We start from the raw sequence: 52523 nt of genomic DNA, 5'->3' as shown, positions 1-52523 counted from the left end.
GTTGCACCGATAAAACAGGTTCTCATCGTCCCAAAACACGTTGAAATCCGCCTGAATGTCGTCGGACCGGCAAGCCATGAAACACCAAAACAGCGTCTTCGCAAAGATGCTGGGCTTGAATTTCCACTTGAACTCATTGCCGACGGTCAGGTTATGGATCCCGAGATCGGTGTCTCCGGATTTGCAGTGGAGGAACAAGATCTTGTTGCTGCTCATCCCGTTGACTGAATGGACGTGCCATGCCGTGTACAACATGTTTTGTTGGTCTTTGGTGGCTGCTAATGAAGAGGTTGAAGATGAATGATTTTTCGCCATTAATGTTCCTAAAACGATGAAGAAATACATGTTTCTGCAGAAAAAGCTCATTGTTTTATGTTTTTACTCAAAACTGGTTTTCTTTTTCAATGACAAGCAGCTCTTCCTTTCTTGGTTATTAGGACACTTTTTATATTAAGTATCAAGTATTCAATAGAGTTGATTAAAAAAAATTTTAGTCAAATTAATAGATCTTATTTGAAGATTTAAATGTATTAGATCATATTTTAAGATTTAAATTTATTGAAAAAATTGCGAAAGAATAATTTTTTATTAAAGAACTACTAAATTAATAGATTTTTTTTCAAGGTTTAAATTTATTAAATCATATTTTAAGATTCAAATTTATTGAAAAAATTGTGAAAGAATAATTTTTTTATAAGAGAACTATTGTATTTGTTATATCTAAATTTCTTATCTATTTATAATCTTTCTTAATTATTAACAATGTACATATACCCAACAGACATAACTACTTGAACCTAAAACCTCAAGAAAAAACAATAATCTTTAACTACTAAATGATTCTTATATTATCATAATTGAATTTGAAAAATTACAAGAATGAAAATATTTCATAATTATATATAAACATGGCTTAAAGATTTGCAGTGTAGTATTAACTACATTAATGTATCTGAGTTGTTTCCATTCATTTGGTTATAGAGATTCTTATGGAAAATGTAATTTCAAGTTGAGCATCAATTTAATATATCTTACAAACGTAAACCAAATAGGTCCGTATCTTACAAATGAAAAGCAATTATATATAATCTTGAAACAGACGATAATTAGTAACCTTTTTTAACCTCGCTAAAACCCAATGTTATTAAAACCAGACCGGACCGGACTGGCCCGGCCGGTTCAACCGGTTGAACCGTGAACCAGTGACCTATCCGTCCGGTTAACCCCTAAAATCGGATGAGCAAACCTGAACCGGCTGAAAACCGGTTTGAACCGCCGGTTCACTTTTTTTCTTTTTTTTTAAAAAAAAATAAATCAAACGACGTCGTTTGTTCAACGAGCCAAGTCAAATTCGAGTATTGCTGAGCTCGACTCAAACTCAAAAACTTTAAAAGTAAGCTCAACTCGACTAAAAAACTCACAAGCTAAAAATTATCAAGTTCAACTCGAACTCGAAATATAATATTAAAACTTAACTCGAAAAGGCTCGAACTCAAAAAAAATTTAGAAGTTCGATTGAAGCCTAAAATTTGAGCTCAATTGAAGCGAAATAATAGTTTGCTATGTGCTCACCAAAAGCTCCATGATTTTGAATGTCAAATTACCTCTATTATTTATAGAAGTAAGTTGGGATGCTCTTCTATGTTTCTTAGCTATGTGGGATTGTTTTTTCTCATATTTTCACTCTTTAAACTTTTGGGATGCTCTTCTATGTTTCTTAGCCATGTGGGATTTTTTTTTTAAAAATTAAACCAAATGACATCATTTGTTTGATTTTTAAGCCCTAATTTTATTTTTTTGATTATAGTTTATAATTATATTTATTATTTTATGTTTTACCTTAAATTATGTTGTAGTTGATTGAATCATTTTTTTCACTTGATTTTATGATTTTAATTTATATATGTTATGATATTTTTATACCTTTTAATATTGTAAACTTAAAAAAGTGTTACATATATTAATATTGCTTTGAATATTATGTAAAATTAAAAAATATTATTTTATATAAAATCCGGTTCAATCGCTGTTAAACCCGATTGAACCAGTGAACCAATACCTTCACCGGTTCAATGTCCGGTCCGATTTTAAAAACATTGCTAAAACCTGAAAATTTTAATCTCGACACTTTTGAACTTTAGTTATAATTATTTTAAATAATTAAATTTTATAAAATACACATTTAAAAATTATTTGATTGAAATTTTATAGAGAACATTGGCTACCTATCAATTAGCTCTGCTCCTGAGCCAAGTAAAACTCATAATATATTTTAAATTAGCTCTGCTCCTGAGCCAAGTAAAACTCATAATATATTTTAAATTAGCTCTGCTCTTTTACATTCATCATCCATCTAAGTGGACTACTTGCTCGTTTAAAATTCCAAAATAACAACTTTTGTAAGTATGTATACATTATTTATAGCTTTGAAAAGAAAACAAGGTTTAAATTTATAAAATAATTATTAACAAGAACGTCTAAATTATTTTTTGGTCAAGTTATAACTATGATTACTTGATTATTATTCTTATTCATTGCCATTAACATTTAATGAAGATGTTAATGTAACAATTAATGATATAACATAATTATACTTGACCCTTATTATTTACATATTGTATCAATAAAGTCCTAATTTAATTTAATTCAAAAAATTAACCCTCTAATAATCATTAACCAAAACGATTAAAATTTGGAATAGTTTAGAGAGTATGGGTGTACTTTACCAAAAAGAAATTAGTTCCACTCTTAGAAAGCATAGATTAAAAATCTCAACTGAATTCATCCACACAGTTCCACTTAATCAAATACGTCAAGAAACTGTAAAACTGAATGACAACAGTAATTTTACGTTTTTTTTTATGAATGATGGTAACTCAAAAGATGAAAGAAAAAGGACATTTTTTTACCTATGAGAATGTTAATTAATGTTTTACACTAAAATGTGGTTTCAAATGTACATAATTATATTTCTAGAAGCAGGGATGTGAATTCATGGATGTTAGCTAGATTTGAGGTGAGAAGAGGACGACAATGGAGGACACTGCAGAACACATTAAGTGAAAAGATTTACAAGAAACAGACATACCAGAATCATGAACAACCGAAACATCGTTTGATGTAGAACAGTGGATGGCGGCTCTGGCAATGGCTCGTGTTCTGGCTTGTTGCGAGGAAGATGCTTAAAAAAATGCTTTTACTGCGCCACTTACCCCATCCTCGTTCTCCATTGCCTTGGCAAGTTCAACGGCCTTCTCTTTCACCTGACATGTCTCATGAGTAAGTTCATGGAAAAGAATTTCTTTTAAACTATTTCTTTACACACACAAATGAGCATCAAATGGGCCTTGCTCGAACACGGTGGTGAACACAAACCCATATTCAGCACTCGCACCGAAGCCCAAATAACATACCCCTCGACTCAAAATAGAAAAATGAAAAGAATTACCATTGGGTTTAGCATGAATTTTATTGCATCAATCAACTTGGGAAGTGAGAATTCATCGATCGGAATGGGAGGAGGTCCCACTCCTCTAGCATGCACTCGGTCTCCCCAGAAAGGTTGATCACCAAAGAACGGTACAATGGCTGTTGGGAACTAATATTGAGGACAGAAATGCGGATCAAAGGCAGGTGGACGCCAAATGAAACCAAAGCACAAGGTTATTGTACTAGGCAAGGCAATGAATGCAGCTAGTCATGGAGCAAGAAGTAGAAAAAATAACAACAAAGATCAAAATTTTTTGCTCTTACAGCTGCTTTAAGACCAGCAGCTGTTGTTCCAGCCCCACCATGATGAACCTGAAATCGGGAAAACAGAAGAGATCTTGACGGTCAAACCAAACAGGAGAGGTAAGTTTTCGAGAGAAACTACTTGAAGTGGCAAACATGAGAAATATCAGACTGTTACTTGAACTCAAGTCCAAGTGTTAGATCATGGTAATATCCAATACAGTCCTTTTTCTTTTCAAAGTTTTCCATGTATTTCGAGGGTCCTTAAAGGACCACATCCTCGTATTCATGTCCAGATATATGATACTTTCAAAAAGAAGTCCAGGTACTTTGACAGACGGATTTAGAACACTAGTACTTCAATTAAAATTAAGAGACAAAGCAACATAAGATATCAGAGAAATTTAAGAGGATCCAAGTGATAACAATTCGAAGGTTAATAACAGGAATAATCAAATACTTGTGAATCCTCATATCTCATAAGCATGTTATATAGCTTTATGCCTGCCTACCACTTTCAGCAACTTTTAAGTTATTTACGCTCGAGTAAACTCGTTTTAAATTATGTGTTAGTAGCATCACTTGGCTTCTGCTCGAATCTTTCATCATGCGACCTCCCCTAGCCATAAATGCCAAACTTCTTTGACATACCATCTGGTATTGAGCACCCACCATACCTTAGTTATCCATCAATATATTTGATTTCCATACCATCAAAATATCTAAAAATGAGCAAGTATCAGCAGATATTGTTCATAGCACGTAAAAAGTTATCAAACAACGCGGATTTGACCTCAGTGAGACCTTAGCCTTTTTACTAGGTTCTTCTAAGATGAGAATAGGTTGCATCAGCTGTTGTCCGTGCTTCAGTTGAGATAAAGCATAGGGATCACCATGCCAATAGAGTAAGCATCTCATTAAAGAATACCATTACCCAAAAAAACTGTTTTTTCCTAAAGTAATGACAGTCACGTTATAACAAGAAGAGCCCATATGTGAAGTTTGAGGAGGAACCAAAGTGATATTAGTTTCAAAATATTTAGAGCTTTTGCCCTTTTCTAAGACAAGGGGAAGGGCTGCATATTTGTGAATTTTTCGTGTCAAACTTGTAATCATTCATGACAATAAGGCAGGACAAGAATACAAGACCAAGCAAACATTTCCAACAACAGCTCTCAAAGAAACTTCTACTATAAAACGTGACCAAATTGTTGACCACTAATACAATGCAATCAGAGAATAAAGAAGCTAAACAGATATAACAAAAAAGAATCCCAAGAAAAACCATGCTCTTGTAATGAACTCACCACAGCCTTGCATTGCAAGAATAGCCAGTCGTGAGGGACGTTGTCCAATAAGTAAACAAAGTCCTTGGGTTCTGCCACTGAGAATAAATGACAAAGCAGCTAAGTGAATATGCACACAAGCTAGGTTAGTAAAAACTAAGAAGAAAAGAACTCACATTCACCAAGGCCACCCCAGCCTTTATTAATGATACCCCTCTGTCCAGTTTGTTCCAATGCTTCGACAATTATTTGGGTCATTTTTTCTGGTTCTTGAACTGGCTGGCATGAGTTGAAAGAATTGTACAAAAAGATCACATACTTCGAAGAAAATAAAATCCGTATATGTAAGATCAAATAAGTTAGAACAATATCTAATAGCAACCAACCAACGTCACACTGATATAAATTCACTATATTCAGGATAGAAACAATCTATTTTTATGGTCAATGTGACGAGTCTGTATCCAATGAAAAAGAGGAAAAACAATCAAAAGATGCAGTCATTTATCGCATTCATTAGGCTTGGTTTTATATCGGCAACGCAAAAGACTCATACAAAACATACTAGAAAACAAATCTTTATCAATCCTATGCTTAACAAAATGGACAAAACACAAACGCCCTAGGAACAACAACGAAGGGTTTCTAAATTCTATTGTATTTTTCTATTTCAATCCTAGTATTCTCGCTCTTAAGGATTTTACCATGCTCCATTAAATAGTATAAATCGGTTAGAAAAAGAAGCAATAAAAGTTGAAATATAAACAAAAGCTTCATTTCATCCTACGAGTAACAAACAACATGTAGCGGGAAGAGCTACTTAAAAAGGTAAGACAAGATAGTCATTGACTGTTTAGGGCTCACAACCTTAATGCTTAGCCTGTAAATGTAGGAACTATAGAGATATGATTTGTTACCATTCCTATAGAGATATGATTTTGTAAATAGATTTTTACAATCCCTTATTTTAAGGGATCATATCCTAGGATTATTATTTTTCCTTTCTTAGAGTTTCTTACTTTAGAGAGATATTTTGTATATAAATATGTAATTTGTCATATTGAAAAGAATAAGAAATTACAGAGAATTACTCTGATTTCTACATGGAATCAGCTTAGGTTACGGTTTCTTTCCAACCTAGATGATGTCCACAACTTCTCCTACTCCGGAGATCACTTCAAATCCAGAAAATTTTTCTGGTTCTGCTGCTCAATCAGAAGGTAATCTGGTCATGAAAGAACCAAAAGGTAAACCTCATGCTACAGTTTTTTTCTCCTCCCAGTCGTCCCTAATTGGATCCTCGATTCTGGTGCTACGGATCATATGACTGGTAATAAGGATTTGTTTTGCAATTTTTTTCCAAACTTTGGTAAAGCTGTCAAAACGGCTGATGGTTCTTTGTGCAAAATAGAAGGACATGACACTGTTATTCTCAATGACCAGATTGTACTTAAAAATGTCCTCTTCGTACCAAATCTGGCTTGTAATCTCGTTTCCGTTAGTAAACTTTCCACCGACTTGCATTGCTCTGCAATTTTTAATGATATTGATTGTACTTTGCAGGCACTGAATTCGAAGAAGATGATTGGTAAGGCCAACTTGCAGAATGGTCTCTACATTCTTCATGCCTCTACTAAAACCGAAATCTCGAAATCTTTTACCGCTTTAGAAAAAGTTGATAATGTTATGTTATGACACTATCGTTTAGGTCATCCTAGTTTTCACTATCTTGCAAAAGTTTTTCCTGCTCTATTCATTCATAAAAGGCCAAATTCTTTTTCTTGCAAAGTTTGCTCTCTTGCCAAACATACTAAATCAACTTATTCTCCTGCTACATATAAGCCTTCTCATCCTTTTGCTTTGATCCACAGTGATATTTGGGGTCCTTCTCGGGTGAAGAATGCTGATAATTGTAAGTGGTTTATCACTTTCATTGATGATCACAGTAGGATAACTTGGACTTATTTGCTAAAAGATAAATCTGAAACTGCATGTGTTTTTACCCAATTTTATAACATGGTTCTCACTCAATTTGGGTCTAAAATTCAGCTCTTTAAATCTGATAATGGCAGTGAATATTTTGCTAAGTCTTTGGGTGCGTTTTTCAGGGAAAAAGGCATAGTTCAGATTAGTTCTTGTGTTGACACCCCACAACAAAACGGTATTGCCGAAAGAAAAATAGACACCTCCTTGAAGTTACTCGTTCTCTTCTATTTACCACTAATGTTCCAAAATATTTGTGGGGGAAGCTTTATTAACTGCCACATATTTAATCAATCGAATGCCTAGTAAGGTTTTACAATTTCAAACACCTCAATCTATATTTTTGCAATACTTTCCCCATTTTAAACCTATCTCCTCCATTCTTCCACTTAAAATATTTGGTTGTACTGTTTTTATCCAAAACATTGCTCCTAATAAGTCCAAGTTAGATCCTAAATCATTAAAGTGTGTACTGGTTGGGTATTCTTCACTTAAGAAGGGTTATAAATGCTCATCCTCCTTCAAAACGATTTTTTACCACTATGGATATAACATTTTATGAGCAAGATCTCTATTTCACTCAGGCTGAAATTCAGGGGGAGACATGGAAGGATTTTTAGCCACATCAGGTATCTCCTCCTACTCTTCATTCTCAACCTTCAGAATTGCCACCAATTTTGTCCTTACCTACAGATTTGTCACCTGTAACTACTTCCATTGATCCACCGGTAGTACCTATCACTACTTCACCCATACCCACTTTAAATACCCTTCCTGAAAATACACCTACTCTCATTCAAAATATTCCACAAACAACACCAATCAAACAACTCTGTTTCTATACAAGGAAAAGAAAACATATTCCTGAGGCTGTTTTGCAATCTGATGCTTGCCGAGAATTGGATTTGGGTCCAGCTGCCGAAATAGAAGAAGAAATCAGTAAGTCCACTTCCCCTACTCTAGATGACTTCCCTATTGCTATTAGAAAAGGGGTTAGACAGTGCACCAAACATCCTATTGAAAAATTTGCTGTTATAATTCATTGATGCCGTCTTTTCAAGCATTTACAGCAAACTTGGATAAAGAACAGGTTCCCACAAGCATAGCTGAAGCTTTAAAGGATTCAAAATGGAGAAGGGCTGTTGAAGAGGAAATTTGTGCATTGGAGAAAATGCTACTTGGACTGTTACGGACCTTCCTCAAGGAAAAAAGGCTGTTGGCTGTAAATGGATCTTTACTGTAAAGTATAACTCAAATGGTAGCATCCAACGATACAAAGCGAGACTAGTGGCAAGAGGCTTTACACAAACATATGGGATAGATTTCACAGAAACTTTTGCACCTGTGACGAAGCTGAATACTGTTCGAGTACTCCTAAGTTTGGCTGTAAATTGCGATTGGAAATTACACCAACTTGAAGTTGTCACCTGGCTTAAAGTCTGTTGAAGGAAGTAACAAGATGTGTAAGCTCAACAAGTCTCTATACGGGTTAAAACAATCACCCAGAGCTTGGTTCGAGAGGTTCACTAAAGTCATCCTAAAAAACGGCTACAAGCAATCCTCAGCGATTACACTCTTTTCATCAAGGTGACTTCTACTAATAAGAAAGCTATCCTTATTGTGTACGTGGACGACATAATTCTTACCGGAGATGATGAAGAAGAGATTTGCAATTTGAAGAAGTTGTTAAATAAGGAATTCGAAACCAAGGACTTGGGAAAGCTAAGGTATTTCCTAGGAATGGAGGTGGCAAGGTCAAAAGAAGGACTTGTGATCAACCAAAGAAAATATGTACTTGATTTACTCAAAGAAACTGGTTTTCTTGGTTGTAAGCCGATTGATACACCAATGGAGGCAAGCTTGAAATTTAACAAAGAAGATGGGTCCTTGGTAGACAAAGAGAAATTTCAAAGATTAGTTGGGAAACTAATTTATTTATCCTTGACAAGGCCAGATATAGCATTTCCTGTAAATGTGATAAGTCAACACATGACTAATCCTACTGAAGAGCATATGGCAGCAGCAAATAGAATTCTCAAGTACTTGAAGAAAACTCCAGGACACGGTTTAATGTTTAAGAAGACACAAGACAGAACTGTTAAGATCTTTACAGATTCCAGTTGGGCAGGAGACCTTACTGAAAGGAGATCCACTAGTGGCTACTGCACCTTTGTTTGGGGAAACCTTACAACTTGGAGAAGTAAGAAACAATCTGTTGTTTCAAGAAGTAGTGTTGAAGCTGAATTTAGAGCACTAGCATTGGGAATATGCGAAGGAATTTGGCTACTTAAACTACTGAAAGAACTTGTCACTAATCAAGAGGATCACTTTGAAGTTTTGTGTGATAATCAATCTGCTATACAAATTGCAAAGAACCCAGTTAAACATGATCGGACAAAACATGTTGAGATTGATAGGCATTTTATTGCTGATCAAGTTAACAAAAAGATAGCCACACTTTCATACATTCCTTCAGAAGAACAAGTTGCAGACATTCTTACTAAGGCTTTGCCAAAGCCTGTTTTCAATAAATTCCTATTCAAGCTGGGATTATACAATGTATATTCTCCAGCTTGAGGGGGAGTGTAGGAACTATAGAGATATGATTTGTTACCATTCCTATAGAATATGATTTTGTAAATAGATTTCTACAATCCCTTATTTTAAGGGATCATATCCTAGGATTATTATTTTTCCTTTCTTAGAGTTTCCTACTTTAGAGAGATATTTTGTATATAAATATGTAAATATTGAAAAGAATAAGAAATTACAGAGAATTACTCTGATTTCTACAGTAAATAATGAAGCAATGAAATTTCTGGTTGCAACACTATAGACACTGTCACTGATGTGTTTCAGTACATAAGTTGTTATCCAAAATTCTACAACTATTTATGAATTTCAGCAGCATCCCTAGCTAGCATACTAGAGACGTCTGGAGGAAAACATTTAAAAACCTCAACATAAGAAATTAAAGAGAACAACCTTTCCGTATCACGAGGAAACAAAAAGAAAACAAGCAGGAAATGACCAAGCACAGCTAGACTTATGGTTGAGATTTCAAGAGAAAGGCTTTAGTAAACCAAAAATTCCTTAACAGATTCATCAACATTGAAAACCAAATTCGTATCTTCAATTGAGAAGTCTGGAAAAAGAATTTACAACCAAGGCCCGTTAAAATTCTTAACCTATCTCGCCATGTTATTCTGTATCTTGATAGATCTCTTGACCTGTAAAAGGGAAGGAACCCATCTCTACAGACCAAACTTCAGATGTAATCCTTACCCAGGGCAAGAAACATTGTACTACAGCTCTATTATAAATCCCCCAAGATAAATCATAAATTTCAGGTAACTAGGTGTCCCCAATACTTTTTGTTGTATACAGGAAGTAATCGTTTTGCTCTTTGTATATGAGATTTACTGAGCACATCATAAGTAAACAAAATTTGATCCTCTGTGATTTTCTCTGACAATATGTTTCATAGAAAGGTTACATCCACGGCACCACCAAACTTCTATTGATTCTGGAAATAGATTCAGGCATTTTCTATGACACTAAGGATCTCAACATACAGTAAAAATATGAGAGAGAGAAAGAGACAAAATTACGCTCAACAGAGAAGCCCATTTGGCTGGTCACCATTTCTCTATATAGTATAAAATATTTTGGGATTTATAATAGCATAACTTATTAATGGATTTCGCAGTGCAAAGAAAAACTTAAATTCTCAAGTAGGCACTGCTAGAAATTTCTTATAAAAAAAAAGGCACTGCTAGAAATATCTGCTACTTAATAGGGAAAACAAATTCATAAACTACAGAAGACTATATAGAAAATGATAAATGAGAAAAGAAATCAAACTCACAAGGCTACCGAATCCAATATATATAGGCTCTGGACCAGCTGCAAGCCACTGTACGAGTGATGTTGGAGGTTCATAATTTTTTGCAAGATCAAGAAAGCAAAAGCCTACCACGTCAATCTTAGGTCCCCAATCTGAAGGAGAAAAATAAAAGTGTCATCCGTCTGTTTGAGAAACTCTTGCTGGCATGTAAAGCTGTTACAGAATATATTGTTTCTTCTAAGAAGATGTCGCGCTTTATTGCATAAGATGGAGAGAACATGAACTGACATAAAGAATTAAAATAAAAAAGACAAGCTTATTAAAAACCAGAGTAATATCTTTTAAGTTCTACACTCTACAATTAGACCTATACCAACCACCACCTTTAGGCTTGGGAACAAGGTGAGGGCTCCATATATATCCATGTGGCACGTCAGAATCAGAGCCTTGGGAACCACTCAAATATGTGACTGGTCGCAACTTCGCTTTTTCTTTCTAAGATCATTTATCATGTCCCTTATCCCGAGCCAAATCATTGAGTCAACAATTTGATAAGAAAGCTACGGCAAACACAAACAAACATAATGACAAGGAGAACAAAAATACATAGTAAAAAATGATAAATGTGAATATACTTCACAGAACTCACTCGATATCCAGCTGGTTGCTTCACACGGGACCAAGGATGTGGGAACTCACTTGTTGGCCTGGAGGAAACAATAATGAATTGTGCAAATCAGTCTAAGAGGGCCCATTAAATCATGTAATAGAACAAAAGACTGATGCAAAACAAGAAATGAAAATTGTACACTGCTAGCTTTGGAGATGTTAAAGCAAAATTTAATTCATCTATAGATAACATTACCCAGACAAGACTTACGTCCATGGCATTGTGAAAAATATGTGAATTGGTACTTTTAATGCCTCTGCCACATGGGTATGTCCTAAACAGTATTGAAAAAGTTTCTATCAGAATATTGAACCAACAAATCAAACAAGAATAAAGTACTTCTATTCCAGAAACAAACAGATAACAGTGATACTAAGAGAAATCATCACATTTTCCCACCAGAATCTTTTCTCAAACAGGGACAACTTCATTAGGAATCTACTTGTCCATATCAAAGTTAAGATTTGGGCATAAACTTTCACACTACACCAAGATGCTAAAATCGGAGGGCTAAAAGGAATAATATCATACTCAATAGTCAGTACTGCCGAAAGGCCTTTATGTATGCATGATAAATAAATGCAAAGATATAATAAGAGGAACTGGAACATCAAATCTTAGAAACCACCCTATTTCCATTATTCAGACCCATAAGCACATACTTAAACATGATTATGTGTGTCTGTGTAGGAGCGAAGCTAGGAATATCATCTTGGGGTGGCCAACATAAAATTAAAAAAAAAATTGAGGGGGGGAGGGGCGAAGCCAAAAACTTGTGTTAAAAGGTCTTAAATTGAATTATTAATTCTTAGGAGGGGCAAAAATGAAAATTTTCCGTTTAATTAAGGGGCAAATAGGGATTAAACTGAAGCATTAAATTTTTTAGTCCCTACCTGCCCCCCTTAATAGTCAAATTCCTCTTTTAGTCCCTTAAAAAATTAATGCTTCAGTTTAAAAAATTGTGGTCTTGCATATATATATATGCAAGACCACAATAACTAGTAAAAAAGTAATGAAATCTAACCATATGCTGGAGGATTTGCAATGATTGCATCTGCCTTAAAAGGGATACCAGAATCAGGATCAGGATCTTTGCAAGCTGGAAGCAAAGAGTAGATATATCCTTTATTTGATTTCGCTGAATGGGAATCTCAGAAGGGCCTGATGGCAAGAAGCCTTTATTTTTCACCATATCTGCTCATAGGAAAAAATTCAAGGTAAAAGAAATCATTAAGAAGCCCTGCAGGAGATCCAAACTTTTAACAACTATTCACATTCAGTTTCATTGATATATTGCTTTGAGCTTACCGGTCAATCTTAAGCTTAACACGTACATTTTTCATATGAAGCTGAGTTATTGACAACTTAAAAGTAACAAGAAGGTTCAGCGCTACAGCTGCAAATATGAATGAAAAATGTCTTGCAGTTATGTTTATGTTAATAATCCCGCATGGCACTAATTTTAATTACAAATAGGAACCACCTCAAAATAATCTTATCAGAATCCCTAGAACGTTACACCAGAAAATCATCAAATAATGGGTTAGGTACATACAACCGGCAAGAACTTTTGGGTCTCCACCTAATGGATAGAACTCCAGCCCAGCAGTCAGCACAAACTCTTTGAAATTAGAATGAGTCGCCAACCTTACACGATGACCATAATCCTGCATGGAAAACATCCTTTCAAATGTTAACATTTTAAAATTTAAACAAACAATAAAAAGGATTGAACTTAATTGTTAAATTCTTTTCTTAACAATGCAGTAAGAACAAGCTTGTGAGGCAAAAGCAGCATGCTAATTGTTGCCAACCAGGTTTCGAAAGAATATATACCTATTAGACAAAATGAAAACTGGTACTGCATAAAAACCATCTTTTGCATTTAAACACCCAGAAAAAAAGGTATCAAAAACTTTAAATTTCTAGTTTTAAGTATTGAAGATAAACCTAATTCAGAGCAATAAATCAAGACACAGGCAAACAAAGAAATTCCTCCAACACTCTACGTTTCATGAGCAACAATATTGACATAATAACAGCAAGCAACACTTTGATCCTGATCAAGGCAGCAAATACCTAAATGATCATCACCAAGTATAACGTTTCTAGTCTATAAGCAACCTGCTCAGAGAGAGCTGCTTTTTTATGGACTACAACAGAATTTCTTTTCCTATCATCTAGTTTACCCTAAGTTAACTTGAGGAGCAAGAAGCATTCCCTGGCTCTTCTTAAATATACAGAATTTGTTATATATAATATGTACACACACACACACACACACACAAATAAAGAAAACAAACATGAGCAATAATTCAGTCTTCAACTTAATTTTGGTTGAAAATTGCTCCAATTTCCACTTGCACGCATATTACCAGAACCCCAAATGAGGTTACAAAGTAGTTAGAGGCTTCCAGAGTTATTCACGTTAGCAAAATAGCAAAATCAACCACATAAAAAATTATTTCCTAACCTGGAGACGTTTTCCAATCGCAACAAATGGCTGCACATCTCCTCGTGTGCCAACTATAAGCATCACTATATGCAACGGTGGAATATCCTGAATATCAAGCGCCTCTTCTTCAGCAACTTCAGTGTATTCATCTCTCCGCCCACTACCAAGAGCATGGGGCTCAACATCTTCAGGAACTTCAAACACCACAGTCCCATCATTTTTCACAGTAACTATTCTGTTCAACAATTTAAGCTGCACAGATTTATAAGATTGAATAGCATTGTCAGTTACACATCTCAAATGATCAATCAACCTGTAACACCAGCCAAGAAACCAGTTATCAAGGCAATTTTTAAGAATAGTCACTGAAATAAAAAGATGATGGAACAACAGAAACAATACTAAGAAGCCTGGGCAGATCCCTGGTAAGTACTTTCCTTTCATGGCAAGTTAAGCAACTATTAGTTACAGATTCTACATAGATCCTACTGTATATTTCTATCTGACCTAATGCTAATCTGTAGTACGAAAAAAATCTTCTAGACTTGAGAAGAGTCTAGTAAAAAGAAAGGATGAACTTACAAAAAAAAAACCTTAAACAAAGATATTAAAATTGCTTGTGACACCCTAAGACTGCTTAAACATATCTATCCATTTAATATACAAAGGGACAAAAAATATGTATCTCCTCTGAATTTTGTCTTGTAACTATCGCCTATTCTCCATTTTCCATGCTTGTTGTCCTTACGTCCTCCGACATGGTCATACTACTATCTCAAATTGTTGAGATGGTATATATACTATTATTGAATTTATTACAAATTCTATACATTTATCAACATGTCCATAACATCAAACAACTGATTGCAACAACATTTTCTTTCTTGTTAAGAAAGAATTTAGATATCATATGCAAAATTCTTAGATACTCGTCAAATACAAAGCATGGATGTGGACTAGGCAGTTTCACACAATGATATGGACACTGCAACACAATCATCCATATAGAAGAAAACAATTTGAACATTCCTCTTTAACCATTAGGTATTCAATTTTTCCACCAAGAACTTATAAGCACTTTCACAATCAAAAGTTCTTAACTTAGAATAATCAGTGTCATGGAATCATTCTCCGGAAACATCTAGTACTCATGCAGAAGACAGTTAATTGTAGTTTTACAAATATAAATTGAGAAAACAGGGAATGGTACAGGTGATTCATCCTGAGAATTTAATACCTTCTGTTGGTCAGGTATATTATTGTCAAAAATCTGTGCAGCCTCTTCAGCAAGTATGTTTCGTTGTCTTTGTGCTTCATTTTTTGGTATTTCAAGTTCACGCTGGCTTGAATCCAATTTTTCAATGTTTGGAGTTTCCACAGGTGATGTTCCAACCTCAGAGAAACTTCTACGAACAGTGCCTGAATGCAGTAAGAAATATAGAACAAATTTAAGGCTGTCTAATAACAAAGAGAATATAAAATTCAGTTGCCTCGCGGAAGCAATATCCAATAGAAAGGCTATAATGCCTACATCTATTGCCCAGTCCCAATAGAGACACCTAAGATGTGTGAGAAATCATCATTGGTGGAGAATTTCTACATTGGACATGAATGAGTAACCAAGAAATGAGAGAACAGAACAAAGAAAAGATGATCATGGTATTATTATTTCAGCTTACTCGAATGTATTTAAAACTACAGCTGGAGAAGTAACTGCTCTCAACAGCTTATAACTCTTAACTTCTATCAAGATGAACTTCCAAATTTATATCTGTTAAAATCGTAAGCCAGTGATAGATTGTTATTCTTATTGCAAATAATAAAACTCAACAAATAGCAAATTACACTATCAAATTTAATAACAGCAAATGAATGAGCCGCGACAGGTATTATGCAATAATGAAATTGAGGAAGTCAAAATTTCAGTCAAACTCGACCAAGGCAATAATAGACAAGACAAAGTCCAGAAACAAACTGCGCAACAAAACGTTCAGATTTTGAATTCTTTCGCTAAAACGCAGCGAATTTCACGAAGATAAATTCGACGCACCTGAAGACTCGGCGCCACCGTTAATCAATGCACTGCGATCAACTACAGCGCGAAAACCATCGCCACTGGCGGCTTCATGGGAGCCTCTGCTACTATCCATCTCTTTAGCATCGATACATATCACTTGCTCACTTTTCACCGGAATTTCTACTGAAAAGGAAGATGAGGAGGCGGAGGACAAGTTGCGGCGATGCTCCGGCGACGAAGCCATAGCCGATTGCGTAGAGCTGTCTCGTTCAGCGCGGAGAATTCCCTGCTGGTTCTCCAGATCTACTCCAATTCGTCGAACAAAAAGTGTTTTCTGCTGCTCTGTTAACCGCTTCGATGCCGAGAATCTTCTGCTTTAAATTTTATTTTCGAAACCAATATATATATATTCAAGAGAAAAGTGAACACTTTCGAAAGCGCATGAGGGATGGGTCTGCAAAACAAGAAACCTTTGCTTGCGGGGGCTTCCTGAACAGACGACACGTAAGCAATACATCTGTCTGAACTCCGAAGGATATTTTGGTCAGTTCTGATATCTACTCGATAATATGAGGGGTAAATTTCTTATTTAGTCACCACCTATTATTTTATTTATGTTCGACCATTCAATTATTTTCTTCTCAAAACAGAAACGAAATAATATATGAATGACTAAAAATGTAATTTACCCTTAAATTTCTCATTACTTCATGTACTATGTTACTTTTTTATACTTTTTATAGGTTACAAATTTGATTATATTTCGTTAGAGTATTTATTATTTCAATTTATTTATTCATGTCATTTTGAATTTAAATTTAGATCAAATCTAATTATAACGATTTCGAGTTCAATTGGGATAGCTTGGATCATTACCTTTTCATGGTCGAAACCAAGATGGGATGGATTCAGATTAATTGGGATGGGTTTTCGAGTTCGAGTCAAAATTGACAAGTTTAAATTTAGTCTATCCGATCTCAAGGGTTCTTTGTTTGCATTGTCCCCGGTATTCAACATGTTCTATCAGTTTGCAAGGTTACTTAATGCGATTTTTAGCTAATAACGGCACTAATTTTAGGATCTTAACTTATTTCCAATTGTCTAACATTTGGGATTTATTGATCTTTCACAGTAATTAGCTTGTGTTAATATTGAGATTATTTATATGTTAAATTAGTTCAAAATATTTAACTTGTTGCTATGTATAATATAAACTTGGAAGAGACTAAATCTGAATATCAAATTTGCATTGTCATTACCTTTTTTCCCCTTGAGCTGGTTTCCCTTTCAAGTATTCTATTTCATGTTGATTAAGCATGGATTGTGGTAATCTTTCCCATATGTTGTTGAATTTTGATTTAACAAATACCTCATCTTCTTCATTTCCCAAATACCACATATATATGGTTTTACAATACCTGCTAGAATATTCTTAGTTGGCAGCAGTTACACCAGACTTGCCTTGCTGGCACATCCTTCCTAACAACCAAATAACAACCTATTTGTTATTCATTGCTATTCACATAATAGTTAACATATGTAAATGTTACAATGGTGTAGCCTTTTTGTATTCTATTCAAGTGTTTTTGTGCTCCCATTGATCATCCCTGCATTGTATTTTCCCCACTTCTCCTCATTTGATTTTTGTGATGTATTAAACATAAAAGAGTCTCGCACGAACCAAGCGATATTTATATGGGTGTTTGAGCATTCATTGTTAAATAATTGAGAACCTTTTAAATAGATAATACCTTATAATCAGCGTAGAATAATAATAAAAAAAGTTCCCGAACTACATCAAGATAGTTCCTTAAGTGGCTCCCGACTTCTCTAGTCCCATTTATTATGATGGTGTGGTTTTATACTTTTATCGTTCTCAGGGAATGAAGCTATCGGAGTATTTTCTTTTTTTGGCATAACCACATGTACTCAGCTCATTAATCGACTTATTCAAACCAAGTATTGATAAGATACATACTTATATCCAAGCTCATTCTAAAGTCCGCATAACATTGGTTAACAATATCAAGTTGAATTCACATGAAACATGCGTGAATGTCATACAACAAATGAATTTCAAAGTCATTAAACTCTTAACAATAATTATTTGGCTCTTGGTGGTTATGGAAGAGAGAGAGACGGAAGAGGCAAAGGCTATAGCCGTGGCTGTGGAAGGATGGGCGGTGGACACTCAAGGGGTGGCAATGGTGGCTACTAAAGCTTAATCAATGGCCCGGAGCTCTTGGTTAGTTTTCTTCTTTTTACAGCGGTAGCTAAAATACTTGCTTCGGCCTGCTAATTTTTTGCACTCTAATGGCATTCTCACTTCTAGCCAACTTGTCCATCCATTCAATTGTTTGTTGCGTTTTCAAGCTCGAACTCGAGACTTATCCATGTGGCAATCTATTCTCTAACTCGAATACTATTTGATCTAGTTGAGATAAATACGACGATATTCTAAACAATCAGGATTCCAAGAACTATCAGCTTTATCTTCATGTTCTGTAACCACATCTTTCTCTTCATCTGGGTTCCCTGCTGCCAGAAATCTTGTGCCTACAATGCCCAGAAAAAGAACAAATACCCTCATTATCCCTAACCTATAATTTTGAACACCAATAGGAGAATCATGTGAGAAATTTCGGCTTTTCGAATTGAACTATTCAGCTAGCCCTTGAATATTGGGAACTAGTATTAATAAATGCTTTTAGAATGAAAGAAATGCACAATTGAATCGCATATGTTCAAGGATCCTGCATTTAACTTAACATTCTTGTCTTGGAGTTGCCTCATGGTGCTAACGTTAACAATTTTGTTTCCATGTTTTTCCAGTTAGTCAGATAACAAAACCAAATTATTGCCCTACATATTATGTTGTTTCGACTTTTCATTTTTCTTAAATTATCAATGCCCAACACAATTCCGGATATAAGTGTGGGATATAATCTTTCAAGGACCCTTATATATACTTTCAAAAAAATGAACCTTCAAGTATCTTAAACTTAGACGCAAGTCCAACCAACAAACCTACATATGATCTAATTCCCAGTAAAAATTCAGAAAACAAAGGAGTTAACTAATGATTTTGATTATTCTAAACCAAATTTTAAAATATATGCCGATTTGTAAGCGGTAAAAGGGACCCAACAAACCCAAATGATGCCCCATTTATGGTCTATCTAAAATGCAGTTTAGGAAACCATCAAGTGATCTTAGTGGTAAAGGGGAGTATTATTCTCCCTATAGGTCCCAGGTTTGAGCAGTTGTATCTGTAGAGTACTAGTTGTCGATTGCTAAAAAAGATTCTAAACAGAAATTACTTTGTAATCACCTCAGACTATAAAAAAAAGTGCAGTTTTAGAGAACATTGAAAATATTGTTTAAAGTAGAACAGTATGATATTCATTTGCTTACCTGGGAGCGGAGATTTTCTGTTTTATCCACCAGCAGAATTAAAGGTACTTCGGTATACTGTAAAGAAATCATAAACTCCAAAGAGTGAAAGTTGTGTAACAATATTACCTTCGAACCATCGATGTTGTTGCTTCCTATATGCTTCTTATGACTCAAGGACTTAATAAAAGGCCTAAACATTTTACACACCAACAAACAGTCGTCAGGACACTTCTTGAATCTTCCATCGAGGGGTTAGACGCACAATTTTGATCATTTCTAGATATTATTCTTGAATTCGATTTTTCTTTTTTTTTTACTGAAAAACAAGACTGATCCAAGTGAACTAAACGTGACATAAAGAAATTACGATTGCATAGAAATAGAATGTGGTTGTACCTTTACATCATTAAGGAAGATAAATTTCCAACCATTGAGACGTGCTCGAACAGCTATGTTCATGTCTTCTACAGTTGTCATTTCAAGCTAGCCTCCGAATTCCTCAAGAGCTTTAATTCTCCAAACTCCAGCAGTTCCATTAAAACCAAAGAAATTTAAAAAGAAACTCCATTAACTTGCTGTTCAACTTCAAAGTGGAAACATAAGTTAATGTTTTGGAGACGAGTAAGCAAATTCTCGTCATTGTTGACAAAACTTCGTCTAGCCTGAACTAACCCTTACTCAGGATTATCCTACAAGACAAGGAAGACATACAAGGTAAAAAGGCTGATCAGCTGATAATCATTTTGGTTTGTATCTTTTCATCTTGAAATGTGGCACGGTTTGTTTTAGAAAATTTGGGTTTTTTCATCTTCCATCTTCAACTTAGCTGGATTTTTTCTTTAGAATTTTTGAGAAACTTTAAACATAAAAGATGAATGAAAATATGTTAAATATGGTTTTGAGATTGGATTTTTATTTTTAAGGTGAAGAGATGATAGTTAAAGATTTTTAACTCTCCACTGTGGCAATCCAGTTAATGCTCAAGTTGTACTTTTTTATATGGTTGTAAACAGTTGTTAATGTTGAGTAACCAATTTGTTATAAATTGATAAAATTAATATTTGATTTATTACTTTTAAAATTTTAGTGGGAAAGATAAAAATTTATTCAAACATTAATAATTATTTGTGTATTTTACTTTAAAAAATAAGATAAAGTAAGTGGATTTTACTTTGTCTTTTTCCTTATATGAGAAGTATTTTTTTCTTTTTAATAATTTGTGTAGTTTTATATTAGGTAACGTAAATAAACAGTAGCTAAACTATACTAAAGTAATTTCTCTATTGAATGAAATTTTAAAAATTATAAAATAAGTATTAAATTTATCGAATTAGATTTTTTGCATTTAATCTTTGAAAAATATTATTTTCTTTAATAGTATGGATAGTTATAAGGTGTTATATATTTATAATTTTTCTTAGTCGTTGACAATATACCCCTGACAAATATAATTACTATTACTCAAATTTTTTTAGAGAAAATAACAATTCATTCTACAATATTTCCTTTAAAGAACCCTCAATTTAAAAAACGAACTCATAAGATTTCTCAAAATTTTAAAACATTTTAATTAAAGTCAAATTATTCCGTCAAAATCCACAACCGGATATATTGTACTTTATAGGGAATGTAGAGTTGAAGTAACAATAACAATCTAATCAAAGATGGATTAAGGGGTAGGAGTTGAACTAAAAGTCCGTTAATTTTTAAAAACATATTATCATATATTTTAAATTTTTTTAAATATTTTCTATTGAAAATTCATTTTCATTTCCCTCCTAAAATTTTAGAATTTAAAAGCTTTATGAATTTAAGCTCACTGATCTATGTTGAATGTAGGATAGGAAGGAAGTTGTTGCATATGAGAGGAAGAAACAGCTGAATAAACTTTGGGGCTGAATAAGTTTGCAGCACTAATATCTGCAAATAATAAAATGAAAAGAAAAATTACACGTCGTCAGCAAGGTTCGAACCTAAGCAGGAATGTAGCCCAACAAATTTCAAGTCTGTCTCCTTAACCACTCGGACATCTCAACTTGTTGAATGATTCTGAAATTATAATATAAAACCTTAGAAACAGTTCTAGCTGCCAATAACAGAGGGCTATCGTGTACTTTCATCAAGAAAATAAGTATATTATTTTGTCACTTGATCAATAATCGATCATATGATGATTAATGAAAACATCCTCAACAATGAGTGAAATGATGTTACAGTCCATAAATTTTACTTAGATAATTTTATATCATGTAAATAAAAAACATCCTTAAAATTTAACTTTAAATATATATATATATTAAAAAAAGTATGTGTGATTACAAGATAATATATGTTCATAATATTTCTTAACTATTAACAAAAGCACATACCCTGCAAATACAACTGATCGAATCCAAGACCTAAGGAAAAACAACATTCCCTTCAACCACTGAGATCACTTAATAGATTCTTAATTTTAATATTTTTGAGTACATAATCATTAGTACCTAAAATTTGAGAAATTATAAAAATATTTAAACATTATATATATATATATATATATATATATATATATATATATATATATAATCTTACCAATATAGTTAAATTCAAATAATATCTGTACATTTTTTGTCACCGAAATCTGATAATCTAAATATTGGAACACCACCATTGGACATTAGTATTAGTACGCCCTTTACATTTCTAAAACTCATGGCTTCTATCCTCAGTTGGTAGAGCACAAGGTTCTTAACCTTGAGGTCGTGGGATCGAGTCCCACGGAGGGCATTTCATAATTCGGAGGTCTTCTACGGAAGCTGCTCTCAACCTGGTGTTGGGGGTAGCCTACTATCTTACCTCCCCCCTTACCCCATTATATATGGGAACAAGGGACAACCATTTTTTATAGCTTCTATCCTCTATTAACAAAGAATAAAAACCGGATTGAAAGCCGAACCGATAATACCCGAGCTAGGTCGAGAAATGGCGCCGTAGGTAAAGGAACAATGCAGTTGAAGCAGCCATAACATATGGAAACACAGTCCAAATTCCCTGTGTCATTTTCATACATTAGGAATCTCTGTTTACATAAAATCAAATATCGGAACCACAAGAACCTGTTTTACCACTACTGTGGCGACGGTTGCAAGTGCAAAGACGGGGCGTTTCCTCATCCAAAACCGATTCCAAGCTTGAGTCGAGATAAAGAAAGGGAATATAGCGTTAGTTCCGAGTCATGTAACACGTTAAAACTATGTTGCTTCAAATCAAATGGTGTCAAATACGCATCCGTTCAACTTTTTTTCATATATTTAGAGAATCATATCCTGTACTGATACCCGGATATGAGTTAGACAAGAGTATTCAAATAAAATCAAGAGCCGGAGTAACATATTGAAATATATGGTGCGGTCCATTGCACCCATAGTTTTACTGTATACAGAGAAAACACTGGCATAAGCTGTCTCAAATTTGCAATACCTATAAAGTTGCCTTGGATTTTATGTTTCTACTGATGATTCTCGTTCGAGTGTGAATGTTGGATATAAGTATGTGTTCAATATCAATATATTTAATTTTTTAATTTTTTTCTACATGTCTGGATGATGGTCGTGCTTTCATATGTTATGATAGTGTAGAACACAAATATCAAAATAAATGAAGAGTCGAGACAACATAAATATAGTACGAAGACTATATACATAGGAAAAATAACATTATGTATATTGGGAATACAAAATGACTAACCTGAATGGGAAGAGTGACCAAACCACCACAACACACTCCAGCAAAGAAGAATTCAGGAGATATTCCCCGTGCATTGGAGGTAAAAACTATTTTTATTTATATTTAATTCTAAATATATATAAATATTAAATTAATATAAAAATATAATTTTATTTTTTAATAGTCAATGGATAGTAAATTTAAACCTTATGCCTTGAGGCCTTACTCTTGACCCAGCTCAGCCTATGGATATGTCTTACATTAAATAATCCAATTCTCAGCTTAATATTCATTTAGTAATATTGGTTTCTCTTGATTGCATAATGGCGGCTTTTGCAGTTTTGATTTATGTAATTTGAATTCAAGTATGACTGTTAGATATGTGTATGTATTCCATATTCTTAAAAAAATTGAAGTTTTTCTTTTTTTCTATATGCTTTTAGAAGATTTTTGGAGGTTATATCTTCGTATTCACATCTAAAAATACATCTAACACAAATAAGTCACACTACAAGGAAGCGCATTGCAACCAGCGGCGAAGCTAGAAAGGGGGCAGGGAAAAATTTTGGGATTAAATACTTATCAGGTCCCTATTTATAGGGAGGAATAAAATTCGATTAGACTCGAAATTTTTTCAAATTTGAGTCAAGTTACAAAATAAATACTCGAATAACTTAAAACTATTAATAATTAATAGATTGGTTTTCAAGTTCGAATCGAGTCTTTCAACTCTGCATGATATATGTGTATCATATATGAAAATTATATGTATATCGTACATGGTTAAAGAAAATCATTTAAATTGGAATCAAATAGTTCTATAACATTATAAAAATGCTTATATTACAATAAATATCTAAAGTATTTTATTTTATCCAAGCACCTAAAGTATTTTTTGGTTAAGATAAGTACCTAAACTTAACTTTTGGTCAAAATAAGGTACATAAAGTATTTTTTGTCAAAATAGGTACTTTTAATATTCAATTTTTTTCATCTAAGTTCTAAAAAAACCGACACATGAAATTAATTAAAGAATACTTCAGGTACTTAGATGAAAAAGATAGAATACTTTAGCTCAGGGTTTCAAGTCGCGTTTTCGGTTATTTTAGATTTATCGTGATTGCGGCCGTCGAGGGTAACTCGGACGGCGGCGAAACCGCTATATCGCGGACGAAATAGCGGTCGCGGACCGTTTTTTGAAACCCTGCTTTAGCTACCTATTTTGACCATAAAATACTTTAGGTACCTATTTTGACCAAAAAGATAAGTTTAGATACCAACTTTGATCAAAAAATACTTTATATACTTGAATGAAAAAGATATATACTTTAAGTACTTACTTATGATATAAGCCTTATAAATATTTACAATTAAATTTAAACAAAACTCGAACAACTCGATTTGAAAATTTTTTAATAAAGTTTGAGTTATAAAATAGGATTGATCAACTCGATTAACTCAAAATTTTCTTAATCGATTCAATTGAATACTCATCCCTACCTATTTATAATTAGACAACTTAACCTCTCCAATTATCTAATCCCAGTTCCGTCCTTGACTGCAACGGGAATGTTTTGAACAAACAATGTAAACTTCATCACTACGGAACCAACATTCTATGTTGTTCTGACTTTTTATATCATTTAAAGTATTTATGTTTGATATTTATATTTATTCGCATTTAATTATAGGTATGCAAATATGATCTTCTAAATACTTTCTAAATACATGAAATTCTACCTAAAATATAAAGATACTCACTAAAATCTGAGTAACCAAATCAAAATGATCATATAGAAAGATTCAGAAGTATATACTAACCAGGGAGCCTGCTAGGAAAGCTGTGGGATTTCTTACTCCGAGTGAAAATCGCTCAACTGCACATCATAAAAAGCGTAAATTTACTTCAGAAAATAAAAATTACAATATGAAATGCATGGAACCCTTTTCTTTATATATAAAAATGTGTTTATATTGATTAGACTCGAGTATAAGTGTCGGATATGCGTAAGCATTCAACGTGAATACATGCATCAAATAACATTTTTCCAAGTTGATCATGAAAAAGAACTCAGGTCTTTGTAACTCACTGAAGCCTATGAGATTGCCATACTTTTGAACAGCAAAACCTTCTCTTCACCAATTCCTAACTGAACTCATCATCAACATTGAGGAAAGAATTGAATGATTATCATAATGGAATCAACCAAATCATGAACAAGCTATGGATCGATCTATTTTATGCATAAATATTAAGAATGAAACGGATTGGATATATGCATTTTTTGTAAAGAGAAAATAACTTCAGTGACCAAAAATCCCAGATAATATACGATTTTGACCAACTTTTTTTGGATTTGCGAAAATGACCAACAAAATCGCAATGCGATTTCTAATTCGCATTGCGATCTCCACTATCGCAAATTCGCGTTGCATTTCGCGTTGCGATAGTTGAAAATCGCGTTGCGATTTTTCATTTCGCGTTGCGATAGTTGAAAATCGCGTTGCGATTTTTCAGTTCGCGTTGCGATAGTCTACAGTTGTCGTTGCGATTTTCCAAATTCGTTGCGAAAATCGCGTTGCGATTTTCCATTTCGCGTTGCAAAGATGGAACGAATTCTGAATGAATATCTAAAATGAACTCAAATGGGTTTGTATCACTGATTATCAGCAAAGATGGAACGAATTCTGAATGAATATCTAAAAATTAGTATGGGCAGCTGCAGCCAATAGTAATTATAATATTTGAACTAGTAAAAATGAATTGAATATCCACAAATATCTTAATACGAACTATCATGTCTGCATAGAAATAAACAAACCTTGGAACAAACATCATCAGATGCTCCACTTTGTCTAAAAAGCTTTCCAAGGTAAACTGGTATCATATCACTGATGCAAACTCCCCTAAACTTTCAAGTCACAATTTAGCAACGAAGAATAAAAACATTTAGGAACCATAAGCTACAAAGAAAGGAATAAAGAACAAGCCATTACCACGGTTAGGATTGGTCAAATTAGTGGTTAAAGGTGTATTAACTCGTGCTAAGCATACAATGCAAAACTAGTTGGTTATTGGTGGAGTGTAAGTTTAATATAAGATCACGAAAAAAAAATCATTGATGTTGAACAACACTACTAAACAACACGAAAAGCACTATGCTATGGGATACTGTATTAGTCAATATCTTCTAACGTTCTTAGTGTTAGCCTCAAAATCTGTCTTGTGCTTGTTGTAATTTAAGTTTAAGCACATGGTTGTAACATGAGAAAGCCTCGTTGCCTATATATTCGTAATCATCATTCAAAGAATGTATTCTTATCTAAGTAATAATCGTATTTTACGTTACTTGAATTTGGGTGTGAGCATCAGATAGAGTACATGTCTGAAACGATTATATTAGACATAAGATTCTTAAAAGTCATATACTAGTACCCATATGACAGACAAAAATGTTAGAAATAAACACTTCAAGAAAAGAATGAAAAGTCGGAATAACATATAGTTACAAAATTCGACTAAAATAAATAATAAGATAAGATGCCACTAACCAGTATACCCAAAGAACTGTGGATATTATGTATGGGGCATTTATTGAGAGAGACTCAGCAAAGGAATGCCATGTTCCATCCAATGATAGCATCCGTGCCAAAGTTATGCCAACCTACATTTATCAAAAACAAAAATTAAATTTCAAGAGGGAGAGTTTAGTTAAACTAGCAAAACAATAAAAAGGAAACTATGGTACTCGAACCAAGTATGAGTGTCGAATACATGTATTATTAGATTTTTTAAAATCATTTCTATGCATTTAGAAGATCTTTGGAGGTCATATCCACATATCTATATGTCCGACAAAAAAGTCAGATACTGGTACTTCAAATGAAAAGAAGAATCCAAACAATTAGCCACAAAATCCGAGATGTCCTTCTTCATGCCAACCCAATGATACATCTCTCTTAAATTCTGGTACATCTTATCTCCATCGGGGTGCATAGTATATGGACTACTGTAAGCCTCATTAAGAATAATCTGCCTTAACTCAGCATCATATGGCACACAATATCGACCCTTAAAGTATAAAACTTCATCCTGATCAAGGGCGTAATCTGAGATTGTCCCCTGCTCCACTTGCTCAAAGATAGAAAGCAAGGAGCTATTAAGAGGTTGCTTAGCTTTGATCTCATCAACCAAGGTCGGCTTAACTTTCAATTCCGCTAACAAAGTGCCATCATCATATAAATTCATCACGGCCATTAAAGACCTTAACTCCGTTATTGCTTTTCTACTCAAAGCATCCGCTACAATGTTAGCTTTACCAGGGTGATAATCAATCACACAATCATAATCCTTTAGAAGCTCTAGCCAGCACCGTTGTCTCAAATTAAGCTCCTTCTGGGTCAGAAGATACTTTAAGCTCTTATGATCAGTGAAAATGTAACACTTCTCTCCATAAAGATAGTATCTCCAAATCTTCAGGGCAAAAATCACTGCTGCTAACTCCAAATCATGAGTCGGATAATTACACTCATGCGATCGCAGTTGACGGGACGCGTAAGCCATCACCTTACCTTCCTGCATTAGAACAATGCCGAGTCCTGAGTGTGAATCATCACTATACACTGTAAAATCCTTCCCGAACTCTGGTTGAATCAAAACTGGTGCCTGAGTCAAAACCGCCTTTAATTTCTCAAAGCTCTCCTGTTATGCCTTGCCCCAATTAAATGGCACGTTCTTCCTTAACAGCTTTGTCAAAGAAACAACAATGATTGAGAAGCCCTTGACAAAACGTCGATAATATCCAGCCAAACCCATGAAACTGCGGATCTCAGAGGCGTTCTTGGGTCGTTTCCAACTCACAACAGCCTCGATCTTACTTGGATCAACCTGAATACCTCGCGCAGAAATAATATGCCCAAAAAACGACACTTCTTGAAGCCAAAACTCACACTTGCTTAGTTTGGCATATAGATGATGCTCTCTCAAAGTCCGTAGAACGATCTTCAAATGCTCGTCATGCCCTGCTTCCGTCCGAGAATAGACCAGAATATCATCAATAAAGACAAGCACAAATTGATCCAAATATGGTCGGAACACACGATTCATCAAATCCATGAAAGATACGGGAGCGTTCGTCAAACCAAAAGGCATTATTAAGAATTCATAATGACTATATATAGTGCAAATGACCGTTTTTACAACATCGGACCCTTTAAATTTCAATTGATAATACCCTGAATGAAGATCAATCTTAGAGAATACAGTAGCTCCTCGCAATTGATCAAACAAGTCGTCAATCCTCGGTAGTGGGTATTTATTCTTGATCGTCATCTTGTTCAACTTCCGATAGTCAATACATAGCCTTAACGACCCATCCTTCTTTTTCACGAACAGAACTGGAGTTCCCCAAGGTGAAGTACTATGCCAAATAAATCATCGATCAAATAATTCTTTCAATTGGACCTTCAACTCCTTAAGTTCCTTTGGATCCATGCGATAAGGTGCTATAGAAATAGGTGAAGATCCTGGATAAGTCTCAATCTCGAACTCTACCTCTCTATCAGGAGGTAACACATGCAACTCCTCCAGAAAGACATCATGAAACTCGCTAACTGTATGAATCTCCTTAATCGTGGATAAGGAACCTTTAGTGTTCAAAATACAGGCAATGAAAGTCTCGTATCCCTTCCTGATCATACGATCAATTTCTATAGCTGAAACTATATTGGAGAGATAGCCACGTCGTTCACCAATTAACACAATAGTACGACCATCTGAAGTCTTCAGAGTAGCTCTCTTGTATTCACAATCCAGATTTACCTTGTGTTTATTCAACCAATCCATCCCAAGAATTAGATCGAACTCCTCTAAAGGAAGCTCCATAAGATCATCGAGAAAATTTCTCCATGAACCTCCAGAGGACAACTAATACTGCCTGTCCTACTAGAATCGTAACCGTAACAATATTTTCAGTGTTCTCAATCGGAATCTGAAGGTTTCTAGATACTGAACTCGATACATAGGAGTGGGTGGATCCATTGTCCAATAATGCAAAGTATGGGATATAATAAATAGTAAATGTACCTGCAATAACCTCAGGCTCATCTCTGTCATCCCGACGTCTAGTGGCATAAACCAAAGCTGGTTGTCTAGCCTCAGAAACTGCTTGCCCTCTGTTATGCTGAGGTCGGGCTCTACTGTCTGTCCTGAACGCTGATCCACGAGCCTTTCTTTGGCTACGATCTCTAATTAGGGTTTGTACTATAGTCTAAGAAAGCACAGGAGTCTGAGTAGCGGTCCTCTCAGACGGAGCGAGCTGGGGACACTCCCTCAAAAAACGACCATTAGATCCACACTGATAGCAAATACCCATATTTTTATGACACTCCCCTCTATGTCAATTACCACAATAATCACAAAGGGGCACATGTGGCAACCCTGAAAAACCACCACGACTAACCGCTAGAGGTGAAGATACAGCAGGTCTAAAAAGTGTATTACTCCTCTGAGGGGTCGAAGTATGAGTCCTCTTCCCGAATTGTGCAGATGGTTCAGTAGGGCCCGAAAATTTCTTAGATCGCTCCCGATCAACCCGCTCTCTACCAGAAGCTAAACCCTCCATCTCCTCAGCATCCTTGGCTCTGCCCACCAGCACATCGAAAATCTCATCTTGGTGGGTAACAACCTGCCTACGTAGCTCGTATCTGAGTCCAAGCGCAAATTTACGGCATCGATCCCTCTCGGTAGGCACCAGACTGATTCTATACTTAAGAAATTTCAAGAACTCCATCTCATACTCTGAAACAGTCATATCACCCTGAACCAAGTCTTGAAACTATTGTCGTCTCTGAACTAAATAACGATCTCACAGGAAACAACTCCTAAAGCGCTCCTTAAAGAAATCCCACATCAAACGATCGGTCGGAACACTACTGACCACTGATTCCCACCATGTGTGGGCATTGCCATCTAACATCGTTATTGCCCCTAAATATCTCTTAGTTGGGTCCAAACCCAACTGATCCATACGTCTCTCAGTATCCTGGAGCCAATCTTCTGCTTCAGTAGGAACTCCACCTATCTGTCCTCCAAAAGTTCTGACTCCATTGACGATCAGAGTCTAAGAAATAGACACCTCAGATCCAACACCAGCAGCTCTGACCACTCCTTGAATCAACTGTAGAAAATGTCTACCAAATTTCTCATCAAATGTAACTCTGGTAGAATCAGGCTCACTATCGGTTGCTCCTATGATCGGTGTAGTCATGCCAATACCTGCGGCATGAGGTAAATTCGGCGGGGTCGTAGGAGCAGGTTCACCTGTCGGAGGTGGGGAATCTACTCGAATCTCATCGATCGGGTCTACAAATCTAGCCACTCGACCTCGTCCACGGCTAGTTCGACGTCCACGTCTAGCACTCATTTTGTTAGATCTTGAGGTTACTAAAGAAGATAAAGCTTAGGGTTAGATAAGCACTTGGAGTCTCGAACATAGTTAAAACTGTAAAAACTTTATGACATGGCCTTAGTAACTTGTTTTGTAAACTATTTCAAAACCGTATTTTCAATTTGGACTCATACACAGTCCGAGGTTTAAAAATCAAAAGCTCTGATACCAATTAAATATCACCCCTAGACCCGACCTATGCATTTCGACTAAGTCTAATGGATCACATTCATGATTCTTAAAGACATTTTCTAAAAACGTTGTTTAATCAATGAAAAATCATATTATAAATGACATTTATGAAATTATAATATATAATACTATAAAAACCCAATTCACAAATATAGCATTAAAATGTAATAAATTAATTTAAAACATGTCTTAAAAAAATCCCAATTACGATAAACCGAACATAAATAACAAAAGACTAATCATTATAAAATACAATACTTTAAAATAAGGCTCATGTTATCAAAATAAAGTCAACTTGAAAGATAAAACATTACAATAAGATATACTTCAAGAGATATGTTGATCCTCCAAGTGCTTGATCTGAGTATCTAACCAACATTATATGAAAGGGGAAAAACATTTTGAAAAGTGAGCTAGGCTCAGTGTGTCCTATTATTTCAGTAAAAACATCATATGAAAAACCATCAATTATAATCCTGTCAAGTATCATGGAAATCTTGTTAAAGTATAAAATATTAAATCATATAATATGTAACACCCCCAACCCGTATCCGACCCGAATACAAGTCCGTGGTGTCACATTGACTTTTTAAAACATTTACTTGTATAGAATAATGAGCAATTTAAAACTTTTATAACATATAGATGACTAACTTACATAAATTACATTTACATTATTGCAAAAATCGATCAGAGAATGCATAATTCCCTTATTCATCTACATATAACTTATTCAGAGCTTATAAAATATACTCTTTTGAATACATGCCAACTAGAACTTTATATACAAAATTACATATTATTCACCTCTTTTATGATCTGACATTCAGTAAGGAGAACTGGCATGTCTTGCTCCACATTGCTCTTTACTCTTCTCAAAACCTACGTGTAAATCACTTACACGCTAAGTCTATGACTTAGTGAGGCAAATAAACATATAATGTAAACTATAACTTGTAATCATGCATGAACAATTACTGTTACCATAGCATACCCAAACATATATATGCTCATCCATCAAATCCATACATGCATATAATTATCTTTATTCCTATCATTATCATTTTATTATCATTTATATTTATATTCTCTTGTTCATATGATTTATTATGTTCATATCATATATCTTATAACATATACAATATTCATTAACACACACATATATCATATCATATAATTCATATAACAAAACATATATATATATATATATATATATATATATATATATATCATATACATTGTATTCAATGTTATCTCTTATTATCCCATGTACACCTGTCACTAATTCTTTTTATCGTATAAACATATACTAAACATTTTTATACACATCATAGTACACATATATCAGTTCACAACTGAACACACATTGTATCATATCAATTGATTTATTTACTCTCTTTAAAGTCTATGTATTAGCCCATGTATACTTTTGAGAACTTAAGGTATGTGAGTACATTGAGGTTGTGCACCACTATACTGTCACCACAGCTCGTATAAATGTCCCGAAGGACCTATCCAGAGGTCATAGAGAACATCGGCAACTGTCCATAGGTCCCGAAGAACCTAGGTAAACTGTCCATATGTTCCTTAGAACATAGGTATATTGTCTATATGTCTCGAAAGACAAGGTAAAATTGTCCATATGTTCCGTAGAACATAGATAAACCCTCGACCCTTGGCATGCCAACTATACCCCTAGCTCTCATATCACATAACATGGGCATTATCATTTATAACATTTCATATCACTTATTGTTTCTCTTCTGTCACATACCACATGTATATATAAAACTTTAATATCATTTCTCATTTGTTCATGTACTTATGTCATATCAACACGTAATTCAATGTCACATATCACGTAGCTTATGTCGCATAACTTGTATTACATATACACATTCATATCACATGTTCATATAAGCTCCTAACTTCTTTCACATTTACATATAATCATGTAGCTTCTTTTCACGTAGTTCATGTCACTTTTCATATCATTCATTTATCACATATAACATGGATTAATATATGTTTGTATTCTTTTTCACCTAATCACATCTACCACTTCTCATATATCTAATACATAATCTCTATCATATATACATTCCTTCACTTATCTTATAGTTATGTATCATATTACATAATTTAGCTTATATCGTATTATCTTGTGTACATATATCATGGAAACTTAACATGTATCATATAAACATGTATTCACACCTATCATTAACACATGCAACAATCAATAACACACATGTAACATATCAACCATATGCTCATATTAATGAATTCATGTATTTTACTATAGGAAATAGACTTGTCACAAGTCTTATTTCCATTTATATATAATACACTATCTAATATGCGACACCAGACGGTGTACCATGGTGTATGCTTTTCGCTGACGACATTGTCTTAGTTGCTGAAACAAAATCTGAGTTGAATAGTAGACTGGCTACCTGGAAGACTGCTTTGGAAGAAAAAGGTTTAAGGATCAATATTGAAAAGACAGAGTATGTATGTTCAAACTTCAATGGGAACCAAAATGATGAAGATGTAGAAGTATGCATAGAAGGACACGTTCTCCCCTCAAAGGATTGTTTCAAGTACCTAGGGTCTATGATACATAAAGATGGGGGTGTAGATGATGACGTTTCACACCGTATAAAGGCGGGATGGCTAAAGTGGAGGGCCGCTACTGGAGTTCTGTGTGACAAGAAGGTCCCTCTAAAACTTAAGGGAAAATTTTATAGAATGACAATAAGACCAGCGCTGTTGTATGGATCAGAATGTTGGGCAACCAAGAAGGATCACGTGAGGAGGATTGAGGCCGCAGAAATGAGAATGCTTCGATGGACATGTGGTAGGACAAATCTGCTATTAGGATGTCCTTGGGGGTGGTGTCTGTTTCGAAAAATTGAGGGAGGGAAGACTACGGTGGTTTGGGCATGTCCTTAGGCGACTACCGTCGGATGCGGTAAGGAGGGTGAGTCGATTACAGTCGACGGTGCCAGAAGGAAAGGACGACCAAGGCGAAAGTGGGAAGACTGCTTGAGATCTGATTTGAGGGATTTAGCCCTTACCGAAGACATGACCTCTGATAGGAAATATGGAGGCTAAAGACTAGGGTAGTCGAGTAGTGTGGGTCACATCTATAGGGTGTATCATCTCTGTCTTCTTTTAATGTCTTTGTAGTATTTTCCATGACTTATACTTTTAATACGTTTCTGTTATTGGTATTTATGAAGGATTAGAACTGGGCTTGCTAACGTTGACTTCTGTGTATCATTCTCTTCATGTTTCCTCTTTTAAATTAGCCGGATCTTATGTTTCTGTCTATATGCAGAGATTCTTTCGCAGGGATTATTATGCAGGGATAAATTCCAGTTACAGACGCACATATGATTTTAATGACTGCATATGAATACTGATTAGCTATGTATTTATGTATTTATTTATACATGCATTGCATTTATCTAAATTTTTAATTTTCTGACTGCCGGAGGTCTTCCACGGAAGCTACTCTCAACCTGGCGTTGGGGGTAGCCTACTACCCTACCTCCCCCTTACCCCATACATATGGGAATTGGGTTTTGTTGTTGTTGTTGTTGTATCTAATATGCACTCACATGGGCCTCACTAAGTTCCAATCCACTTTAATGATTTCCTTTCTTTCGATCGAATCTTGACTTGATAATCATTTCGGAACTTGTTCGTGCTTGATATCTATATAATCATACGTTGATACATATCAGTATCCAATTGATATATTCTAATCTATCATTTCTTAGACCAAAAGAAATGTATATTTCAATTTCCCCTTGAAGTGCATCGATGCATTCTACAGTGCATCGACGCATTCTTTAACATGTGCATCGATGCACTACCCATGCATCGATACATAAATTACCTTCGATGTTTTCATTTTAAGGGGATGCATCGATGCACTCCTTATGCATCGATGCACCAATTGCATTCGATGTTTCCATTTTAAGGGGTGCATCGATGCACTTCCTGTGCATCGATACACACTGAACAATTTCTGGAAATTTACCATTGATGCATCGATACACATTGAATGTGCATCGATGCACATAGCCCAAAATTCATTTTTATTCCCGAAAATCCACTCTTTTCAGCTTAATACTTATATTTTAAGCCTCTATCATGTCATTAAACTCAATTACCATTACTTAAACCATCTTATATCCATATAAACCATCTTTATCTTCCATATCTCATCATGATTCTTAAATTTTAAGAATCTTGCTAAACTTTTAACTTTGTTATTAATCCTTTCTAACTTTATATATCTCTTATTCTTATTGATGACAAGTTAAATTCCTTCTCAAATTTCACTTATTAACTCCTTTCTAGAAATTCATCAAAAAACTCATTTTCTTTAATCTCTTCTATATCTTTCATCTTGTTGTTTAAGAACAAATTAAGCTTTCCTTAAGCTTAATTATCATCTAATGATCATAACCCAACCATAAAATCAACAATTAATCAACAAACAAAGAAACTCACCTTTGAGTCAAGCCTTCACGTATGAAGAAGGAAGAAGAGAAGAGAACTATGAAACTTTTTTTTCTCTTCTCACGTGATTTCCTTATCTTATAAGGAAAATAAAAATCTTCCTTGTCAAATGACCCTTTTTCCCTTCAATTCATCTTATAATTACTAATAACTTTTATGATTTATTTCCAAATAAATCATTAAACTAATCCATTGTTCTACTCTAGTCAGTAAATTCTGAAACTTTACAATTTGATCACTAACCCGGTATTGAGGATGTTACATAATATACCCTTATCCCGAACACCATATGCAGTTATCAGAACTGTGTCCATGGGCAACCTTATACCCATTAGTATAAGGGGCCAACCTAAGGGAACATCTTGGGGCCCGAAAGCCTACCTAAATGCTGCCTTAGGTCCGTAAGGATTTACCAGCTTGATCAAAGTTGTACCTCCATACACCAGCCTACCCAGATAATATCCCCATAACATATTTCAAATAACAAGTAAAGTTTCCATGATCCGTATCCAGTAAATTAAAATCGTCCATTGAAACCAATTATTCAAATATCATATAAAGTTCCATCATAGTTCATGAACCATCAACCATTGAATCATAAAATTTCAGTGAAATATGTATATATATATATATATATATATATATATATATATATATATATATATATGTAAACATATATATTTATCAAATCAGTTAAAACCATCAAATAGTACATAGGGAACACACCTCGATAATAGGATTAAACTGTAGATCTACTGAGTACTGGCCTCGCTACGCTCTGCTACAGTTTTCGAATGAGTAAATACTGGCACACGCGGTTTAACTGATCTAGAGAAGCTGGGTCGAGCTGTCGAGCGATCAGGAGAGTCTCTTATACCTTTAAACAATAATCATTTATCAGTCCCAAGTTTTACTTAATCATTCAAAGCTAAAACTCTTAAGTATATATGCATTTTCCGGGTTTGACTATTAATTTGGAGGCTTTCGAGTCTGAATTTGACTAAACGGATTGTAGAATCGGAATCAGGACGTCGAAAAACATAAAATATGACTTTTAAAAAATTCAAATTCTTGGTCAAAATCAAAGTCAACGGGTTTGACTAACGATTTGAAGACCTTCGGGTTTGAATTTGGTAAAACGGACTTCGAAAACGGATTCAGAACGTTGGAAACTATCAAAATAGGTATATTCGGAAAAAGTTAACGGTCGTTTACTAGCCGGTCAAAGTTCTGGTCAAAGGTGCTCACAATAAACATTCAACTTTTACAAAAATAGCATCATAAAAGAAATTAATTATGAAACTAACACCCTTTTAAAAATATTTACGAAAATAACACATTTTTAAAAATATTTACGAAAATAGCACCCTTTTAAAAATATTTACGAAAATAGCACTCGGGTCGGGTCGGGTCGGGTCAAACCGGTTCGGACCGATCAGACTGGTTCAGATCGGTTTAGACCGGTCAAGCCGGTCAAACAATGCACAATCACCGTTTTGAAACTCCCCCACGCATAGGGGCAGCACGTGGGGGCGTGTGTGGCCTTCTCTGGTGTCAAAAAATTCCTGAAAAAAATTCCAAAAATTATTTTAAGTGATTTTGAGTCACTTATCATGCTCGGTTCAAATTTTTGAACGGTTGAGAGCTCGATTTCAACTCGGTCGGAACTTTGACCGCTTCACCTCCCTCACGTGCCACCACCTACGGAGACAAGGAGGACATCGTCGGACTCGGAACGACACAAGGAACATGATGGTGCCGGAGGTGTCGAAAACGGATCAACGATCGGAGATGAATTTAAGATTTTCTCGGTGGTGGTGCTAAAAACAACGTCGAAACTTTGACTCGAAATTCATGACGTTTGGCAGCGTTTCACCATAATTGGTTTACTGGGTTTTTTCACGGGTCGAAGAGGAACACGTTGGTGGTTTTAATTTGACGATCAGAGATCGGACGGCGTCGGAATCGATCTTGAAATTAGAGGTACGGGAGGAGGAAAGTTTAAGCAAATTAACATTTGTGTTTTTGATTTACAATCAAAAACACGTTTAACCAAACCTGCCGACACTTCTTGGAGGAATTCAAGACTTGGTCCCTAAATTTCCTTCAACTTCTAAAATGGTCTAAGTATTTTGAAAACTTTTAATTTAATCACCAAATTACACCAATATAAATATTATTTTTTCTCGTTTTTCCGGCTTTTTACACACATTATTATGATCCACACTTTATTAATTTCTAACTCTAACTTTTTTATTAATTTGTTTGAATTATTATATGACCTTGTAGTGACCCGATCTGTGGTATGATCCACATTATTACGATCTGGACTCTATTAACAACTAATTTTTCTAACTTCTAACCACTAACCTCTAATTTTTTATTTATGTATGTATTTTATTTTATGTTCGAATTATATACGACCTTGCAACGACCCACCCCGGGATATGACTTGCATTATTTACGATCTGGGTTACAAATTAAAATTAAAGATAATACTTTATTTTTATTGCACTTTTAACTTATGTTAATTAATTTTATGTACCTTTAAATTTATGCTTTTTATTTTTCTTTATTTAGTTTTAGTCTTTACATTTTATTTGCTTTAATTTTTTGAGCTTTTATTTTGTCCATTATTTTTTAGCAATTTAATTTCAGTCCTTTAATTATTGTACTTTAGTTTATGTTTATTTTATTTTAGTCCCGTGAATATATATGTATGTTTCATTTTTTATTGAGTGCCTTAATTTGCTATGTTGCATTTTGGTCCTAATTTATGTTATCGTATTTTTAAGTTTACATTTTAAATTGAGATTCCTTTTGATTTAGTTCCTAGAGCTTTTAATTTATTCAGATCGCTCAATTAATTAAAATTAATTAGGATTAATATTAGAGTCTTCACCTTAGGCCTAATTTCACATTTAATCCTTAAATTAAGAGATTTCTTAATTTGGTCCTCGCTTTTGCTCGAGGTTCCAATTTAATTCCTCGAATTGCATAATTGATTAAAATTAAATAGGTTATTAATTAAAGTCTCCACTTTAAGGTTAGATTTCAATCTAGGCCCTCTAATTTAAGGAATAATTTGAGTTGTCCCTCACCTAAATGCTCAAGAGACCATATTGGTTATTCGATTCAATAATTGGTTAAAAATAAAGTATGATTAATATTAGAACCTACATTTTTAGGTTTATACCTATAGACTCTTTGATTATTCATAATTTGCTATTTTAAGCTAGAGATAACCTTAATCTACCCTTAGTTTAATTAGGGTTAATAATAAACTGTTTGATTGCATCATGTTTTAAAACTTAAGGCAATGTTCACTTATTAGAGAGTCAATAGTATATCTCCCACAAGTATGCTCAGGTGTGACTACTGGTGATTACTGAAATAGGTCGACATCCCTTTAAGACCGCGTCATGATTTCTAAAATATCGAGGCAATATCCGATTATTGGGTACTATAGTTGATCTCCCGCATTCATGCTAAGGGGAGAATGTTATTGGCTTTAATAAACGAATACCCTTTTCAACTTTGCATCCGTAATGATTTTTAAATTAGATAAAGTTTGAAATCAAAATTTTTGATTTTAAATATAGGGCAATCAACTAGGTATAATTTTTTTGGCACTATGGGGGGTGTTAATCATTCCCCATGCGTAATTAACTCTCGAACCTATTTTCTGGTTTTCGTAGACCCTAAACTTAGTATTTTGATAAAAATAAAAGGTTTTATTAAAATCACCCAATTTTTATGGTGTCCCGATCAAACCTTAAAATGATTGGTGGCGACTCATCACATTTCAAAATCTTTTCAAAGAAAGAAAATCCCCTATTCTGTACTAGGTTTTTCCCCCACTCGGTCAAAAAACAGTGTCGACAATTGTAAATTAAAAATATAGTATTTAAATTATATTTATATTAATTAATATTATGATATATAAAATCTATCAACTTAAACTATAAAAAATATTTTAAATAACTCATTAATAATATTTTTATATATGAAATACTTTATTAATAAAAATATATTTTTAATATTTTTAAAAAATTTAATTTTAAAATAATATTTTAATTATTCTGATTTAACCACAATCACTCATTTAAAGTTTAAAATAAAATAACTTAAATGATATATTTATCCTTTTAACCATTCAAAAATAAAAAATAAAAAGATATAAGAAAGTAATATTATATATTAAATATATCAATTTAGACTAGAATAAAAAAAAATTATATAATTATAATAAAATATATTTTATAATAACTCATATTAATATTCTAATATATAAATCATAAATTTATTTACTTTTAAGTAATTAAAATAAATTATTAAGCAATAAATTTTTTTATGGATGTTAGTATTAGATTATTAAAATGAAATGTAAATACATAATTAATAATAAATTGAATTTCAATGTCAGGAAAAATATAAATTCATACATTAGTAAGAGTAAAAATATAAATTTTCTTTTAATGCAAGTTGGAAATGAAAAAAATTATAAATATCAACTTTTGTTGTGGTTGGTTTGAAATCAGTTTTACATCATTTTTCTTTTTAATTTTTACCGTTTGACATTAATTTTATTAAAACAAATTTTTAACTAAAAATGTTTTTTATAACATTATCAAACGCACCTTAACAATAAGCGTCGGTCTACTTTAAAGATGCCAATCATATAAAAAAAGCTCATTTTCTCTTGAATGAACAAGTCTCTTACAGTTAAAAGTCTAAATCTTTCTCAAATATCAGCAGAAAATCAACATTAGAAAATGAGATAGCATCTCGACTCAACATCCACACTGTAAAAAACACTTTTCATCATCATCATACCCATTCCAATACCGATCTTTAGTTTCCAATTAAATGACAATTAAAACTTTGGAATATACTCCATGCTTAAACCATCATCATTAATGACGTATGTCCTTGGGTTAAATTCTCTCTAATTTTTTAGGGTGGCTAGTTTGTTTACCTTATCCCCTTCCTTAATAGACGGTGGCATTATTTTAGATTGATTGTCGACCATCAATCTTTTCTTCTTTTTTTATATTTTGATTTTTAATTAGTTTGTCTTACTGGTATTTATTTTTCTGTTTTTATAACACTTTTTTTTTGTCTTTTGCAACGTTTTATTTTTTTTATCAGTCGTTTGACCATTCTTTTTGCTTAATTTTCTTAGATTAGATTTGACATCGTCTCGACTAATTAGATGCGTTTATTTATTATCTTACTGATCTTCTTTGTTTTGGATCCTTAGATTGGATTAGATATGTGATTGTGTTAAGATAGTTGTCTCATGACTCTGACTCTTATTTGCTATTGCTGGTAGTCTTTTAATAATTTTATCTTCTGTTGTGGTTCGTTTACAGATACATTCAAATATATTTGTATCAATCTTTTATTTGAGTTTTTAGATGGGTTGTTAACCTTTTATGATCTTTATATAATCTAAAGTAACTAATTTATTGTGTAATGATTATAGAATTTTTTTTTGATTATATATTAAGTTTATGCTTATAATTATATATATATATATATATATAAAAGATTAACTGCTATTGTTTGCATAAAAAACACGTCTGGCAAAAAGGAAAAAGTATGTTTTAAAATTCAACTCAAAATTTAATATAAATTAAGATTATACTATTCTTCATTAATGTATCATAAAATTCATCAATATCTTTTATATCATGATTAGTGACATATTTATAGGGGAGATAAAATTAATTATTTTAAATAAGAATTAATTTGGTTTTTTAAAATTGGATTATGATATGATTTACAATGAATTTTTATATTTTTATATTGATAAATCTTTTTATAAATCAACTATATATGAATTAATTTTTTATTATATCTTGAAGTGTCTCAATCAAATATCAAAACTCCAAATAAATATTTTAATCGAAAACAAGCAATTAAAAATTCTATACAAATTTAATATATGATTTTTTAATAATTATAATATTATTTTATTATTTATTTATAATTGAATTCAACATACAACTCATATTCTATGTATTTTAGATAATTTAACATTATATTTATCATTTATTTGATTAGTCTTTTATTTTACCTCATCTACTTTATCAATTATTTATTTAATTATTTATCAAGATTAAATTAAAGGTTATATTAATATAAAATACCTAAATTTAAAATTTAATAGTTTATAAATAAATTTCTCTCATATATATTTTTGGGTAAAGTACACAAATGATCCCCCGACTATAGGATATTATTTGGTGAGTTCCCTTAATATTAAAAGTTACAAAATGATCCTTCGACTATAGGTGTTGTTTTGTTGATTTCTCGACTATTAAAAGTTACAAAATGGTCACTTGACTATTCATATGTTCCAAACTCGTCAGTTTTCTTTAAAAAAAATTAATGATCTTCTAAGTTGGATGTTAACATGTTGATTTAGATATGATAGTCGTTTGAGATTTTGTGATCATACTTTATCATATCCCGGTCAGCAGTTAATATCTAGCTCAGGTTTATCATCAATTTTTTAACGAAAAGGACGAGGTTGAAACACATGAATTGTCATGTGACTATTTTGTATATTTTAATAGTTGAGGGACTCAACAAAACAACACATCATAGTCGGAGGATCATTTTGTAACTTTTAATAGTTAGGAAATTCAACAAAGTAGCACCTATAATCAAAGAACCATTTGTATACTTTACCCTATACTTTTTCACATAATAAATCATTTTTCTTCTTTTCGGAGTTCTTCTATTAGTTTTTTATTTTTTTCAAAATTTTTATTTTGTGATTGGTTTAGAATACAAGTCTCCAATAAGGGACGGATCTATCGTTTGTTTTAGGTGAACATTAAAATTCAAATTTTCTTCCGTTATTTATTTGTTTTATTAATTGTATTTTTTTTAAACTTTTATTTATGCTCACCCATACAAGATTTTATGTTATTACAGCATGTATCCAGGTTAAAAATTGTTCAAGATCAACTACTTCTCCAATGACAAGATCTTTAAAGAGTAAGACGTTCAATCAAGACACACGATTATCAATAGTAAAATAAAATTTTTGATCCGACTTCTATTGCTTCATCATTTAGGATATATTTTCAATCATTTATCTTCTATCAATTTTTATTAATTTTTAAATACCTTAAATCGAAAATCAACTTTTTTTAAATATGCGCTTTTTTAAAGAATATTGAAAGAATTTTTTGTAAAATACCGAGTTTATGAAAAATATTTAATTTATACGATACAAAGAATTTTATGTATTTAAACTCTTTACTATTTCTAAATTTATAATAGTTTTTTTTCTCATTCGTGAAGATATTCAAGATTTCTCTTTTTTTTAGTAAAGTTCTTAGTTATCCCTTCACCAAAAGGAAGAAACTTGATTGAGCTCAAGTGTAATAATAAGTTTTGAGATTCGAATTTCGTATGAAGTTCTAGGATTTTATCGCTTCAACTCAACTAAATCGAATTATATCTATAAATTGAATTATATCCCTAAGTTATATGTTCATACCCGTATATTCATATCCTAATATATGTTGCATAAAATTATTTAATAAAAGAAATGAAAGATATCAAATAACATATGAGCCCTATGTTGTACCTTTAGATAGACTTGGTGTCCTCAGTTTTAAGGATTTTATATTCTGGTTCCATTTGACAATAAATACAACATCTTGCAGATGACGTTTTAAACTCAGAATCTCTAGAGATACCAATCATCCATTTAATTAGGAGATTACTTGATTCCTACTATTTTTTCACTTACAAAAATACTTTCATATGATATAATGTACATATAATTTTAACTTTGTATTTTATTTGTAAAACATTTATAAAAAAACCAGCAAAACGTGACATGAACACAGAGCCTCACAGATTACATGGTAAAGTAAATCAAGTGATTTGCACCTGTGGATGAATTGCAGCTGATCGTATCATCTTCCTCCTCGGGAAAATTTTCACGAAAATTTCAATTCTTCGTCGAATAATACTAACGAAACCCATCGTCCAAATTTTCACAAGGTGAAAATGAGAATGGTAGAGCGAAGGAAGTTGAAACATAAGGAATGCTGCCCCCGAGAGAGCGGCGGAGATGAGAAACAAGCCGCCGAAGTTTTCCAGTGTCAGAGGTCCGACTTTGCTGGCGTCATCGTCCTTATACTTTGTCAATGATGTCCGGCTTTTGAACCATGCATTTTCCAGCAAATCAAGCTTTCCACTTTCTCTTAGTTTTGCGATTTCCCTCGATGTCGGGAACCAGGGGGAACCTTTCGGGAAATATATATATATATAGAATAATTAATAGAATTTCAAAAGCTTTTAAAGATTTTAGAGACAAATATTTAATAGACGGAGGAATGACATCAGAGAAATTCGATACGTAACTCAAGAAATGATAGTAGAGATAATATATATATATATATATATATATATGAAAAAATGGAATTGTGATGGTTTTTAAATTCGTACATATTAAAAGACTGTAACTAGTAAAAGGATGTGAAACTTTGTAAGTTTTGAGAAACTTTGTAAGTTTTGAGAAACTTTGTAAACTTAAGAGTTCAATAAGTGGATGAATGACAATAAAGATGATATATATATTATAATATATATTTATATATAAAAGTGGGATTGCGGTAAATTTTTAAAATGAGTTTAATCATGTTAAAAGATTGTAGCCGATTATTTGAGAACTTTGTAAACTTAAGAGTTCATAAGTGGAATGAAATAAGATGATATATATATTATAATATATATTTATATATAAAAGTGGGATTGCGGTAAATTTTTAAAATGAGTTTAATCATGTTAAAAGATTGTAGCCGATTAAATGATATGATGTTATAAAAAAATTTAGAAACTCATGAGATTTAAGGGTTTGATAGATAGAGAAATATATATAATGGGATTGAGTTTTTTTTATGTGAGTTTGGTCAAAGACTATAGTTAGTTAAAGAATATCAAATTCTAGAGGTTTTTAAAAGTTATAAAGATTTAATGATTCGATAGACGGAAAAATAATAATAAAAATATAGTTATGAAAGATATTTGAAAGATGATAATAAAAATATAGTTATGAAAGATATTTGAAAGAGATACAATAATATATATATACACATGATATATGATACTTACGAAGGCAAAACCGTTGGTGATAGGCAGAGATTTGATCAAGGAATAATCACCGGAATGCTCAGAAAGGAATATCTTGATGTAAGGCATTTCATCAAGGATAGCTGAGACTCCACCCTTTGTGCTTCCTTTCGACAACGCATCGGCGTATTCATCGGCAGTAAGGAACGGTTTCATTGTATCGTTATTGAAATTCATGTTGTTAATCAAAACTCCCTGGGTGATATTCGAACCCCCCAGGTACCCTATGTAACTCTTCTTTGAATGCAATTCCATATGCTGGACTGTCATCATCGAAGCTAGTGTTGCAGTGTAGCTAGAACTCAGTATGAACAGTACGAGCAGTGAAACCGCTGCTATAAAGATTTACCACTTGTTTCTCAATTGTTCCCCTGAAAAATTTTAACTTCGCTAGTTATATCAAATTGAATTCTTATTAATCCATTTGACGATAATATTTGTGTTGTAATGGCTTTAGGTGATCTACGGTTTTTTTTATTTAGGTAGAGAGTCACGGTCGGTGATTAGAGTCGATGCTTTGATATTCTATTTTCATGAGGAGAAGTAGAGATAATGATTTCAGGTCTCTTTCTCAATTTTAATTGAAAGGTTTTATAGTGACTCTTAATATTGATGTCGGACGTAGGATCATAATAATTACTCGTAAGTTAACAAAACTAGTAAACAAGAATGATTAATTATACATCTATCTCAAGCAGATTATGTGTGTATGTAAAAGATTATGTCAAAAACAGATGATCAGATGAATGATGTGAGATGTTATAGGATTGGCCCCAAGTAATATGACAACTAAAGTGATCCTCCTGAGGACTTTCAATGTTCTGAACGTTATAACTATCGGATAAGTAGTTCATGGAATAAGTTCATAAGTACGGTAACTGAGGTGATCCTCTAGAGATTTTTTTAATATTCTGGACGTTTCATCGTGTCGTTATCGATATTCATGTTAAAACAAGTATCTTAACAAGAACAAGTTTAATCAATTGAATTCGGTTTGTGAAAAATAAGTGTAAGGTGCTTACAACGACCAACTAGGATGGAGGGGAGGCCGGTTGTTTGGGGCGGAAAGCCTTCGGGAACGTGATGTTTGGCGTTCGATCATCCACATGACGAAGCCACTGAGGATGTGAAAAACGATGATTGCTAGCCAAAGTTTAGGCGTAAGCGGCTTGTAGATGACCCCGACACCGATGTCAGTGAACGAGATCGTAAAATCCACGAACAATGATCTGCTGGAGGTGATCGTCGTGTCCCCGACAACGGCATCGAACTTCTACTTGACACGCAAGAGAAAGAGGTAAAAATATAGTACAAACTCAAATGAAGTACATGAATAATAGTACGAAGGTGGTGGTACCTTTAGATAAACTTGGTTTATGAGATCCGTGTAAGTGCCAGCACTGTTTCCATTAGCATCCATGAATGGGATAAACTCGTACTGCACTTGATAATTTAAACCCTCCAAGGCGGCTTTGAATACTTCGATACAAAAGCCAGTGACGGACGTAGAGTTTTTAAACGGATCGCGTTTCACTTCCACCAATTGTTGGAACCCTACTTTTTACAGGCACTCCAATTCTAAGGATTTTACCACTTCTGGTTTGTAACATCCGAGCCTGACGTCCTTGTGGGACAGTCAACGATCCGCCGGGCCAAATTATCGGTTCAAGATTGTCGATAAGATCATCGGATAGCCGTCGTCTTCTACGATTGGTGATTTCCTCGGTTGAGGTGCAAAATCCGACCTTCTTTGCCCCATTGTCGACCACATTAACAATCTCAAACTTTTTCGATATACACTTGCCATTGATGAATCGAAACTCGCCACCGAGTCCCTTGAAGTTAATAATATTCTTCGGAGAAGCATCGAACGACGTATCAATGTTCTATAGTCATATAGGTCATTGGTAAGCTGAGGTGTATCGGTTAATCCCTCGACTGCTTTTGCTAGACTCCAAGCAACATCATAGGCCAATAATCCGAGACTGAAATCAACGGCCGACTGCTGATCTTTGGCATCGAACATCCTTCTCAATCTTGAAGTAAAATTTTGCAGCTCGCTCGACGATATCGGAATATGAGATCGAAAACCGATAACTCCTTCCATCGATCGATCAATGGCGGATGATAACGAATCGAAATGATCCATGGTCTTAGAAGTCACAATCCAGGCATACCCTTTGCTCATCATTCCCAATCGCTTCGCATTCATAAAAAGCCGAGATGAAACCGAATGGAGCAAATGAACAATGAAGACTCCAGTTCGGAATCTGTTGAGCTCATCAAGTTGTTCAATGATCTGGTCATCTTCAGATGATCCATTAATGGCGGCGACGAATGAGATCCGTATGTTTTTTCTCTTCAAAGAAAGCAGCCATGGCCGACAACATGCCATCATCATCATCCATTGCAAAATCATACTCTTGATGGATAAGGATTACATTCCTCCATTTGCAAAGCTCTATGAAGGCAGCAATACCTTTAATCTGAGAGGTCTGATCATCGTCTCCAATTTGAACAAGGAAAGGGGATCTGGTTGAGAATGAAAAGGAATTAGATTTCGAAAATGAAATCACTGGGATTTTATTTCGATCACCAAACTCAGTCAACAACTTTGCTTCACTTGATGTTTGTGCTCCAACGATTGCTTCCACCTTTGCATCTTCCAAGAGATTAAGAGCTGCGGATTTTATGGATCACACTAGATTCTTAGTTATATTACATCTAAACCAGATAATTAAAATATATTTGAGCTTGAATTAAATAATTTTAAATTAATATCATCATAATTAAATTTATTAAAAAAATGGGAATTTAGGAATGGAAATAGATCAATTAGAAAAATAGGACTGTTTCTATGGTAATTAATAGGCGATTTTCTCAAAAAATCACCTTAAAAATCTTTTATTCCATGTTAAACATTGTTTAAACTTTATTTTCTGATTTAACATCCTTTGTAGGAAGATGCGATCCATGCACCGTGTTTTACGACACGTGGGGTAAGACGCCCATTGCAATGCGCCTTGTGAAATGTGTAAAAAACTTGGGTGCTAGTTTTATAAATATTTTCATGCCTAATATGTAATTAAATTTTGTTAGGGTGATATTTATGTAAAAACACCAACTTTATCTATTTTTTATGTGATATTATTTTTTATAACAATTAATAATATTTATTGACTTTTAAAATTAATTGTTTAAAAATATAAAAATATTAAAAATAAACTTTTAATTACAATTGAGAGATCAAATGAATTATTATTCATTTTTTTAAAAATAAATAAAAATGCAATAAAAAAATTAAAAGTGAATAAAATTCAATAAAAATATAATGTAAAGCTAAAAAAATATCACCTCTTTATTTAAAATATTCTTTCTAATATTAATTTTAAAAAATATAAAATATATATAAAATTTTAATTTTATTAAAAATAAATAAACATTATTAATTACTGTTAAAAAATAATAATTAATGAATAATAATTCATTTGATCCCTCAATTGTAATTAAAAGTTTATTTTAATTTTTTTATATTTTTAAACAATTAATTTTAAAAAACTCTATTATCAAGATCTAAAGTCAAGTTTATGATTATTAAACAGTCGTAGGTGTGGAAAGCTACAGAAATCGAATGAAAGTTCGATCGTACAAAGTCAATAACTCAAAATTGTCTAAATGCTATCTAAATATCAACTCAATTGTACCACGAATAAACATCCGATCAAAGAGTTGATATTTTCTTCTCAATCTTCACAAAAATTGTTTTGTCTCATCATTTTCTTCTGCGTATAAACTTCTTTCTTTTTCAATTTTTTTCTGTTGAATATAGTTGTCCACTTGCACATAGAAAAATCAAAAGTAGAGTGATTTTTATTGCAAAGTTTGTAATAAAATTTTTTATATTTTTAAACAATTAATTTTAAAAGCCAATAAATTTTTCAGAAATATATAAAATTTATAATTTTTTAAATTATAAAATATTTATCATCATCATCATCATTTTGAAAAAAAATACTAGTTATAAAACTTTTATAAAATTATTCATATTTTAAAATACTTACCCTCAAAGTTTTCCTATACTAGATTATACGTATTGTGTAATTTCATGCAAAAATAAAAATTTGTTGAGTTATAAAATAATTTACAAAAGAATATTTAAAGATTTTAATATAGAAAGTTTTTTTTCACACACAAAAAATAAATAAATAAAGTTGATATTTTTACACAAATATCACCCTAATAGAAATTAATTACATATTAGGTATCATTTTAAAAATATTTACAAAAATAGCATCCAAATTTTTTACACCTTTCACAAGACGAGTTGTAGGGGCGCGCCTTACTCACTTGGCGTCAGATCAGCGTAAGGCACGGTGTAAGGACCGCGCCTTTCTATAAAAGGTGTTAGATCAAAAAATAAAGTCTGAACAATGTCTGACAGAAAATAAAAACTTTTTAGGATGATTTTTCGGGAAAATCACCGTGAATAGATTGAGAATAATTTTGATAAAAGCATCAACAGATGATCATAGTCGACATTCATTTCTAATTTTCTTTCTTATTTTAATATTAAATTATTAAAAGAAATTAAAGTAGAGAAGTAAAATAAGATTTTTTTTTCATAAATCAACACCAAGTGAATTTTAGACGTCTTCTCTAAACTCACCATTTCATTTTATTATAGTTATTTTAATTTTAATTTTCTTTTAATTTAATTTTAAAAATGTTAAAAAAAAAGGTAAACTACATTAGATACCACTGAACTTTAGTTGTATTGTTTTACTACTGAACTTTCAATTTTACCAATTATAGTATTAAAATTTGATTTTCGTTTCAATTATACCACTGAACCGTTAAATCGTTAATGGCATGATGACGTGGATGACGATTGCCGATGTAGAAACCTCACCAAAATGGCATCGTTTTGATTCGAATGTTAATGATTTAACGGCTCAGTGGTATAATTGAAATGAAAATCAATGATATAATTGGAAAAATTGAAAGTCCAATGATAAAAAATGATATAACACCTAAAGTTTAGTGGTATCTGGTGTAGTTTACTCTAAAAATATAAATTGTATTTATCGGTAATCGGTAACTATTTTATCAAAATTAATTTTTTGAATTAATCATTGATATCTAATTTATTGACCGAATAATTTAAATCAAATATTATAGAAACTGAATAAGAGAGAGACCCTGCCAACCTTTTATCAAAGTTAATTTTAATTATGAACGACTTATCGTAAAATCATTCTTATTTATTGAATTAATTTATCATCTTTAAATTCCGAAATTTTCACAACATTCACTTACCCTGATTAAATCTATATCTAGATAACTCTATACAAGTTATATTGGTCCTACAATGATGGGATTTGGTATCCCTAATTAAGTCTATAGTCTAGAAACTCTATACAAGTTATATTGGTCCTACTATGATGGGATTTGGTACCATAATAAATTTAGACTAAAAACTCATTATAATACACCGACAAAAGAATAAATTTAAAATAAACTACATATATCATTAAATAAATTTAAAAGAATAAATTTGAAATAAATTTTGTGATTTACTAACAAAATACATCACTTTAATCTTAATTGATATAAAATATACAAGAATTAAATAATTTTAATAGTTAAAAGGATAATTATATTTTAAGTTTGAATACGACCAGGACCTAGACGGGGCTGTTCCCTTAAAAAATTATATATTTTAAATATTTTTTATTGAAATCTATTTTTGTCTCTCTCTCAAATTTTATAAATTCTTCGTTTTCTAAAATTTATAAGTTCACCACACTTAACATAAATGATGTGTCGTCCTCGTGCAGTGACCATGACATCTGTAAAGCATTTGAATGTTTATTATTGAATATAAACGGAATAAAAAGAAGAAGAAGAGATACTGACCGGCAGACAAAGCCCGGAAAGAGTCACCCTGAGAATCCTTGAAATGGAGAAGAACCCTAAGTTTACAATATTCCTGCAAACAGAAATCAGAGATGGCCATTGAGATGCCGTTTTGATTACTTTTCCCTCCCATGATCCCAAATCCACAATCACCCCAACGTGAACCTCCTCCTCTTCCTTGTCTAAAACGACGTTGGTTACTTCACCTTCACACCAAGATAAATCTACGAAGCTAATTAAGCAGATCATCATTACAAATAACACTAAATTTTGGTTCATCTAATTTAATAGATCAAACCAAATTCCCAAACTAATTTGAACAACTCGAATGAATTACTCCACTATATATATATATATATATATAGATATATATATATATTAAAGTATATAACTGAAAGCAACATGTTAGTGGACCTTACTATGAAATATTTAAAATCAAACTAAAAGAATTCATAGAAGTTTAAAAAATAATTAAATTAGTTAAAAAGTTTTGGAGTAGGTGGCTAAAAGCTTTCCGTTAACACCTCTTTTCTTTCCTAAATTGTGAATACAATACTCATTAGCAGCAAAATTCCTCCTCCCCTTCTACTAAGTAGGAATTGTTTAAAAAATAAAATTAAAAATAAGTTGGGCTTCGGTATATTAAAACCTAGCTCCTCTTGCTTGCTCCTTTTAGGTTTTCATTTTTAGAATCGTCGCTTGTTCTCTTTAAACTTTTTATTAGTACACGATAATACAAATTTTTATGTCGATTGTCGACCGCGTGTATTTATTATTATTTTTTATTTTGTTGGAATCGTCTTTCGGGTGGACTCGGAATTGGGCTTCGACTTGAATGAAATGGTTTGAGTCACTACCGATCATTTTAAAAATAATATTTAGGTTGATCGGACACCATCTTACATGATATGCGTCTTACCAAATATGTGTCGGATTCTGGAGTCGGTTACAATCAAGGAAGGATTACCACCCTTGAATTACCCTTTCGATACTAATTAATTTCCAGATGTCTTAATTAAGAAAATTGCAAGTTTAAATTAAAAGGTAAAGTTTGATTCAGATTACTTACCTCTGATGGATTTAAAAATACACCCTTGAGAAGTCAAGAAACATGTTAGATAAAATAAAATGCAGAATCAAATTTAAAAAAAATGCATGCTGGTGAATTAAAAGGAATAAAACAAAAACCAAGCAACCAAAGAGGTAATCGAATTGAAATAAAAAGAAAGAAAGAAAAATGCACACACATAGAGATACTAATCGCAAATTTAAATGTAAACAAATACTATAATAAAGAAAATAAGTAAAATAGAAAACATAAAAATCCTAAAAGTAGCTAAACAAATAAAAGAAAAAAAAGATAATAAAAGATAAAAAGGAAAAATATTTAAAAATAAGACAAAATAAAATAAATTAATAAGATGAATAAAGATGAAATAAAACAAAATGATTAAATAAAAAATGATTAAATAAAACAAAAGAAAAGAAAAGAAAAAAAGTAATGGAATTAAAAACAGAAAAAAATAAAAACAATACAAAAACAATATATTTATATCTAATAAAATGTATTATTAAATAAAATAAAGAAAAAGGAAAAAAATAAAAAATATAAATATTAATGTTAAATTAAATAAATTATATATACTAATAATAATACCAGTAATAGAGGACTGAATTGAAATAAAAACAAATTAGGGGGTAAATTTCAAAAAAAATTGAAGTTAAAATGAGAATTTAAGGGCATAATGAGGGTTTTAAAAAATGGGGGGTCGAAACCGTAATTCCCCCTTTTAACATAAAAACACGTCGATCTTTAATCCCTGAGTCGAGTCGGCGGGTCTTCCACGGGTTGAGTATAAAACCCAATTTGCATAAACACCATTTCATTTTTTATTTCACCCAAAAACTAATCGAATCCTGTAATACCCCAATTTAGGGGCCAAAAATTAAGAAATTATAAAGTGGTGGATTTAATTGGTATTTTGAAAGAAATAGTGGGTTAAATTGTAAAATTTTAAAGTTGGCAGACTGTTTTATGAAGTGCAGGAAGTTCAGTGGCTAAACTCTTGGTTTAACCATTTCTAAATATGAGATGTTATAAACCCCAATCCCCGTATGTTTTCTGGAAAATTTTCCAGTTTTCCCTCTCCCTCAACCCAACTTTCAACTCTTATC

General features: G+C 32.8%; 3 pseudogenes; all 3 read right to left on the bottom strand.

The window, feature by feature from the left end:
- Window positions 1-2977: 2977 nt before the first annotated feature.
- Window positions 2978-16375, bottom strand: LOC120165386 (annotated as a pseudogene).
- A 5902-nt stretch (window positions 16376-22277) lies between these two features.
- Window positions 22278-30362, bottom strand: LOC120165469 (annotated as a pseudogene).
- Window positions 30363-43172: 12810 nt separating this feature from the next.
- On the bottom strand, window positions 43173-46623 carry LOC120165468 (annotated as a pseudogene).
- Between the last annotated feature and the right edge of the window lie 5900 nt (window positions 46624-52523).

The sequence above is a fragment of the Hibiscus syriacus genome, unplaced genomic scaffold (genome assembly GCF_006381635.1).
Source record: "Hibiscus syriacus cultivar Baekdansim isolate YM2019G1 unplaced genomic scaffold, ASM638163v2 tig00111582_pilon, whole genome shotgun sequence".
Classification (NCBI taxonomy): Eukaryota; Viridiplantae; Streptophyta; class Magnoliopsida; order Malvales; family Malvaceae; genus Hibiscus; species Hibiscus syriacus.
Note: the sequence above shows the minus strand (reverse complement) of the source record. Positions and strands in the feature narration are given on the sequence as shown.